This window comes from Wyeomyia smithii, chromosome 3 (genome assembly GCF_029784165.1).
Source record: "Wyeomyia smithii strain HCP4-BCI-WySm-NY-G18 chromosome 3, ASM2978416v1, whole genome shotgun sequence".
In the NCBI taxonomy this organism is placed as follows: domain Eukaryota; kingdom Metazoa; phylum Arthropoda; class Insecta; order Diptera; family Culicidae; genus Wyeomyia; species Wyeomyia smithii.
The window spans coordinates 36,557,211-36,629,299 of record NC_073696.1 but is presented as its reverse complement, the minus strand read 5'-3'; the positions used below and the strand labels follow the sequence as shown (position 1 = coordinate 36,629,299).

At 38.5% G+C, this 72,089-nt stretch overlaps 1 protein-coding gene across 1 annotated transcript; it reads left to right on the top strand.

Moving 5' to 3' along the window:
* Positions 1–38,717: 38,717 nt before the first annotated feature.
* LOC129726928 (protein Wnt-1) lies at positions 38,718–70,452 on the top strand. Its single transcript, XM_055684195.1, has 5 exons — positions 38,718–40,329; positions 45,324–45,586; positions 65,669–65,967; positions 67,395–67,699; positions 67,782–70,452. The coding sequence occupies exons 1-5, from the start codon at positions 40,226–40,228 to the stop codon at positions 68,086–68,088; spliced, it is 1,278 nt and encodes a 425-aa protein (XP_055540170.1). The 5' UTR covers positions 38,718–40,225; the 3' UTR covers positions 68,089–70,452.
* Positions 70,453–72,089: the final 1,637 nt, after the last annotated feature.

The following is a 72,089-nucleotide window of genomic DNA, read 5'->3' as shown; positions in this document are numbered from 1 at the left end:
GTACGAGCTAACACATTCAATCCAATGACCGAAGCATACAGCAACCGAGTGACGATGATCATTAGCACAGAGAGGAAATTATACAATAAAAATGTAAACAAATAAACAACCTCGAAAATTCAGCAGAATAATAAGCGTATTCACAAAGTGCGCACAATCGACCGGCAGCACCTAACGAAGCCGGTGATTAGTGCCATTTAAGGTGTGTGTGATAATAAATCATCAAAGTTCAATGTCAGTGGGTTCCAAGCAAGGTTGAGAAGATCAACAGCGCAACAGGACAATACCGGGCAAAATCGTTAGTTGCGTTTGTATTTAATTACCGACAGTTTTCTTCAATTGCGTCGTGATGTAAAACTATCCATTATTCTAGATGTGTGTAAACTTTTAACTTTCTCCTAAGTTTGAAACTACCAATCAAGTCAATCAATTTTCTGTCACGACGAAAGGTGCGATACTGGTTGCATGAAATGATTAATGAAACACAGGTGTTTATTACAGTTAAGCAAATTCAATTAAATCTCAATTTATTTTATTATTTATTGTACGTTCACCACAGCCGGCTTCAGGTTGACCAGCATGTTTCACCTTATTCAGTGCTATTAACTTCTACGCTGCAATTACTGGTGTGTATAGTGATTTGTGTTCAACCCCCTTTCGAGTACTTGAGCGCCTGGCTCTTTCTAGTTGTCTTCTGTAGGAAGGGGGTGAAACTCGACAGCGAAGGGTACGGAAGGTGTGAACAAATGGGAGCAAGGCGCACTACTGATGGGTGTAATTTAACGATGTTGCACAGAAAACAACCCGACGGAAGACGATAACGACAACGAGTGCTGAGCCGGTTCTGATCCCGGCTGACAAGTGGATGAGCTATTGACGATCGGACCTGACAACTCGAACACGACGTTGTGCTCCTCCGATGCAGCCGATGCACATTGCTGTGGGTAATTAGGTATTGTTTGCATGCACGAGTCGATTAAAAGACTGTGCAGATTTGAATGATTTAATCCGAGCTACCAGATGATTGGTATCGTGCTTCGCGAGGAGCTGTTAGACTTGATGGTGCCGCCGACGTTGTAGGAAAAGGACTGCTAAATACTGATTGCTTGATTGTGTATTCAGAGTAATCGTCGAAGGAACGGTTAACTTAATGGTGATGAAAATGTTAATACAATTGTTAAGTAAATGTTTGAGTTTGAGCATACAAATAAAGCAAAGCTCTATACTATACTATACTCAAAAATATTTCATTCTGAGATTTTTTTTAAAAAAACTTCTTACCAAACTCTCGAAACTAGGAAGTATTTTACCAACTCTATAGCCGAGTCTTAAAACGCTCAAAAGTTAACGGAACCCGGACACGGTAGCCCCATATTAGCAAAACTGAATGCGATCATGCTGTGTTTCTCTACAAGTTCGACGACTGTCCGGGAGGTTTGCTAACCTTTCTGTTGAACCCATCGGTAAGCGTTTGCCAACCAGCAGTGACAATATTTCTTCCTGCTATGGTGAAAACAACGAACCATGGGCGATGATAGATGTGTGAATAGGAAATGATCTGGGTAGAGGCCCACCCAGAAAGACCCCATGGGTAGTGTGAATTTGCTAATCAGTACTTTGGCAGCTCTGTTTGTGATTTTTGAAGAAAGCAAAAAATAACCAATCCGTAAGCGTGTGTCAAAAGTACGTAATATCCTGTCATATTAGGCATTAATTGGAAACATCCAGCAGCGTTAATCATAGAAAATCATGTCAGGTGCCAAGGATTAAAAGAAATTGAAAGATGGTAATAAACGACAGCAGAAGCAGATTCCATCCACAGAAATGTAGTTCAGAAGTTAAAAGCCCCTTTCTAGGTGGTCCAGCGGTCCGTTTTTCCATTCGCATCCTCCCTCGCACTATCGTAATGATGCACTCGATTCGAGCTTCACTTCAGGTCAGGTCGTTCTTTTGATCTTATGTTCCCTTTGTACCGTCTGATGTTTAATATCCTTGTACCGGTGTGGTATGCGGCACCTTTATGCTTTTTTATGTTTAAATTTAGTGCACACACAAGGATCCTCCGGCCCGGCCGCTATTGACGATATCTAGCAGGGAGTGAAGCCGTTCGTTTCCGATGATCGGTTTACTGTTTGATATTGCTGCTGCCCAACTCGTGTATCGTTTTAAACATTTCAACACCAGTGCAGCAGGAGTTCCCGGCACTAGTGATTTATGATTCGCACACGAAATATTGCCTTTTTGGAGTTCGATGGGAAAGTTGCATCTCAGTGCAGGGCGGCGAGATTTTACTCCTACAGGCCAGTGTTCGGACCACGCAGCAAAAGCGGTTATGAGGTCAAACTGTTGCTGCCGGTGTTAAGCATCTAAATTTACGACTTTTGAATTAGCTGCATGCCTTTTTTTGCTCGCTGACCAGCAGACCCATCGAGTTTTTATTGTTTTTCACGGGAAGCACAAACCGGGACCACCTCGGATGAAGGCATAGACAAATGGCGCTTTTTCGGTTAGCTGGGGTCTAATCGGGAGGAATTTGCATTGTTATCGTTTGAATTGGGATGAGTGCTTATACTTTTTTTTCTCCATCGGATTGTGGGCAGCCGGCTGCAACGAAGTTGAACGAATATTTGAAAAATGTTTTCATTCCCTGGATCGGCGATTCGTCGTAATAAATGTGTCTTTTTAACTAGTGGTTTTCAGCTTGGTCTTAGTTTGTGGTTTAATTTTGTGGTCGGTAGTTTCAAAGATAATATTCAAATTGAAATGTTCGCGATTATTGCTTAATTACAAATTGTGGATACTACCCTGGGAACTTTTACGGGTCATTCAGGACGTTTATCATTGATGATATCAAAGAGCTCAAGGTATGTGATGAGCATCTTTTCCTTCTACGCGTTTTAGCAATTATAGAAACATAGAAAGAATAAAGTCGCAATAATTGATCGATTCAAAAGAATTTTATTTGAACAGCTTAAGTGTAATACAGTTAATATGATTTTTTTTCTCATAATTTTAAATAAACATACATGAAAATATTATTTCAAATTTTCACGTTATTTTTGTAATAAAAGACTGCGCTGCCGAGAGCATTCAAAAGCAGGTTCAAAACAAACCATTTATTTCAGGGATAATTACATTTACTCAAACACATTCAGTTGCACGTTGATAAGAAACCTCATTTTTATGTATAAACTTCTACCTGACATGTTATGTATTATTACATATTGTTCATGAACAAACCACGAGGATGAGAATTCAAATAATATGCAGAATCCTAATACCATAAATCTATGAATGCGAGAAATTGAAATTTCAACAGTCCATGAATTCAAAGATGCGAGGACAAAAAATTTGGGAATTTGAGAATCCCGAATTCTATGAATCCATGAACCATGAATCAAAGAGTGCAAAAATTTAAGAGCCCAAGATTTTGTTTGGAACAATATAAATCCAACAATGAATGATAACAAATTTAAAATTTAAAATTTAAAAATCATAAACTCAAGAAGACGAAATTAAACAAAACAGTTTATCTAAAAAATTACAGCTTCAAAGAGTCCAAGATACTAAGAGTTGAAGAATCCACAAATCTCTAGTGGACCACTCACCAGATTAACCCAATTTGAGCGAAAAGTCGAGGGATTTTCAAAAAACTCCCATCGGAAAACATCTTATCCAGCCAATCTGCATCGCAAACATTAATAAATTCCAATTATTGTTAAAAAAATTGAGTTAATCTGATGGGTGGTTCACTCTAGGTTGATAAAGTAAAGGGGTCCACTATAGGTTAATTATCCTAAGAATTGAAAAATCCAATAGTCCCCGAGTTTGAGATGTCTACAATCCGAAAATTCGGAAATCAAGAAATCCAAAAATCTGAATTCAGGAATCGAAGAGTACAGGAAGCCAAAAGTGTAACGATCCAAAAATTCAAGAGTCAAGAATCCAAAAATCTCATATCGTAGAGTCAAAGAGTACAGAAACCTATGAATGAAAGAATAGAAGAACAGCCTAAAAAAATTAGAACACAATCTGTGTATCAAAGAATTTCATGATATAAAAATCTAAAAATTGAAGAGTTTCAAGAATATTGGAATCAATGATTCCAAGGATCATAGAAGCAAACCACAAGAATCAGGATGCAAACCACATGCATAATTTGTTACATGACAATAATTCTTGAACAAATGACGCAAAAATTATGAGGACACAGCAAATCAAAATTTGTTGGAATTCCATAAATACTAAGATGCAAGAAAAGAAAATTTCAAGAATCTTAAATCCAGGAACCCAATAATATAAGGTTCTAAGCATTTAAGAATTTAAAAATCCACTAAACAAGCATCTCAGAATTACTGAATTTCCAAGAATCTGTGAGTTACAAAATCCAAGAATGTTAGAAACGGAGAGTCCTAAGAATAAAACAATCCAAGAATTTACATTCAAGAATTAAAGACTTTAATACCCCAAGAATACAAAAACTTGAGATTTAAAAAAAAAAAAAAACAATCGAAAAATAAGGGATTCAAAAACTACAGAAATCCTAAAATGGAAAACCAGAAGAGCCAAAAAGATGAAAGGACATTAAAAATCAGGATTCAAAGTGTTTCTGAAACCGAAAAGTTTAAGAACGCAAGAATCTAAAACTCTAAGAATCCTGCAAACCAGAAATTGCAATAATACAGGACCAGAATCCGAGAATCAAAGCATTGAAGAATTTACACATATAAAAACAAAAAGGAATTCAAAGCTCGAAGAATTTAATTAGCAAAATTTAAAAGAATATTAGGATTAAGGAATACAAAAATTTAAAAATACAATTTTCTGTGAATTTGCGAGTCTTCTGATCCAAGAATTCATCCATGATCATAAGAATCAGAAAAGCTATTCAAAATTCTTCGAAAACGGGAATGCAAGTACCCAAACATTCAAGCAACCTTAAAATCTAAAAAGCTTTTTATTCAGGAGTCCCACAGTTTTAACACTCAAAATTTCGGAGTTAAAAAAAACCAAAAATTCATTGATAGAAAAATTCAAGAGTTCAAAAGCATTCCAACGTACGAATCAAGAGTCGGAGAATACCAGAGTAAATAATATAGAAATCCTATGCAGAGTCAAAAGTCCTAAAACGCTAAGATCCAAGCATCGGAAATTTCAAAAATCCAAACAGCCAGACATTGAAGAAGCCAATAGACTCAGAATTTCAAAATTTAAGAATACAAGAGTTCGAAAATCGAAGAATCCAAAAATAAATTCAGTAACCCAAGAATTCATTTAACATTACAAGGAACGACAAATAAAAGAGCTGTAAGATCCGGAAGCCATAATCTTACAATCCAAGAGTTCCAATAATACAGGACCAAAATCAAAGCATTGCACAGTGTTTTATTTTGCTGATTTCGTGCGAAAAATTAATAGCGTCTTCAAATTTGATTTTAGTGATATACTTTATTCGGAAAAGTTTTTATGTTTTTTATTGTGCTTCTTTTAAAATATACGATTTAGTGATTAATTCACCTAGAAGTGATATGGAAAATTTATTCTTTCAGGACAGTGAGATAGACAGCTAGTGTCTCCAGAAAAGTTGTGGCAAATGGTTTTACTAGCAACTTTGTCGAAGGTGTCAGATTTCTATCTCTTATGTTGAAAAAGATATAAAAAGTTTTATATGCAAAGTTCACCCAAATCATAATTTTAAATATAACTTTTTTCCTGGATTTTCTACATATTTTATACCTTCTGCAAAATTATTAACCAAACAGAAATACACCTTTTTGCTGAACATTTGATCTAGCTATGGTTTAAAATAACAAAGTTACTCAACCTTTAACGGTTTTTCAAGGGTTAGTTTAACTTCAAATTACTCAGCCGTACGCAAAAATACGCAGATAACTTTATGATTTTCTGAAAGCATGTCTATTCTACTTCCAAAAAAATATAAAATCATTTGTCTAATAGAGTCTTTTCGATTTTTTCGATAAAAAAAATCTTTTGCATGAAAATTCTGACTTTATCAAATAACTTTTTTATTTCTAAATAAAGCGTTTTGCAATATTCAGTAAAATTATAAATCCAATAAAATCGCGTAATTTTCTAGAAGGTCATAAAAATATGGAAAATCATGGGAAAGAGTTATAACAAAAAATATGAATTTTTGGTCAAAGTTCAACGCATGACATCATCTAAAGTGAATCAAAAATCGTATTTTTTTCAGTTTATTCTTCGTTTTCTTCTCTATTGTCTTGTTCGAATTGAACGAGAAGAGTTTTAGCATCTTCTGACAACTCTTTCGTATTAAGTTTTGGCCAACCTCGAGCTTCCGTCACCATTGGATCCGATGAAACCAGCAACCAATGCATGAGATCCTCATTCGCACTCTTTCTAGATATATTTCGGGTAAATCCAATAAAATTGCGTAATTTTCCAGAAAAAAATATTAACTTTGACCAAAAATATTTATTTTTTGTTATAACTCTTTCCCATGATTTTCTATATTTTTATGACCTTCTAGAAAATTACGCGATTTTATTGGATTTATATTTCTGCTGAATATTGCAAAACGCTTTATTTTGAAATAAAAAAGTTATTTGATAAAGTCAGAATTTTCATGCAAAAGATTTTTTTCATTGAAACTATCGAAAAGACTCTATTAGACAAATGATTTTATATTCTTTTGGAAGTAGAATAGACATGCTTTGAAAAAATCATAAAGTTATCTGCGTATTTTTGCGTACGGCTGAGTAATTTGAAGTTAAACTAACCCTTGAAAACCCGTTAAAGGTTGAATAACTTTTTTATTTTGAACCATAGCTAGATCAAATGTTCAGCAAAAAGGTGTATTTCTGTTTGGTTAATAATTTTACAGAAGGTATAAAATATGTAGAAAATCCAGGAAAAAAGTTATATTTAAAATTATGATTTGGGTGAACTTTGCATATGAAACTTTTTATATCTTTTTCAAAATAAGAGATAGAAATCTGACACCTTCGACAAAGTTGCTAGTAAAACCATTTGCCACAACTTTTCTGAAGACACTAGCTGTCTATCTCACTGTCCTGAAAAAATAAATTTTCCACATCACTTCTAGGTGAATTAATCACTAAATCGTATATTTCAAAAGAAGCACAATAAAAAACATAAAAACTTTTCCGAATAAAGTATATTACTAAAATCAAATTTGAAGACGCTATTAATTTTTCGCCGAAATCAGCAAAATAAAACACTGTGCATTGAAGAGTTTTGACATACAAAAATAAAAAAGGGAATTCAAAATTCGGAGAATTCAATTAGCAAAATGTGAAAATTCTGGAATTCAAGAATCTGAAAATTCAAAAATTCAAGATTCTATGAACCTATGAGTCTTCAAATCAAAGAATTCAAGATTCCAAGAATCTTAAAACCAAAACATCATAGAACGGAGAATTCTAAAATAATCCAAAAATTTCAAGCAACAGAGTTACCAAGAAAAAAAAACAATAGAATAAGAATGAAAAAATTAATTCCAAAATGCGGAATTTTGAGAATTCGAAAGGCTTCGAATACAGGAATGCAAGAGTCCAGAAATCCAGACATCTGAAAAATTCAAAAAGCTTCAAATTCAGGTATCCCACGTAACTTAAAATTCCGGAAATAAAGAAACTAAAAATCGATTAGTAGAAAAAAAACAAGAGTCAGAGAGCTTGAAAATTTTAAAATTCGTGAAATCGAAAATCAAACCAAATTAAGAGTCAGAGAATCCCAGAATAAATGACATAGAATGCAAAGACAATGCAAAGAATTCCACCACCCTTAGATTCCAGAATCGAAAAGTTTAAAAAAACAAACATTATGGAATTGAACAAACCACTTATCTCAGAATTTAAAAGTTCAAGAGTCCAAGAGTTCGAAAATCGACGATTCCAAAACAATCCTGGAATACCATAATGTGGGGATTCAACAATTCAAGAAACTAGGAATTCTTTAGAATTTAGAATCCACGATGAAAGAATAGAAGAATTCAACAATTTTTCTAAGAATGCGAAAGTCCATAACTTTCAAAACACAGCTATCGTACCATCTAAGAATCTGATAAATAATGACTTATAATTCCAAGAGTTCAAAAATAAAGGAATTGCTAATTAGGAAATGCTTTGAGTGGAGAATCAAACAGAAAGTTTTAAGAATTCAAGAAAATACGGATTAGAGAGTCCCAAAGCTCTATTATCTATTCTAGAATGTATTAATCCAAGAACCGTAGAAGCGAAGAATTTTATAATCTGATAATTCAAGAATCCGTGAACCCAAAAACTCTAAAAAAATACAGAAATCGGAGAAAACCGAAATCCAAGAGAGTAAAAGTTCAAGATACTATAACATAAAAAAACCGGAGAGTCTAAAAATTCAAGAGTAGCAAAATTCAAGATTAAAAGAATCAGAAAATTTAATATCCCAAGAATGCGAAGATTCGATCATTCAAAAATCTTTAAATGCTGGAATGTAAGAATGCAAGTAGCGGTATATACAAAGATCTAAACTTCTTGACATTCTTTTCATCCCAAAATCTAAAAATCACATAGTTTCAAAGCTCGAAGAACTTCGAAATCCGTAAAATTCAGTAATCAATAACATTCCAAAAAATCCAAGAATCTATGAATCAGATAGTTTAAAAACCCAGAAATTCAAAAAAAAAAATCAAGAATACAAAAAAATTTTTCCGCGAGTTTTGTACTGGAAATTTATTATTCCGAGAATAGAATAATCGAAACATTTTTTAATAAAAATGAAATTTCAATAATCACTGAATTCAAAGACTTAAAACATTGAGTGTAGGAGTGTAAGATTATAAAAAATACAGAAAGAAAACAAGAAGTAAAGTTCACAAATTTTAGAATATAAGAGAGCTTAGAGACTAAGAGTTCAACAAGCTTAGTGTGAAAATATTCAAGATTAAAGGAAAAAGAAAATCGAAAAACCCAAAAATTCGAGCAATCGAAAATTTTGAAATTGAAGCAAAATCGAAGCTTCAAAACAGTTTAATAAGCCCAAAATCCAAAAATCAGATAATCAAACAACCCAAGAATGCAAAAAAATCAAGAATACGAAATCTTCTAATGCAAGAATGCAAGAATTCCTAAATTTACCAGTCCTTGAGTCGAAAAACTCTCAAAATTCATTATCAGTCCATTCCAAAACTCAGAGTCCACAAGAATCCATGAGTCTAAAAGCGTCCGTGAATCCAAAAATTAAAACTTGAATTGTCGGAGAGTCCCAGAGTAAGAAATTCAGAAGTCCAAGAATTTCAAAAAATCCCTAAATCTTCAAATCCAAGAACCGGAAAACTTAAGAACTAAAAATTCATGAATTGAAGAATTCAATGGTCCCAGAATTCAAAAGTTAAAGAGCTCAAGAGCTCGGAAATCCAAAAAAAGAGAACTTAAGAATGTAGAATTAGAAGAGTTCAAGAAACCAAGAATGCAAGAGTTGAAGAATTCGAGAACCCAAGATTCCAAGTGTGAAAAAAACAGAAATTGAAGAACTCAAATAAAATGGAACACAAGAGCTTAAAAATATTTCTCCGTTGGTCTTGAGATACAATGCTGGCCCAACAAGCCAGTTGTCGCAAGTTCAAGTTTCGGCTCGGAGAAACTGTTAGTGTCAGTAGGATCGTAGTGTTAGCTCCGAAATTGACCTGTAAATTAAACAGTTGACTGCGAAGTCTGTGTATAAAAAAAGGAAGGTCAACTTACGAATCGGAATGTGGCACCAAGGCTGTAGGCTTCAGAACCTAAAAAAATCCAAGAATTAAAAAATTCAACGATTTAAGAACCCATCAATCTAAAAATTTGAGAATGAATTATAGGAATACATTAATCAGAATTGAAAAATCCAAGAGTTTGAAATTCAAGTATAGGTCGGACTCGATTATCCGGAGGCACAATCATCCTGGGGCTCGATTATCGATCATATCAATTTAAGAATCAGATAGTTCAAAAACTCATCACGGTGTTTCTGGTTGAAGAACTTATCCAAAAAAAAAAAAAAATAGTATCGCTCTAATACTCGTCATTCGAAAGCTTGAGTTGTCCTCTTTAATATCCTACCAAAATTGAAATGTTCTATCGGGGGGTCTCAAACAATTAGTTTTCGAACATATATTTGTAATTGAATAACTAGTGAAATGGAAATAAATAATATGTTTCAGAATTATAAAAAGTTATCAGGGTTCTCTGATCGTACTGAAATATTCAGGGTTGTTTTTATTTATATAACAAAACAAAGCTTTACATAATATCAGATTTTTTGCAAAGGGTTAAGTGGGGTAAAAAAGACCTTAGAAAATTTGGAGTCGAAAATCAGCTGAAAACAAATAAAATGTTCTGACTTTGATTACATTAATTTTGATTGATGATATTGGTTGATGATTGATTTGATTGATTTCTTCAAAAATTAAAAATCTTTTCAAAAATCGACATGGTAATTCTATCCTTAAGAGTTGTTAAGAGTTGCTGTCGTGGTTTTGTTATAGGATATTTGCATTCAAAAAATGGTGATTATTACAGCTCTTTTTTGCTTGTCAACAAAACTGGACCCTGTATCTAAGCTATACGTTTTATAGAACAACTCAAGAGCTTTCATTTGATATTATTAAAAAATGCGCCGTTTTAGTAACGACCGAGAAAATTTCATAATTCATACATGTGTTAAATCATTATTTAAACCCATTGTGTCAGGAGCGCAATTCCGTTTTGTATCGATGTCCCCCAATCGAGCTTAAATTTCCAGGGTTTGTTCATCCATGAAATAATTTGTACATACATTTGTACATATAAGTTTGTTGGGAAAGGAGTTAGTGTGGGTGTTGGGGCCCCGGGACAGAAATTTTCGTGGGGCTTCTTTTCTCAAAAAAATTAGTTGAAATGATTTAACGCTTCGCTGGAAGGTGACGAGCGAAACAAAAAAAAAAAAAAAAAGGTTTCCAACCTGTATTCACGTCTGGTCTAGGACCAGGGGGGCCCCTCGACTCTAATGTCAAGGTGCTGCTAAAATCATGATGTTACTGTAACTTAGAGTAGGATGCATCGATTTTTCTGCAGTTCGGTATGCTTATTGTACTATTAAGAATGTTTGAGTCGAGATGGTCGGGTTTGGATTTTTCCAAACCCGTACTCGAATTTTTTTTAGGTTGAAACCCGAGCCCGAAACTTTTTTTTCCGATCAAACCCGAGCCCGAAAATTTTATTTTTGGGAAACCCGAACCCGAAGCAGTGAATCCCGGCCCGACTCGAACCCGAGATTTTTTTGGAGGTCAATTTTTTAAACCAATTTGAGGCTGGAATGTTATAGAGCTATAGCCTGCTATAGCCAGTATTTTAAATGTAGGTACAAAATGGAGTTGCGCTATTTGTGTTACAGGTTCAAATGATGGCCTAAACCTTCTTATAAAAAAATAATTTTTTTTTAAACGGTGCACTTTTTGAATACGGCCAATAAAAGCTCTTGAGTTGATTTATAAAACGTATTGTTTAATTGTAGGACCTAGTATTGATGACAAAAAAAAATTCCAAAAATCACCATGTTTTTGAAGAAAAATGTAAATATCAAATTATGTAACCTCGATAGCAACTTTCAATAACCGACATTTTATATTGTTATAGAATAGAATTACCATATCAATTTTCAGAAAAATCGATTGAGCGTACAAAAAGTTATAGCTTTTTTGTTTTTTTAGCAGTTTCTGGATTCAAAATTTTCGAGTTTTTTTCACCCCACCTTACCCTTTTCAAAAAATCTAAGATTATGCCAAATATTGTTTCATTATATAAAAAACAAAACTTGAAGGTTTCAACACTATCTGGTCCGGCCCCCAGCACCTAAATCCCTTGATAAATATACATGGTTCCCATTCCACCAGTTTTTCAATTACAAAAAAATGTCTGAAAAAAACTTGTTCTGGACCCGCCGGTAGAACATATCAATTTTAGAAGCATAATAAAGGGGACACATTGAGCTTTCGAATGATGAGTATAAGAGCGATACTATTTATTTTCGGATAAGTTTCTTCTACCAGAGACACCGTGCTCATGAATGCAACAATTCAACAAAACGGAAGTCTTTGAATGCAAGGAACGAATACCAAAATCTTCAAATGCTATAAATTAAAAAGTTCATGTGTCGGCAAATTCCAAAATCCAAGAATCTTCGACCACAAGAATCCCTGAGTTTTAAAGCTCTAGTATTCAAGAATCTACAAATACATAAATCCAATAATTCAAGAATTCCAGAATTCAAAAGAAATTTAATAATTCAGTGTTAAAGTATATATAAATCTGAAATTCCAGGAATCCAAAAACTTCCTTAGTCAACCTACCAATTCTACAAATCCAAGAATGCTTAAATCCGAATGAAACTCAATCTATATCTCAAAGACTATATAAAAAGTAAAAATCAAACAACTTGAATACACTTTTTTCACAAGTCAAGGGAACCCATGTATCCTACATATTGAAAATGTGGAAATATAAGTTCAGTAATTTCAACAATCCGTGACAATTGTTTGAAAAATTCAAGGATTCATGAATATGGCTCTCACTGTTTTGAATCATCTTTAACGATCATTATTTACTGTTTTCCTGCACGAAATACGTTTCAGCCACTGTAGTTAAGCATTAACTAACCGAAGACATCCAACTCGCAACAAACATGTGTCAACTATGCTATTCTATTTTCTTCGCCTTTAACTGCAAGCAATGCTATGTTCCATCTTAATTGCGTTTCTCATCGTAATATAGTTGAATTACTGGAGCATTTCTATTGCCAGGAGGGACGGGTGGGTTTAGTTATTGTTCGTTATATGAGAAAGAGAAACGTTGGTAATCAATAAAAAACATAAGCCAAACATTCAAAATAAAACAACGCTCTGATTACAACAGAAAAAGTTAAATCAGTTAATGTTTGATTTGTATTGTTTTACATATACAGTATTGTATAGCATTTTTTTATACTATAATTGTAAAAAACAAAGAGAATTGTGTCTAACAGCCATAACGAAAACAATTTGTGTGACATTTTTCAGTATAGAAATGGCGAGTTGTACGGAAAATTGCTCGCTCCACTGTACGAAGAATTCAATGTTTTACGTTATGTACCGTTATCGCATAGCATTACAAACGTTTCCCGGAAATAAGCAGCAATTCTCCTTCGATGAAAGAATTCCAATAAATGGGCTATTTCACAACAGCCATTGAGCTGTATATTTAACAACTGTCGACGCAAAGTCCCGTAAAACTAGTTTCTAAGTTATGCGGAAGAACGTACGTTTGTTACATTGATAATGTGTCGCAATCTTTTGGATTAATTGGCATTGAAGTTCATACTAATTGGGGAGACATATCGAAGATGATTTAGAGTAGAAGTTATTCGAATGTCAAAGTGTCAGCAAAATGAGATTTATGTTATCTCAAAAAATTCCATAATGACTCGTCACACTAGCATCTCACGATGCAAAACAAATCTATACATCTAACTGACTCAAATCTGTTGCGATCGGTTATTCCACTTTATAAAAAAACCTTCGAGTGGCGGTCGGATGATAATCGATTAGACTCAACTGAATCAGTTCGGAGTCATCCCAAAGCCCGTTGAATGAATGGCCTTTCCTGTGCGGTAATACAAACCGAACGAAACGCTTAAAATCCTAATTATACTCTGATCATTTCCGAAGGGGCGTCAAAATTCCTTTCCAGAAATTATCAGAAAAAAAAAACTGAAGCGTCCCTGAGGCCAAGCCAAGGCAAAATGAATGCGGGTGCTAAAACCGAAACCGGGTGAGAATGGTGAAAACTAACACAACAAAGGAAGATTTTGGCTGGTCGGGAAACAAAAAAAGCTTTTAACCTGATGCCATGGAAGCACCGATTCCGCCGCTGCTGCTGGTTTGCTGGAGGGAAGATTCGGCTGTTTTCGCTCCACCGAGACCTAATTGCAAACAACGTCGTTATGTGTGGTAGACGGCCTCGTGACGGGTTGGCTTCAGAAGTTCCAGAACCAGCACAGACACCTCAGAGGTGCGATCAACTTACGCGAAGCATTAGACATTCGAGCGGGGCGTTTTAGTTTTTCCTCTTCACCCATCATGGACCACACACATGAAATAAGCCTATGGGTTAAGATCACGAAAAGCTAACATTCGGCATCCCAGACCCTTGGCGCGCTCGAACGGCCGTGCTCGACTGCTAATAACTTTATTAAGTAATTAATCTTATCCGGGATCTTTTGCGACCCTCTCTAGGGTTCTTTGCGGTTAGAGCGGGAACAGCGGGAAGCGGTTGTGAATGGGTGTGAATCGTAATTAGTAGGTGGTCTAATTTGCTTTTGAAGTTGATAAATTGCCATCACACCAAACAACACCAACAGTTGCTCTCGCCATCCAAATCATGTGTTGTTCGTTCGGACCCGGAAAGCAGGGTCCCCGTGAATCACATGTTCACACCCGTTTTGAGGGCAGTAATTACTGGTTGAATATTTCTCACCGTTGGACTTGTTGGGTGGCATCCGTCTCCTGCGTGAGCTGTGAGCCCAATTGTCTGAATCACCCTATGTTTATAATTTATTTGATCAAATTCTAAACTTCATCATGACTATCCGAAAGCGTTTTTATTTGCTTGAATGAATGAATCCTAATACTAGAGTATGAGCTAAAGTCATACACATTGAACCTGGCGTTCGATTCACCTAGCAGATGTGAAGCTTTTTCCCAAAACGATTGATGGCCAGTTGATAAATGAACGTTTTAAAATGTTCTCATAAATGCTTCTTTGGTAGCAAAAAAGTAACGACTCTGCGGTGTACAATTTTGTTAATGAACGATCAAAACTCAGTCGCAACTTAAGAAAAAACTCATCAGAAGACAGCAGAAGAACCAAAAAAAAAACAAGCTGCGAGAACGATTGCGGCCAGCGGCGGGTATTACGACAGTAAGTCATTAAATCGGACAGTTTTTTCTCTGTTCACCGTAGGTGCCCTGAAAACGAGACTCTACACGTCGGATTCCGTTCGGACAATGTTGGATCAAATAGCATCTCTATCAGAGGGAGAGAGAGAAATTTATTAATATCCAAGCATGGCTACAGAAGCATGACAAATTTGAATATATTTGAAAATGTTTATACTCGGCGGAGGTATTTCGAGTTAATAAGAGAATAAAAGCATTCATTTTACCACAAAACATGGAGTAGTCCTCAGCGCTAAAATTTTATACTTGCGACTTTCTTACTTGTAGATTGCTGGAATTAATAGAAATTAAATGTGAGCAATTTATCGCTTGAAATCATAAAAATATTACGTTCATCGAAATCTGTCTAGTTTACAGAAACGAAAATGTATCGGAATTTCGACGTGAATTTATTCAAATAGGTATATCGTTTCATCTGATCATAGAACTTGTATAGAAACAGGATGAATCATGATTGTAAAAAATAATGTATCTCACAATAGATCAACGATTCTGGTCGCAGTGAATAAGTCCACACAAGAAAAAAAATCATCCAAGAATTTCATTTTAGTTCCATTTGAGTTTAAGCTTTATTTGGGTAGACAATTGATTTGTCTTTAGTTATTCTTTACATTTCAAAATGGGAACTCTCGAGGAAAACAATTCTACCAAAACCTTTTCCCTGAATTGTAGCCACGTGAAATCCATCATTATATTAAGCAAAGGTAAAGTGAAACGGTGAAGTCTTGGAAGTAATATGTTCTGATAATGATACATAATAGGCTCTCACATTCAACTTATAATTCCCACATTAAAGCAAATAGTTCGCACAAGAAGTGTTACTGCATGAAATTTAGAGGTTATAGAATCATTTTACACTAAGGTCGTTTTTTACGCGGTTTTTTTACGCGGATTCCGGAATTAACGTGATACTTTTTTTGCGCGGATTTCAGTTTCTCTTCACTCGGATTACAAAATTTACGCGGTTTTTTACGCGGATTCCGGAATTTTCGCGGTTTTTTTTTATGTGGACTCTGGAATTTACGCGGTTTTTTTTTGTACGCGGATTCCGGAATTTACGCGGTTTGTTTACGTGTACTTGAGTGTACTTGAAAATATATTAGGGGTCTTCACATCGAGCTCGTATACGAATACCCAGCCGTAAACTGTGTATCTTCCATTACTCGTCAATGGAGGTGAGTATTTTTACGGCTGGGTATTTGTTTACGAGCTCGATGTGAAGACCCCTATTATATTTTTCGAATATTTGATTACATTATCGCTGCTTGAAAACAAGGCATGACGAAAATCGTGAGGGCGAGTAGTGTCCGAAAATTGATCATTTTTAAAGTTTTTTCATCAATAGCAATACTTAAAAAACTTGTATTCGTTGTATAGTAGAGCAATCTCGCACATGAAAAATTGTTCATGAAACTATACCCTTATTCAAAATTTCTAATGGTAATTAATAATGTTAGTTATGCCACGATCTTGAATCTCACCGCCATCTTGGATTCTATCAAAAAACATGGTTAGAATGGAATAGGGTCAGAAGTCGAAAATGCAATTTTTGAGTTTTTAGATATTTATTTATTTAGATATTAAGTACTATTTAGACAAGTTAAGTACTATGTGAACAGATCCAAAGGTAAAATTCCCACTTACTCATACAGCCAAGTGGCAACAATTATACAACTGAATAATATACACTACATACACAGACACACCACAGGCTAAGCGATGACAAAAAATGATCTGAGTGGCAAAGGGATGCTCAGCTCACCTAATTTTTATAAATGTTATTTGAAGCATTTTTGTCAAATTTTCAATGGTGGCATCAACTCTAAAATCGGTGGTTGCAAACTTGTTCGAAATATGTTTTTCTGATAAAATCCAAGATGGCGATCAAATGTTTTCTACTTAGAATGAAATCTCTATCATTCCTTTTTTAAACGACTTACTGTTTGTTGAGAGTTTAATGACAAATTCACGAGAAATAGATCAATAAAAAGAAAGAAAGTGCTCTAAAACAAACCTTCTTAAAACTGCTTTACCCCTTGGTGCCCGAGGGGCCTAACAAATTGAATTAACCAAAGTGGTTTTCTCATTTTTCCAACGACTTTCAATCATTTAGATACAAAAATATCCTTCGTGAAAGATCTTAGGTCACCCGTTTGACGGTTCCAGCAAGAATTGCTCTGTATAGAGTATGTACAGGGTGTCACCGTGAAAGTGATACACTCATTCAGTTTTTTTATGTCATTAAATCAAAGACGACAATCTTCTCTGGTTCTTTTTCATCATCATGGTAGAGTTGTAGAGTTACAGTTAAATCATGCAATGATTCAAATCATTTGCCTTTGGCTTTTAAAAATTATCGCAAGCCGCATACACGCCTTCGATCGGTATTTCACAATTTTCACCTAAAAAAATATGTTTGAGCAGCATGCGTCTTCAGCATCAATCGAGATGTGGCAACCTTGTTGGCAAAATTTCTGTTAAATAATCCATGAATCTTTTGTGCCTTGATAGCTCCGTTTCCAAGGTCATGTTTAATGACTTCATGCATAGTGTAATTACTCATGTTCATTTCACGTGCCATTTTTCTTGTTAACCGGACTGGATTTCACCGGATAACTTCTTTAACCGCTTTGATCTTCGCTGCAGTCCACACACTCCGTTTTTTCCTGGTTTATGGTTGGAGACAGCCGTGCCAGTTCCTTCGAATCAATTGATGGTCCTGTACACGTATAATCTGTTCAAATTCAAATGTGACAGGTGATCTGTATGTTGCTCATTCCAGCATCAATCACAGTTGATTAAGAGGGTAGGCCTCCCGATGCGAAAAGAGACACTCAAGTGTGTGTATCGTTTTCACGTTGATACCCTGTATATTATACAGGAATAAACAAAGTGTTATATTTATATAATTTTTTATGGTATTTTATTTTCAAAATATTTGAAACATTTTCAGTTTGTCTTGTGTCCTGGTGCATTCATGTAAGTTAGCACTTTTGAAGAAAAAAATGTCATAAAAGTGCCAGAAAAAATGTAAGCTGTTCACAGTGTAGCGCCCATGTTCACACGCATTGACAAAGCAACCCATGTAGCACCGATCATAGTAACTCATGAGTCAGCAGGAAAAAATTGACAGCTCTGACTCTAACCGTGATGGCGAAAACAATAAAGCTACTCCATTCAGAAGTAGCCGGAAACAACACTTTATGGACGCCGGATACGCCCGTTCCGGCATCTGCAACATCTTGGCACTATTGGAAAACAATCAGGGCATCGAAAAAAAGCTCGGTTCCGGACAGCCGACGGCTCCGAGCGACAAGAAACTTCAAAGGATGCTGAAGAGAAAGACCGGGAAAAACCTGCTACATCGCTGCGTGCGCTTGACCGGGAGGTCGGTGCAACCTGCCAAACAGTGAAAAAGTTCCTGGCGAACATGGACATACTTGTCAGGAAGCGGCCACTGGTCTTGAAGCTGCAGGCGATGACGCAGCGGCAACGACTGAATATGATGATCAAGTCAATTTTTCCGGTTTATCGCGACGTGGCGGTGGCGAAGGACGACGAGATTTATTTCACTCTGGATGGCAACGACTGGCAGGGCAATTCGTATTTTACCTTCCCAACGAAGGAAGTAAGCTATGAAGTAAAGTTCATTTCACACACCAAACTCCCCAAAAAGGTGCTGCTGTGGCTGACTATTAGGAGAATGGGATGTTAAAGTAGCTCTTCTTTCGTTCCGGACTGGCCGTGAACGGGAAAATTTATAGTACGAGGTGCCTGCGTTGTTCATCAAGAAATACCATAAGGGGGAAAATGCGATGTTCTGACCGGATCTGGCGTGTGCCCACTACTCGAAGCGATCGTTGGAGGAGATAGAGCGGCTGAATATTGTTGTGGTACCCAAGTCGGTGAACCCATCCAACGTCCCTCAGCTGCGTCCCATCGAGAATTTCTAGGCCAACCTGAAGAACTCAAAAACAAGCTAACATGCGTGTTTTTGGCCGCCATGATGTTTATTCCGGATAGCTGCCGGAAGGCCGCTCGCAGGGGCGTAGATTTTTTCAATTATCTTTCTTAGTTTTATTTTATCATGATCCGAAAAAAAGTCCATTCTTAATTACAAACGTTGAAGGGATTTCAGGAATGTAAGATTGACACTTACTGCTCATATAGACCGAAGAACCGTTTACATCATTCTCAAGTACAAAAAGGAAAGAGTGCGATGGTACGCGGTTTATACATAAAAATCCGCGCATGATACGAGTAATTTAACTTCTCTGAGCCTCCGACTACCGGAAGACAATAGATCTGAAAGCGTATCATAACCTATACTGTAGAGGTGGTATAGAAGAAAGTCGCGAAAGGTTATCAAACTCGAATAGTTTCCATAAAAACCATTTGACTGTACAGTTGAACCAATAAAAATAAAAACCATTTGACTGAACAGTTGAAGTGAACCATGAAATACACTGGAACATCTTATTCTAACATTCCGTTATTGAATGTTCAAGTTTGTGTGTTTGAATGACCATACCGGGCACAATGTTAACAGCGCGCCCAAAATCTCTGATAAATTAGCCACAATGAGAAACTAAACTTGAAATCGCACTTGCATCCGCTGACGTGTTGTTGATGAAAATCTTAAAAAACAGAATCAAAGAAATTCTAGAAAGTCTGTCATATGAAAATTATCATTCTGTAACCAATTTTGAAATATAGCTAACTTTGTAATATATTACAGTATTCTTCAAGATATCAGATTGAATATATCTTTCAAATTAGTTACGAACTAATGCATACGTTACAACTTTATGCTACATTCCTAGTTTATTCCTCCTGACATAATTTTTTTTTGCGTCAGTATCTCGATATCGATGATGTGTGCCAAGCAGACTCGCTGCCAACATTGACATAACAATGAGAAAAATATTTATACTTTCCTGTTCGCTGCTATGCGTAACGATATTCAATAGATGTAGCTTGTAATTACAAACTGACTGACCAGTGTTATTCACGGCATGGTCACACAACCCGTCCCGGCAATGCGATGCGTGGTTGCTCAAATAACTATTTAGTGCTAAATTGAGCATGTGAAGTGCATTTTTATTGTTTTATTTAATACAAAGCAGTGACCATTTTCCTAGTTTAAAACTGCTGCAAATATACGACGTCGATAGATTCGGTCCATAGCAGAGCCCCCTGCGGTCATAACTGTTATGTTTAATCGCCATCATTACACACGTCGCTCCGTTGTTGCCACTTCACTTCTTCACAGCTATCAAAGTCGGAAAAGCGGTGTTGGTAAAAAATCACGCTCCGTTGACCGTGGAGGTGATTATTCATTATTCCACCATTTACCCTCCCCCATCGGGGAGGGGGGTACCATCAATCCCCGAGTCTGAGTCTTTCTTCATTTTTCCGTACCATAAATTATAATCAAGCAATAAACACAAGCTGAAAACCACTTAACAATGAGTGAAACGAGTAAGAATTACATGTTTATTAAATAATGAAAGCTTGTCTGACCATTCCGCGGTTCTCGGTACCGCACATAGTGGAGAAACGAGTTGGTTACCTGCGGGCTCACCGATGGGAAAGGAAATAGTATCGAATGAAACGATTCCAGGCAAGCAAACTACTCTCGACAGAATAATAAGCCCCACTGCACGGTTTCGCCAATCGTACGAAAGCTTGCGAGCATTTTCTTGTGCAGCCCAGCATTCCGATGTTGGTAAAGGCGCAGATTTTCTCGTTTTCCCCGTCATCCTAAGCTCTCATGGTTGTTGCTTAATTGAATCTTCGTTGCGTACGTTGTTGTTGTTGTGAATGTGTTTCTTTTGCTTCGTTTCTTTCTGCTTCTTTCTCCCCGCTGAGCGACTTATGTGGGTAAACTGTGAGAAAGACGTGGAAAATACAATGCTCAATGGGGCTATTATATTTCTTCCAACCGACCAGAGCCATTTTGGGTCTGCAATTAAAGCGGAGAGAAAGATTCGAAAAATTATATGGTTGCCTGAAAATGCCCCGGCCATTGGCCATTAAACTTGTAACTTTTGATGCAATTGGCTGTGGTCGCAGCCCTGTTGTTGTTGTTGTTGTTGTTTCGAGAAAATCCATTTTGAGTGCCACAGAACGGCGTTTCAGCAAAAAAAAAAAATTTATTCGCAAATGGACTTTGATTGATTAATATCGTGCAATTTTCGTGCAGTTAATCAAGAACTTGGTTTTGAATGTATGATGTTTTAGGAAAGTATTATCTTCATTTCTAGTTATTCCCTTGGTTAATAACTTATTTTGACTGTCTCAAAAAGTCACTTGCAGCCAAGTCTTGAACATGACTATGACTGTCATGGTACTTTGAACCCACTGACAATAGATTTTGCTTGAAAAAATCAAGAATAGCTATTTAACTCCATTAGGGTCTTATAAAACAAATAGGAATTCATAATTAAAGAGTATGCGGTTTTTTACCGTTTTCAACAATATTTTTCAGAACATATCCAAACAATACCCTTGAAATACGGTCCGACTGACCTGGGAGGAAACGAAATTTTGTGAATTCGCACACACACAGATTGCATCTCCCAGGCCGAGCGTCCAGTTTGTCCAGTTCTCACGGTTTGCTCAAATTGTTTAAATTCTCCGGCAAAACATTTTAGCTCGGAAAAGATTACCCATTACTTTTTTGCTCGGAAGCGCTCTGCGCTATCAAAAGCGGGCAACCGTAATTGATTTCGCTTCTTGCTGATTCGTTCGTCGTTGTAGCAGAGCTCGGGGCTGCCCAAGGCAAAACGAAAGGGTTAATAAATCGAAAGCAGAAACGCAGTTTATTTGTTCAGGTTATAATTACCTAACGCTTTAACCTGAACTTGATTGAGTTTGGCTGATTGCCCGGTGGAATTCTGTAAGTCGTGGGAAAATGCTGCAACGTAATGTGTAACGAATAAGAGTGTTGGCATGTTACTTATATTAGAAATAAAAAATAAATGGTTTTTAGTATCCATCTCGCCTTTATGGGCTATTATGTTATAAAAAAATAAATGTGTTGTTTCTAGTAAACATGAATGATGAGTTTCTACAAGAACATGAATGAAAAAGTCGGCAATATGTATGATGTAATCTGCGAGCGTCTGGTTATAGACACTCATTTTCTCATCGGCGCTATTTTGAAGAGAAACCAGAATGAACACAGTTCATGAAACTCCTCTACAAAACCTTCGCTGCCAACGCGAAGTTACCCCTGCACGCACACTTGCGTCATGTCAACACAGGGTTCTCTTGTGAGCAACACACGAGAGAGACCCATCGATGGTTGGTCCGTTTTGACTCCACCCCCTTTGATTATTGCTAGCGGCATTTACCTCGCGCTGTTTGTATGAAATGAGTGAACTTGGTTCGTTTTCCCACTTTAATTAGGCTTCGCTCTCCGAGCAAGTGAACTCGCACTCGCACTGGTCACTCGCGGCTACATTGGGTTCGATTGTCAACGTTGGGTTACGAAACTGTCATTGAGAAAATGTTTTGCTGCTGGTACTCATGTATGCTTTTAACAGATAGCTTTTCGTCATACTTTAAATCACTGTATTAAGTGATGAACAAAAGACCACTACTGCTTACCTAAGCTAAGTTTGATTACTCTGGGTAGAAATAAATTCATATACGATGCAAGACATCGCAAATAATTTTGTATTCACACAATGGATTTCGTATTTCTGATTTCGAAGTTCATTGCAAACCAACAGCGAAAACAGATCGTATACTATGACTTTTTTTAATATATGCCACATCTTTTTTGAGCAAGACATTCGTTAGGATTGACTGAATATTCAGTTGCAACTTTACATATCCATATTAGTTGTTCCAATGAAATGTGTAACCTCAAGTAAGATTATTTGCGTTTCAATTTATTTCATCCTTGATATTTTTCTCTTATCGTAATGTTCTATGAAATTCATACTGAAAATGATTTCATACTTCTGCTTAGCAAGAATATTTCGATGTTGTTTCTTGATCTGTTTTTGCCTCGTATTTGTGAACCTCCGAGTTTTTTTATATGGCATTTTTTTATTTTGAAACAAATTATTTCATGAATAATGTGATTGTAATCAATTAAGCAACGCGTTTTAAGTGATTACTAATAGCAATTCTTCAAACTTTTCCACAAAACAGAACACGAAATAATATTAAATCCAAGTTCATTGAAGTAACTCATTATTTTAAATTGGTACTAAATTACATTCTATTATAACTAAAAATTTTCTGTGATTCCAATGATATTCAAATAAAAGCATTAGCAAAATTATAAATTGATCTTGAATCGGTATGCTGACAACAAATTAATAGGGTATCGAACGTTTCCGGCAAATCGAACGGAACATGGAAAATTCGCATGTAAAATATGGCCCTACCTCACGGACTATTCATTTGAGCATTTTTAAGTAAGTTTCAACAACATTAGCAGTAAGAGGCCGAGCGTTGTCATGCAGTAGAATCACTTTTTCGTGCTTCTGCTCGTTTTGTAGCCGTGTTTCGCGTAATGCTTAGCTTGATCGCATCAATTGAAGTCGATACCGTTCTCAAGTGATGGTTTGGTTTGGTTTTACAGCTCGTAATAAATAACACCGACCTGGTCTCATCAAATACACAGCAGAACTTTCGCAGCGTGTACATTCGGCCGAGATGACTACCTAGAAACATTATCGGTCAGTATCCATGGCTTTCTTTTTTTTTGGTTTTGGTGGTATAGTGAATCCGTATTAAATAATCCGTCACGATGCGATGGAGAAAACTCTCCCTTTTTTGACGCTGGAACAGTTGTTCATAGGTGAAAAAACGACAAACAACGTCCCTTGGATTCAAATCATAAAGATGGGGTGGCTAGTAACTTCTCAAGCTGTTCCTGCATTTCGCATGAATCTTTATCGAGCGATCCCTCCAATTCAGCGTCTTTAAAGGTTTTTAACCCCATAGTTCCCAAATTAACTTTCAGACGGACTTCGTAAAAATCACTTTGAAACTTTATAAACATTTTTAAAGTACTGATTGAAGCTTTTCAGCGGTTTAACTTAAGACCATCTAAAGGCGGCACTGGGCACTAGAGGGCTAAGTTTTCACGCGGACAAACGTTTACATTGAAATTACGATCTTAAAAACTACGGAACTCATCACAACCAGTGATGGACACAAGAAAAATATGACTCAATCGTCGCTTTATCTTCAGCTGCACAAATTATAATCGGTACATACTGCGACTAAACTTTGAATCCTCTCAATCCGTAATGGAATGCTTGTTTAGTGCATTGAAGAAAACAGATACACGCTTAGACTATATTAGTAAGCAAAGTCGAAGCAAGTCGCTTGTTGTTTCTTTCTTTGACAAAAAAATCACGATCCGAATACCAATAGATGAAAATTATTCGCTTGGTGCACATCGTACCAATAACTTCATGTAGCGAGATGTGCACATTGAGAACCACGTGTTGTGATAACAAGAAGTATATCGTAAGAAGGAAAACAAATAGAGTGCACCAACACCAATATGCCACATCTTTTGACTCACATACTGACAACGATGTCAACGCATCTTCGGCTTTGTTTCTAGAAGTGATTTTTTTCCATCGCTGATCACAACACGTTGTTTCACTTAGAGCAGAACTTTCGGTAACTTTTTTTTACTCTCGATGCGCTTCAGCCGCCGTTTTTGTTAAAATAAGAAAAGGAACACTTCTTGTAAATGCAATTATTCAGCTGTTTTCTCATAACTAATAGTATATGACGCCACAATAAAATCACTAACGTTTCAAAGCGGTTTGTTTACCGTATGTCTCACCTTGATTCATCACGTTTTAGATATGTTCAAATTGACAGATCTTACTGGCGGCATCTATTGATAAATAGCGGGGGCCTAGTATGGTTGGTAACGTCTCCGCCAACCACGCTCGACGCCTGGGTTCGAATCCCACCGCCGACATAGGTGTCGATGGTTGTGAGGTAGCGTGATCCACTCACAACCAACCCAACTGGTCTAGATTCAATCCTAGCCGACACCGGGAGATTTTCTGAGGCGAAAAATCTCTGGGATCACGCCTTCCATCGCATGAGGAAGTAAAGCCGTTGGCGCCGGTCCGTTAATAAACGGGTCGTGAGTTAGGGTCCTGGGTGTGGAGTCGCCTCCCTGGGCGTCGGTGATTGGCCACAACAGTGGCGGAACTAGACCGACGGAAAATAAGCGAGAATAAAAAAAAATCTATTGATAAACAGGTAGAATTTAGTTGCGCACCTAATATCAATCAATTCAGTCATCCTATCATTCAATCAATCATTCAATCGTGTGTGTTATTTTTGGATCTTTTTAAGATTAGTGTAATCATTAGAGATACTAATTTTATTTCAAATGAGAAGGTAAATTTTATGTCTGGATATATTATAGGTGCCTCTGATTACATGCATATTATCAATTGTATGATATCATGTTTTCTTGATTAAATTGAAGAATATGAAAATAAAATAAGAAAAGAAATAAATTAAACGTTTCCTGAAATTCAGTTACCGAAATAAAGTTTTTATCTATGAAAATGAAGGATGCCTTGATCTTTTATTCAAATTCGTTTATCCAAATATTTAGGCGTGCAAATTATATTTTTTCAGATGGCTACATCAATACTTAATTTTTCTTAGGAATTTCCTGTTTGGCCTTTTTTAAATTTTATCTAACTTTTCAGCAATGTTCTTAATTCAGTTCGGCAATTTAATCAGCTTAAGTTAATCGTCGGTAATTGCACTCTATACTATAGTTACAAAACTGGAGAAATCTTTTGCAGCAAAAAAAATTACCTGCGGCGTTCCTTAATATTGAAGGAGCATTTGATAACTCAGAAAAGAAAAACTAGCAGCAAACTTTGGAAGCTCTTATATGAGTTTAAAATCTATAAAAGGTTACCCGCAAGGAGGGAAAATGCAGTCCTGAGTACTTGATCGAGCTTATTTTTCAATTTTGGGTAACAAAAGGTGCTGCATGATAAGTTTTAGCTCAAGTGTAAATTTTAAAACATAGAAAAGATCATAGCAAGCGGCGAACGCGAGTTGATGTAAAAAAGATTTTGCTTGCGATTTTTTTGTGTATTTCTAGAAAATTCGCAAATATTTTCCGGTTTATCGTGCTGAAGTGCTTAAGAACATGGAGAGAATTTTAATCCTCATTTTCTTCGCTGTTGTGCCTGTATCTTTTACGTTGATCACTGTTCTTGGACCGCAAAGTTCCATCTGCGAAGAAAAACTGTGCTATTTAGTTATGAACATTGTTATGCCGTTCGAAACAAAAGCTGCAAACTGGTGCCAATTGAGAAAAGACGTGACCGGGAACTTGCAGTCATGAATGTGTGAAGATTAGTCAACGTTGTGCCAGATAATGATTCATTCGGGTGCGGAGCACCATTTCATCCGGTGACGGAGTGCTTTTCCTCCTATAAGATAAATGAATTGTGTTTATATTCACAAAAACGTTTATTTAAATTTTGCCAGTGGATAAATTCTTTTTCGGATCTTGAGTAGATTTTTTCTATCTTCCGTAAAATATTAAATATAAGCTAGTTTTCTAGAATCTTTTCTAATATTTTCAAGATTTTATTGCATGATTTTTCTAGCTTTTGAATAAATGTTGAGTTTTGAGTGACTATTTCGAAGTCTCATAAGTCGGGATGACATGAATCCACGACGCTATGCTAATAATGACAATTGTGGCATTTGAAAAATTTTCTCTTTTGTTTCATATGCATATTTGTATACTTTGGAACTTTGGGCTTTGAATGTATGGAACTTTGCCAACTCCTGGATTCAAAACGTGATTTAGATCATTTACACACTCCAACGGATTCGTTCAACGCGTTCAAATTTACCCTCGCTGTGGTCGGTTTATAACGGATTTCGCACGCGTTATTATAATATTACCCAGTATAATTATTTAAATACAACTGACTGAATGTAATATCTCGAAGGACTTACGATATATATGAGAAAAAATCGCGTATAACTTATCATTGTAACGTTCCGTGTGACTTCTTTTATTTGCGACTCAGACCCTCCAAAATCCTTCAAAAACCACTATCGTCCCTTTTAAACGTAGAAAAAAAAATGCTTAATGATATTAGGCTAAAAGGAGAGCTTTTGAAACTCTCAGATAACGTCAAATACCTCGCAGTTCTTGATAAAAAACTTAACTGAAGTACATATCTAGAGCAGGTAATAAACAAAACTACAAATACTCTATGAATATGTAATAAAACTTTTGTTAAACAGTCAAACCGAAATCGATCCATTGAATTTATTCGGCTACTGTGAGACCCAGAAGCATAGGTAATCTTCACTGGTCTGGTAAACAACAACAAGGGAGAAAAGTGTCTTGATCACGTTGAATCAAGTTGGAAATACTTCAACGGTTAGTCACGCTCTCAATAACGGGTGCAATGAGAAGCACACCTACCAAGGCGTTGGAAGTTTTATTTTTTATGCTTCCACTGCATCAATTCATACAATCTGAAGCCGAAAAGAGTGCTTTACGGATCAAAAGATCATTAAAACTCTTTGAGGGTGACTCAAAACTTTTCGTATCAATCCCTTAGTAATCAACAATATAGACTGGATGGAGAAAAGATACATTTAAAAAAAAAACTATTACGAATGTTTGAACCTGAGCGTGATACTTGGGAACGCGGTGGTCCTGATCTTCGTCCAGAATCAATCATTTTCTACACAGATGGTTCAAAAATGAACAATCGAGTGAGAGCAGGGGTAACTGGTCCAGGAAAAGACTAATCAATTCCAATGGACCAATGGCAACGCAGGAAATACAGAAACTCAAACACTTGCATTATGTCCGACAATCAAGCAGCTTTAAAGGCTTTAAAGTCTGCTACATGCACAGCGAAACTTGTTGGGAGTGTGTTCAATCTCTTCAAAATAATTTGGGAATGATGATTTTTTCTCTTTCTCAATTTGGAATGTCCTCTTAAGGAAAAAGAAAATAGAATAAAAATCAGAAACTAATATTTTGTTTATGGAATAGTTACAATCTTCTTATCATGCGGATGTTTAATAAACAAAAATTTAGTTCACAGGTTGGTACTAGTGAGTGCTGGGACTATCCGGATTAAAATATCCGGATATCCGATCTCGGATATCCGACAAATATCCAAAATCCGGATCAACTAGATATCCGGATATTATCCGACAGGATATCCGGATATTCGGATAGTCGGATATCCGGATATTGTATCCGAACATAGTTTAATGAGAATTATGTAAATAATTACTTACGAGGGGATGGGGGATTGTGGAAAAAGCCATTTTTCGCGTTACATTTCATTCGAACGGGCTTAAAAGACAGAAAAAAAAATCTGGATATTCGGATAGCATATCCGGATATCCGACTATTCGATTATCCGTATCCGGAAATCCGGACATCCGAATAGTATTCGTTTACACATCCGTGATCCGAGCTTCGGATAACCGAATCACGAATGTATTCGGGTAAAACTCCCAATTACTAATTAGAAGGACAGATATTAAATTTTAAAATAAAAACAAGTATGAAATAAAAAAAAAGAAAAACATGTGGGTAAACTTAGCATGTTTAGAAGCGGTTAAAAGAAGATTCATGCAACAAACGAAAGGTCCTTCTATAAAAAAATAATTTGTTTTCGCTTGAGGATCAAATAAATTCGATTCCGGTAGGTTGTTTTTAACTAGGATATTAATCCGAAATTTCCCTTGCATAATAAAGTGGAACGGATGACGTACGTACTTTCGTACTTTTTCAATCCATCTTTATTTCGTGTCAATTGCCTCGAATCAACCTAAAACTCATAACTCTGAACGAGCTTAAACAATCATAAAGCCTTCCCATCAGGTATTTCTGTAACACAACACAATAACTGCTGGTAGCCGATTAGTTATTGTTTGCTCCACTTTTCTAGCTTCATACACACGTACCTATACTTTGGCCCAGTAATAATGACAACAACCAAACGAATAGTTTTGATGGCTCAGCAAACACTAATTAGTGGTTACCACGAGGGAAGAACAACAAACGAGCGGATTGTTTCAGGCTAGCGTTCCAGTTTTGGGCCACTTGAAAGTCAATCGTGTAGATACACGATGCTGTTGGGTTTACTCTTTTCTCTCCTATGTTGCTGCTCTGGCTTCTTCACTAGTACGTTTTTTTCACCTTACTGTTATAATTATATCATATCTAATCAGATCATCTTCCAGTGCGAATGGTCGTAGGTACACTTTGAAGGTAGAAACAACAAACCACTCAGCAGTAAATCGTCTGTGACCGGACCAGCGCAGCGGAGAAGGGCCACGACGAATTGAAAGGTGATTACCGAAAAGTCAAAATTCGCACATCTTCCTAGTAATTATGACGAGGCAATAATTTGTTTTCTTTTGCTGGTTCTGACTTCTAGGCTTGGGCGTAGCTGATATTATTGTTCTCCTTCGCCAATCGGGGATGCAACTCTCGAAAGCCTTTTAATACATTCTGACGCCAGCTATGCTCTGACCGCACTGCTTCGCTTATCGGAGTGTAAAATCAGATGCTCTTTTTGGCACCCATTTCTAGGAAACCGTACCGTGGCTTGTTGCTTGGTTCGTTAGACGGTGGTGGGGTTGCGGAGTGGATAAATACTACAGCGCGCACTCAACCAATCATCGGTCGGATTTAATGATTCAACAATTATCGAAAGAAGGTATGCAGAGAGCCACAATAATGGGATACTGAATCGAAAGAAACGTAGAAGCAACAAGATATTGGCTCTTGACTGCCGCTCTTCGTTCACGCGAATGCTGTTTGATCTCCGCAACCGTGGAGTGTGGGTTTGTTTGGGCTGGCGCACGTTTTGAGATGTTTTCCGAAGCTGCTGTTCAACGGCGAATCGGTGGCCGCCAACTGCGTACTTGTGCTGCATAGTTGCTGATGTTCTGATGCTGTGGAAGACATATTAAAGTTCAAGTAGCAGAAGTCAAGAGATATAGAATACTGTGATGTCTGTAGAGTTAGCTTGACACACGGTACACACAGATCGACACACGCGTACACACCGGGGCACAGCAACGAATGGATAGGCATTTGAAAGGGGTTTCACACACACGCGCGTTAGTTTTTATCTCGCGTGGATAACTCTTCTCGTTTGTTTGTCTTTTACGCTGGGTTTTCGGCTGAGTGCAATCAGATGGATACGAGACTGTGAACCGATAGATCACAGTGAGTGGAAAGTGGGATTAATTGGACGCAATGTTTGGTACAGTGTTTCAATGGAAGGTTTTAGATACTATTTAGCAAAATGCTTTCGAATTATTGGGAATGTATTTTTACCTGAAGATACCTACCAAAAGAAAATTATTCATCGAAAATTCCACTATCATAGTATTTGTGATCCAGTGTAAATTTTGTAAAGCGTAAAATAGACGAATGGCTAGCTTATTGTAACATGTATAAAACATGTTTTTTGCCTTTCTCCTAAAAAGGTATAGCAATTACTGAAAAAACCAAAGGTATAAAAGTGCTCCAAAGGGTCGAATCTCGTATATCAATCGACTTAGTTTGACGAACTGAGCATTTTCTGTATGTGTGTGTGTGTGTGTGTGTGTGTGTGTGTGTGTGTGTGTGTGTGTGTGTGTGTGTGTGTGTGTGTGTGTGTGTATGTAACGGTCTCCCTATCTCACTCGATTTTCTCAGAGATGGCTGGACCGATTTTCATGAAACTAATTGCAAATGAAAGGTCTAGTTGCCCCATAAGACCCTATTGAATTTTATTGTTATTGGACCTTAACTTTGTCCGTTATAATAATGTGAAATCAGGCTATGACAAGAAACATGTTTCTAAGACTGTTTGAACTCACCCACTTTTCTTAAAGATGGATGGACCGATTTTCACAAAATAAGTTGAAATAGAAAGGTCTAGTTGCTGAATAAAGCCCTATTGAATTTTATTATAATCGGACTGTAACTATGTCTGTTATGTATCAAAATGTAAAAATCACGAAACATCAATATCTCAGAAACTACACAACCGATTTGAACAAAATAGGTATCAAATGAACGGGCTGTCTTTAAAACCCCTAAATAACGAATTTTATGATAATTGAACATTTAGTTTGAAGGTTATGAAAAGAAACGTGTTCAGAAAACTTTTAGGGATGGGAAATATCGACTAAAATGGCTATCGATAATTATCGATAAATTCCCTAGTACCATCGATAACTATCGATAATTATCGATAGTTCGACAACTAGAACTAGATGAAGAAAACAACAAAATGTAGCTCCCGTTGTGGACAGGAACAATATTTAAAAGTTTATTCGCACACATAATTCGCACTTAGGCGAAATCTTGTCGTTGTCCGTATAAGGTAGAGTGAGCGAAAATGAGTATCCCTCAATTTTCCAACAATTTTAAAGAGGATTTCATGTGAAAGCAAACAATCATCGAATTCTCTTTAAACAAAGTCTAGGCCAATATATTTTTCCAGTTCTGGCATCATTGTGGAGTATAAATGCCAATGCGAGGAAAATATCAATAACTATCGATAACGCGGAAAGCTTAACGATTCTATCGATAGCCAGCAACTATCGATACTATCGATAATTATCGATAGGTTTCCCATCCCTAAAAACTTTATCAAATTCACTCGTTTTGCCAAAGATTGAAGGTTTAGTTGCTTTATGACAAGTTGACAAAATCGAAAAAATGCTGCTCTAAAGCTCATAATAGTTGCCCTAGAATGTAAAAAATTCACAGGAAAAGCTATAACTTTTCATTTTTTCTCAGTTTGACCTACGGGGCAACATTTGTATTGACCAGTGTAATCGGACTTTTATTTTATCCGTTATGTGTTAAATTGTAAAAATATTGAAAACCCCTTCTCTCAAAGGTTACACGACTTGTTTGAAGCAAACTGGTGTCGCAAATTGGGATTTCAGCATCATCCCGGGTACTGGAAAACTCACATTGGGTAATGTTTGTCTCTTTTAGACTGGTAGAAACCGGAAGCTAATGTCTAGAGATTCAAAATGGCGTCTGAAGATGATTTCTGGCCTCAGGGTATCATACCGCTTCTTCAAATCGTATTGGATGATATTTGTCACTTTAGGCTGTTGATCGGAAACTGTCGCCATCTTCGCCATAGAAATACCCAGATTAGGCAGCTCGGCAATTTTATGATGGATTTTATGATTTTATGATTATCAGGCAACCAGAAGTGGTCATCTGGATTGAAAATTGGGTTTTAGGTCGGATTCTGGCCACTGGGTATTATCCAGGTTTCAAGAACCCATATTGATTGGTATTTGGCCATTCATTGGATGCCTCTCAGAAACGATCAGTAATATCAACTGCGTTAAAGAATTTCAATTTCACTGATAAGATCATTCAAATCACCGCCGACATAGGTGTCGATGGTTGTGAGGTGGCGTGATCCACTCACAACCAACCCAACTGGTCTAGATTCAATCCTAGCCGACACCGGGAGATTTTCTGAGGCGAAAAATCTCTGGGATCACGCCTTCCATCGCATGGGTCGTGAGTTAGGGACCTGGGTGTGGAGTCGCCTCCCTGGGCGTCGGTAATTGGCCACAACAGTGGCGGAAATAGACCGACGGAAAATAAGCGAGAATAAAAAAAATCATTCAAATCAATGTATAAGGAACAACATTTTATTATACATTATTTGAAATCTACTGACTAACGTTGACTTAAAGAATCTGAATATTTATAGGCAGTATATGAGTACAGATCGATTATACCACAATCAAAAACAAAATCGCATCATATAGTTGAAAGAATTTAATGTTATTTTCATGTATATGTGTTAATTTATATTCATATCGTCGGTTTCGTGCAACACTGGCATAAATCAAAAAACATAGTTTCGAGGAAAACGCGTTTGAAAATTTGCGTCAAAAATTTATTTTTCGATTTTCAAGAAAACTTTGAAGTTTAAGATCACCAATCCTTATTAAACACCTTTGGGTCTATTATGCACATATTACGTGCTCACGTTGTCCAAGTTAAAACCTTATTTTTACTAACTTTATGGAGAAATTTCGATTTGTGCAGCAAAGGCACTTCTACTCATAACTCTGGAATTATTGTGATTTTCAAAATGGGATTTCGTGTGAAGAAACTTAACAGTATTTGGCATCGTTTGCCATCAAAAACTCAAAAATGCAAAATTTTGAGTTGTGCCAGTGTTGCTCAAAGCCGATGATAGGGGAACTGCTCCATTATTCATCTCATTAAGCCGATATTCACGAAGAATGCACGGATTAAACAACAAATTTTAATGAAATCATTGAACAAATAAACAAAATACGCTTACGTGCTCTTATAGAATCGTTCGGTATTGTATAATTAGTAAACTTAGCTAGATTTATCCTGAATTTTGTGAAACAAACCATTTTGCACAACGCTTCCATATCCATCTCAAAACTTAAATCTCTGCTCAATTATTCATCTCACGACGCCCCCATATTCATCACACTGCAGTGCACTGTTAATCATGAATGAATCACATTATCATGAATGAACGTAGCCGCAGCCTGTCGTAGTAGGTTACCTAGATATCCGCTGTAGTTGTTTACGTGCAAATATGGTAACCTAGGTAACCACGGCAGTGCTGTCCATTTATGTCAATTATGTCGGAATAATTCAACATTTTCAGTATGATTTGTACGTATTAACAGTAACCGATTTGGCAACTTTTGATTTTCTTCAAGGCAGTGAAAACAGATGAAAATACAAACAGTTGAAATTTAGGAATTGTAGAAACTCATCTCATATATTTCTGCTAATTCGAGCTGTTTTTTGCAAATTTGAGGTGAACGTTTCAAAGATTAAAGTATTCTTAGTGTAGCGAGTGATTATGTTTAGTGATTAAAATAAAAAATGGTCCGCTAGTGATGAGAAAAACTTTGAACGAGTCCCGTTGTAGCCATACAGAACAATGCGCGGATTTTGTTTTCGAAGGTAGGTGATTGAATTTAATGAGTTTTCGAGTGCAGATGTCTGACTATTACATCAAATTTAGAGCTTTTATGTGAGTTTTTGAGATTTTTACTTTATGAGAAATCTAAAGTGAACTGAGAAAAATCCATTCCATGGATCAGCAGATCGATTTAGTTAGAAAATATGCGTTTTTTCTGTTTTCAATTGTGTTTTCATGTTGTATGAGATGAATATATGGGCTGAGATGAATAATGGAGCAGTTCCCCTATGTTAAATTTTAAATGTTCGGTATAGTTGTGCTGTTGGCTACCAAAAATTTGTTGTTTAGAATGAATAACAAATCCAGCAGAAAAAATCAAGGTGTATTTTTTAAGTGTTGGAGTAAATCTATTTTAACAATATATAAGTTTGAGAAGAAAGGCTGGGTGGATTAATTTAGGTTTTTGTTAGAAGGTGAGGGTAAACGTTTCATCAGGATCAACCTTGATAAGTCATGCGATTACATGAGCGATGAGGGTATATATCGCGATTCCATTCTATCGATTGCACATCGATCTGTACCCAACCCCAAAGGCGTACAAATGTTTATGGAAGTTATTTCATTACTAAAATCAAGCGACGGGGTATGTGTATCGCGGTTCTATCGATGTAAGAGCGCATTGTCCCAGAAGCATGTAAATCAGAATGGACGAAAACCCCTTTCCAAAGGCCAGAAAAAGGCCGAAATAGAAAAGAATCCCAAATTAAGCCCAGAATGGCTGAGAACCTCTTCTAAAGGCCGGAAAAGGCCAAAATAGAAAATGATACCAAAATAAGCCCAGAATAGTCGAAAACCCCTTCTGATCCCAAATTAAGCTTAGAATCGCCGAGAAACCCTTTTATAAGTCTGAAAAAGCCAAAACAGAAAATGATCCCAAAATAAGCTCAGAATGGCCTTAAAACTTTTCTAGAAGCTTTAAAAGGCCGAAATGGAAAATGATCCCAAATTAGGCTCAAAATCGCCAAAAATCTCTCCTAATGATCATAAAAAGCCAAAACACAAAATGATTCCTAACTGAGCTTTGAATGACCCACAAACACTTCTAAAGGCCAAAAAAGCCAAAATAGAAATTGGGCCTAGAATCACCGAAAAACAATTTTGAAGGCCAGAAAAGGCCAAAACAGAAAATGATCCCAAATTAAGCCCAGAATGATCGAAAAACTCTTCTAGAGGCTTTAAAAGACCGAAATAGAAAAGGAATTCAAATTAGGCTCCGAATGGCCGAAAACCCCTTCTAAAAGCCAGAAAAGGCCAAAACAGAAAATGATCCCAAATTAACCTCAAAATGGTCGAAAACCCCTTCTAAAGGCCAGAAAAGACCGAAATAGAAAATGATCCCAAAATAAGCTCAGAAGGGCCGAAAACCGAAAATAGAATTGATCTCTAATTAAGCTCAAAATTGCCCGAAAACCCTTCTGAAGGCCAAAAAATCCAAAATAGAAAATGATCCCTAATTAAGCTTAGAATTGTTGGGAAACCCTTCTGAAGGCCAGAAAAATCCATAAAAAATGACCTCAAAGTATGCTCAGAATGGCCGGAAACCGTTTAAAGGCTAGAAAAAGCTAAGATAGGAAATGATTCAAACAAGCACAGATAGGCCAAAAACCTTTCATAAGGCCAGAAAAGTTTAAAACCAAAAATGGCCCCAAATTACTTCAGAATAGCCGAAAACTCTTCTAAAGGCCAGGAAAGGCCGACCGGAAAACCGTTTGAAGGCTAGAAAAAGCCAAGATAGAAAATGATCCCAAATTAAGCCCAGAATGGCGAAAAAACCCTTCTCAAGATCAGAAAAGGCCGAAATAAGAAATGATCCCTTATTAGGCTCAGAATTGCCCGAAAACCCTTTCCTGGCCTTTAGGCTCAGAAGTGCCGGAAAACCCTTCTAAAGGCCGGAAAAGGTCGAATTAGGAAATAATTCCTATGTAAGCTTAGAATGGCCGAAAATTCCTTCTAAAAACCAGAGAAGGCAAAAATAGAAAATGATCCCTAAGAATGATGCAAACAATGACCAAAGAACCGTTCTGATCTCAAATTAAGCTCAGAATAGCCGAAAACCCGTTCCAAAAACCAGAAAAGGCCAGCACAGAAAATGATCTAAAATTGAGCTCAGAATGACGGAAAAACACTTCTTAAGGCGAGAGGAGACCGGAATAGAAAATGGTCTCAAATCAAGCTCAGACTGGCCGAAAAACCCTTCGTAAGGCCAGAAAAGGCCTAGATCGGTGTAATTTATTATAAGCTGTTGACCAGGAAAAAAACCCGAGGCCGATTAGGTCGAGTACTGCGTGAAAAACAGCCCCTACGAGCTAAGGCACAAAAAATGATTCTACTGCATGACAACGCTCGACCTCATTTTGTCAAAGTCGTTAAAATTAGTAATAGTAATACTCGAACAGAAAGCTGTACTGCACTCGCCAAACAGAATAGTACAAGTATGAAAAAAATACAAGCTTTTTAGTAGAACAACGAGATATTACAGTGAAAGACGAGATAATTAATTAAATAATAATCATTAAAAGAATTCACGAAAAACTTTGTTCTGATGGAAGCAGTAGTACATAAAATTTTTCATTTGTTTCAGTGATATTTTGCAATGTATTACTTTGGACTGATATGATGGGCGTTCCGAAAATTCTTTGGGCCTTTTTTAGTCGTTTATAGTTGAAAATCTCTTACTTTGTAGGAATTATTTTCTAATAGAAGCACAGAGGTTCAAATCGTTAGGAATGTGATCATCAGCCTTTTTGAGAGTAAGAATGTCATTTCAATGCTTAATGTGTATTTGAAATATTTTTCGGCCAAGTTTTTAAGACAATTTATTTTTGATTAATCTACTTACTACTAAAAGTGAGATGAATTTCTTTTTACTACTCATCTAATCAAAATGAAATTTTCGGCAAAGTTGTAGGTAACTTTATGTTAAAAAACTTTGCCAAAGACACTTTGGTGCTTTCTCTTGAAAAACCAACCACATATAGGTTGTTTTATACATAGACTTTCATAAAACATAATAATCAATCAATTATTAAAAAAATGCAAAATATTTTTTTCCGATGTAATTTAAGAAGCCTACTTTGTTCTAGTTATTGTTTTCATATTTAAGAAATACAGCATTCTACCGAACAAACTTCAAAAAATTTTCAACTTAAACCATATGTATGTTGTTTTCCATTAAAAATTGCACTTTTTCATACTAAAATACAACAGTCTACACTCGATGACTAGTTTCTTGCAGTCTTTTAGAGACTTGGCCGTTGCAACGCGTTGGTAGAATATTTGATTTATTTTATTTTATTTGATTGGCTTCAAAGGTTTCTACACAAATTGCTCACATTTTTGCGAAAGACGCCATAAATATTGTAACAAAACCGCAAAGTCGGTTTGGGGGACGATATTTGTTGGGCCCAGAAAACTAATAACAATAACAGACGGTGCGCCGGTTCAAACAAAGAAAACCGTTTGAAACCAACTTTCCGTCTGTCATCACCAAGGATGAGTGGCCACCAAACTTGCCAGATCTCAACGTGTTGGATTTGGAGGATGTTAGAAGCAAAGGCCTGCTGACAAAAACACACAAGTTTGGACGAGTTGAAAAAGTCTTTGCTCAATTCGCAGGAAGGAAATTCTTTAAAATGACATTCGGTCGGCCGTCGAGTCTTATCCTAAGCATCTCCGAGCTGTCATCAGAGCTAAAGAAGGACACATTGAAAGATTTGTTGTTTGTTTTTATTCAATTTTAATTTTAATTGTTTTTACTCAATACATTACTCAATACATTATTCTTGTTTCAAAAAGTTGCCAAAACATGGTTAACGGTCCTCTGCTTTTTGTTGCAATAACTATGGCGCACCCTGTATTTTGATTTGACAATTGATAAAAAAATAAATTTGGAATAATCAAAAATCTGTTTTAATCAAAAGTTATTCCTTGAGATATACAAGAACTTTGTTTAATTTTTTAGCATTTAAATGGCATTTTTACACTCAGAACGCTGACGATCACGTTTTTCATGAACCTCTGTGAGAGGGTGTGATATTTCAAACCGTTAGATATTTAATATAAGACGTCGAATACCTAAATCCCACTGGTAACTAGTAAACTGTGTTCATTTTGCTCTACCTTTTTCATGTTTATTAAATTCCTTTCATAGCAGCTGTTCTTGATTTTACTCTCCCTGATTCATTAATTTTATCAACTTTCCGAATACGTGTTAAATTTCAAGAAACTTCAAAGTAACAAAATATTTTCTTGTGCCACAAAAGAGGATTTATATCCCTTTGGGCAATTCTACGGATTCTATAATAGCTAATCATAACTTGGATGTTTCGATACCAGTGCAAGCACAAGATGGATATGTAAAAAATAAGTCCATTTCGAAGTATTTTGATCAAAAGCTGTACATCCCATCGCCGCAAATGTTTTTTTCTGGGATAATCATGGCCACCGCTCGATCACGACACTCCCGTTGTGCGTGTAACATTGTCGTGCGAGCCAACCCATCGTTCTTCGTTGGTCGGATGTGACTCGGAATGAGACACGCATTGCCAGCAACCAATACAGAGGAGCTTGCCTACAGCAACAGGGCCTCGCGTGGACAGAGCGCGGCTTGAAAGCGTAATCATAAACTGTGCTAAGGTGAAACAGTTTCAGTTTAACTTAAGCATTGGCGTGGGTAGCAATCAGATTACATTTCCTGGTGCGACATACGAAAGAAAAAAAACGTTCGTTTTTATAGTGAACGACTTTTGGTCGCTGTTGAATGTTGTAATGGTCAAATTCGAAGTTTTAGTTTTATAGTTCTAGAATGAGATTTTCGATTGCTTGATGATCGTTCGATCCTGACTGCGGACTGGTGTAAAAGAGGCACCAGTCGATCACCGCCTGCGACACTCAGTAAGAGAGAGAGAGAATGGAAAAGACTCTCCGGGAAGTGTTGAAATGTTGTGTTGTTTGTTTGTTTATATACGTATTTTTATTAATGAAGTGCTTGCTCTTCGACGTGATCGTTTGAGTTTTGCTTTTGCGAGTTCATCGGCGTGAGTGGTAGGTAAAGAACGAAAATAAGTCCGCTCGGTACGAGTGAGAGCGGCGTAAGACCGAGAGAGCCCGAAACCGATAAGCGTTAGGTGCAAGAAGAAAAGTGGAAAGCTTCTTTTCTTTTCACACCGGCCAATTTCATGTTTTATTGCTGGAAAATCCCATAGCAATTTCGTGAGAGAGAAGGCGATCGAGCGAAGAAAGGAAACAAAAAAAGGAGGTGGTGACGAGTCCGAAAAGTACACAGACATTTGATGAAGAGGTGAAAGAAGAGGGACAAAAACAAAAGGTGAAACGCAGGCAAAGCGAAAAAGCGTGCCGATCCGAGAGCGAGTGTGAACGATAGAAGGGGACGAATAGCGAAATAATACTAACCTCTCGGAGGCGCTAGAGGCGGCAGCGCGAGCGAGAACGAGAGCATGTGCAGCAGAGCGGAAAAGAGATCGACGGCGGCGTTCCGGGCAAGTGTGAGAATCCACTCAAGGGGCGAAGAGGTAGAGATTCGGCAGTAGCGGCAGAGCAGGCACGAGAAAGGTGCAGCCCGAAGGATATCGTCGGCCTAGTATCGCAGAGCGTCAGCATAACAGTTTTCGTGCGCGATCGTGATTGATGTTCGCATCGGCCCCCAAGAGCTGGGAAAAGCTAGAAAATCTAGGAGAGAATCGAGTGTGCATAGTGCTGTAAACCGTGCTCGGCGGTGCTCGGAAGGATTTGATTTTTATGATTCTGTTGCAATACTACACGCGCGACAGCTGGCAGCAATCGACGGTGGATTGGGCGATCTCGGCGTGCAGAACGATCCAAGCAAGATTCGAACCCAAGTGGTTACTGCTGTCTGTCTGCCGGGAGGAGGCTCGGACTTACGGGAGTTTTGCGGGTCCTTAAGAGCGGTCCTGCGGTTCTTGTACAGTGCCTACAGTGTTATCGAGTATAGTTTCCATCGAGGATAGACGTGTGTGAAGTCATGTTCGCGAAGTTTAGTGGTTGCGTTTGTCAGGTTATGAGTGTATGTAAAAAATAGGAAAAAGATCTCGATTCCGACTGATGGTGAAACAACTGAAGAAGTGCTAGTTTATGTTTTTTGCGTTGATTTCTAAATTTTGGTGAAACACACTTGTCAAGGCAAAATAAATTTTGGAAGCCAGAGTGTAGATTTGTGAGCATGGAACTGGTGACATTTGTTCTTGTTTGCCTGATGGCAGTCAGTGCGAACGGTGAGGTAGAAAGCAAAAGTAAACCCGGCCGGGGACGGGGCTCCATGTGGTGGTAAGTGCCGATTTTTGGGTAGTTTTAAATAGTTTGAAGTGACACTCACCAAAAACCATATTTCTCAAGATAGGCTTTTCAGTTTAGGATCGAGAACCATACTCCTTCTTCAACGAGTTTATTATTAATGCGATTCTCACCAAACATTCCACATGCATAATAATGCTGTATCAGAGTTCAAGTCGTTTTTAATAAAACACGTGTTGATTCCCCCTCATAATAATATCATATCATCCATTAGGAGTTATCTTTAATGGATTTTTATGGCTTAATCGTTTCTGTTTTTTTTAAACCTTGATTGAGAATAATTAATAGCATACGACTCTGAGATGCACGCTACAACTCATCAAAAACGTAACGATATGGTCGCGAACGGTTACTAGAACTCGCATAAACGCGGCCACGATTGGAAAATCAAGTTACTCACTTGCTTTACCCGCTTCACCGCAACCGGCTCTCCGTCGATAGGCTGCGCGCAGGAACTGGTGTAATCAATATTGTAATCATTATAGATGTAGATTATAATTATTTCAGTAATTAATTTTATTACGGACCGGACATTATACGAGACATAACATACTCGTTAACATTGCTTACAAGTTGCCTATGCCGTTAATCACATTCGCCCTTCGGAATGGTTGATTCGAATCGGAAGTGTCCGAATTCCCTGGTTTTTTTCTTCGCAATCAGCGAAAACATTCACTCTCCTGACAGGCTGCGCTGCTGTCAGGGTGCCATGTGCGGAAATACCTGCGCTGAGTTGCAAATTCGCATGCACAATCACTCCACGGCCCGGCGAGCTTTTCATCACTATGTGGCCAGCCGAAAGCGAAATTACGACACCACAAAATTGATTTGTATTCATTTGCCGTTCCCCGGCTTTGCGCGTTAATTAAATTAACCATTTTCCCTTCGCTTGTTTAATTAAGCTTCATTCGCACATTTCAATTGTGCATATGTACTGTGCGCATGAATGCCCAAGCTCCGGCTGTTGGAAGTGTCTTTTTGCGCGTGTAACCCAAATCGATCCTTATCTCCCGACGACGGCCAAACAGCAGTACGTATGACGATCACTACAATGTCATAAAGCGTGCGAATGTGCCTTTTCGTCTCGATGGTTCGCAGCACAGATGGAAGGTCTGACTTTTGATGGCTTTTTTATAGGACAGCCGAGTGAAGATAACTTCAGTCGTTATTTCGATTATTTCGAGTCGCTATAGAAAAATCAGGTCACCACGTCGTCGCAACGGCTACAGCGAACACACATAATCACCCGCTTGATTGGTGCCAGTTACTGGCTGCATCTATCAGGTGTGAAATGCAATTAATTTGCTTGTCAACTCGAAACATGAAAACTCGTGCTTGTTAACGTGCGCGCGAAACGGCAATTTATTGCGTCTGTTCTCCTCCGAATCGAGTCCGGCTGATGGTTGTTCGGGTTCCTCGCCGGGAAACATTAAGGTCTTCGCGAGCTTCTCATTGCTCCGCTAAATACTTTTATTTGTCGCATATTTGAGCGTTTTATTTTTCGTCTGGTGTGGCTAATTTGAATATATTGCAGGCGAAATCCTTTTGGGAACGGTTTGAGAAACAAAAGATTTCAACGCGTGCAAGCGAGGAACCCCTCTACCAAATTCATTAGTCGTTTCTGGGTTGTTAATCAAACTGCGAAGTGCATCCTGGGTTTGTCGTTTGGCTGTGCCAACCTGCAGGATCCCGTTCCTTCGCCATGCGATGAAACAGGCGTTTGTTAATAGCGTAATAAATGACAAATTAACACTGTAGTGTCATTTTTCATTCGACAGGCCGCATTTTCGTCGTCGTCGTTACCGTTCCTACACCGTCTCCTTAGTGCCTAGAGCGTCCGATCGGCAGCCCACAGTAGAAGCAATAATGATTACCAATTTGATTAATAGTAACAGACAGGCGCAGCGAAACGAGTTCGAGAACATTCAGACAGAGAACGATCGTTTGATAAATTAATTTTGTTATATTGCAAATCTGATACCTCACGTCAAACGGCAGGCCACCGGCTATTGGACTGAATATCATTATCGGTGCAGTTGATCGTGATTGCTGGTCCCCGCCCGTGGGGAAGTTAAGCGCCAGTAGAAGACCCAATTAGATGTGATATTTTACGATTTTTTTTTCTGCAATAGTTTGCTGTCCTTCCTCGCTGGGAAGTGATTTACGTTTGGTCGATTTTTTTGTGATTTTTCATGTAAAGCCAAAATCTCGCTAAACGTTCTTCGCTCCAGATGTTTCACATGTTCACTGCCCTCGAGTTTCATAGAGTGGAAAATGTGTAAATTCGGAATTGAGGAATTTTACAATTCCATTCTCGCAACCGATCGTGGTCCGCAAATTGATGACTTGTACCACACTGGCCGGCGTACGTGCGGACGTAGACACCACGACGGAACAGAATGTGACGAGTGGAATGGTGTAGTTTTTGCGCCGTTTTGGGATTGTCTCGATTTGTCGCGAAACGAGCCATCGGCCAGCGCATCGTTGAACCCCCGGTTCCGTACGGATCAAACAAAAAGACCACACTTACATAATAACTCTTGTTATGCCATATAAATTAGTTTGTCTTCCCTGCGAAGGTATTGTGCTTTGGCAGCAGCAGCAAATTGTCAACTCTCAACGAGACAGTACAGACAGGAGTACGGCATACAATAAATGCGTCTGTACTGTGCGGGTCCCAAACAAAACCATCCAACAAAAAGCGAAGGCAGTAATAATAATTATCATAAACAACATTGCTGTGCATTGTAAATCATCTTTTCTGCGCTCTTTGGCCGTCAGTTCTGGTTCTGTGTTGACAGTGTCATTCCGGGTCCACCAGGAAGACGCTTTAAAAAAGGGCATAAAACCGAAGAAGATCGTATACGATTGAAAATTACTAATAAGGTGGGATGTCCCGAATGTTGTAAGGTGTGCCCGACTGCTGCGCAGCTCTGTACGCAGCTCCAGCTGCCGACTGTGTGGCAATTGTGCTTCGTTCGGGTTGCGCCGTCCCCGCCAAGGTTCGTGTGAATCTTTCCGTTTCCGTCACCGAAGTGAGACACCGTCGTCGCGTAGCCGTCGGGCCAAGTGCCATAAATGAATGTTAAAAATTTTATCCCATCATCGTCAAACGGACTCATCATCGTCATCTGCCACGGGATGGCGAGCCGCTTCGCGTGGGGGAAGGTAATTTATGAGCCGTGCAGTACCGGTTGTCCGTCAGTCTGGCTGTCCGTACGGGGCACTACTTTTTTCCCTTCCATACGGGTGCATTAAATAGACTGTCAAATAAGGAATCCCTTATTTTGGGAGCTTTGTAATCGATGCGATAGCCGAACGTCCTTGCTTCTGTGGGTTCTTCACATTCCAACGTTCGATGGCATTGTACTTTCCCGTGTCTTTAAATGCATTTCCAATTTTTGGGCACCTGCTGCAGATAACTTACCTTCCGGAAGGTGCGCCTAGCGTTCATCTTTTTGTCACATTTACTACTCCACGGATTGATAGCGCAAGAACGCGATGGTTGCCCATTTCGGACCTTGGGTAAGCGCCGCGTCCCCGTTGCCGTTGTCAATCGAGTAAGTGTGCGTGCGACTTTCACAGCTATCAACGTGAGACTATCGCTTAACCGTCATCATATCACATCATCATTGTGGATAAGCATCAAGGTGCTGGGGTCTTTGACGTCAACTTTGCGCTAACTGACCGCGGACATGAGCGATCAAACATGACCATTATCAAGCGCGCGATCCGCTTACATATCGGTCTATTCTATTTTATGAACATTGATGGTTTTTTTATGGCAATACCACTCTGTCACACTCTTTTTGTTGATGGAGGCCGACGATGATACCCCGAGCAGTTTTGCTCCGTTTTTTATTTTCCAGCCAGACCATGTGTGTTTTGCAAAGTCATAAATACGAATTACTGTCACGGCAAGAACACAAGCAAATTTGATCTACATAGTACCAAAAAAAAAAAACAATAAAACTCAAAAAAGTGTAATGGTCCTGAAAAGAACCGTTTTTAAAATGCAACATCTTTTATATTTTTGGGATAAAAAGCTGATAAAAAAATACGAAAAGTTAGCAACTGCACTGTACTTCTGTGTTAGAAAGTTCCAACTGAGTGTGCAACACTCGAAACCTCTAACCAAAATAACACCATCAAATTTGCATTCCCGAAGCGCATTTAGCACTAGTCTAGGCACTAGGCTAACAGACAGATGATCACTTGCGGCACTTCAATATGTCAATCAATGTTTGTTTGGTCACCGAATTTGACATCGTTAAATCGGGCCTCCCACACCAAGGCACCAAAGCACTGCCGACGCTTTCAGTTGTCAAAAGCGCGAAAAGTAAACACCAATTTTGCATAAAATAGCACTGATATTATTCTGCAACCTCGATACGCGAAAAACCCAATCTAGAGCTCCCGGGTTTTTTTTTTTCATTCACTTAAGTTATTCACTTTCAAGCGCAGCAAATATTGATACAAACTATTCGAGTTTATTTTTGTGGTGCACCTCGGCGCACGGATTACGACATCTGTCGGAATTCGTTCGCGAAGCTCGCGAGTCTGTTGCACCACACACAAACGATTCCGGCCAACTTGTTACTTCCTTTCGATGGCCATCAACGGGATTGTGTGAAATTTGATGCCCGAAATGAGCAGGCATTCGAGCATCATCCGGAGGTCAATATTTGCCGAAGCTCGGCCTCTTCAGGGTCCCGCTTCTCGAAGAAGTGCATTAATCCATCTTCCTGGACCTGACGTTTGTTGACTTTTTCCCTTCCAGAGTGCCTGGTGTGTTGCTCACGCAGGTGACGCTCTGTTTGCCTAAGGAATTTAGTATGTTGTAGAAAACAACACATAAATGGTGTTCCGTTTTGGGAAGGTGCTTTGTTTTAACAGATGAGGCTGCGGGTAAAGATTTCCTTATTTTCCGTTCTCTCATTGTTTCCGTTCGCGTTTTTTTTTCACAGGGGCATCGCCAAAGCAGGGGAACCGAACAACATATCTCCGCTGGCCAACGGGATGATCTACATGGATCCGGCGATTCACGCTACGTTGCGAAGGAAACAGCGACGACTGGCCCGGGAGAATCCCGGGGTACTGGCCGCGATTGCTAAGGGAGCCAATATGGCGATCAACGAGTGCCAGCATCAGTTCCGCAACCGGAGGTGGAATTGTTCAACGAGAAACTTCCTGCGTGGCAAAAATTTGTTCGGCAAAATCGTGGAACGAGGTAAGCTTTGAGTCATCTTCCAAACGTGGTTATTACATTATAAATAAATAAGATAATTCTCCTATGCGAGCTCAGTACAAATATTCTCCATGCAGTCAATCATTCGAGCTCACAATTTTCATTCCATAATTGTCTTCATCACACACGCAGCTAGATCGCAATCGTTTTCCCCAGAGCTAGCTCCGTACACATTGACATTCAGAAGCTTGCCACGCCAGCGCATTTGCGTTTTTTACATAACGTGCTTCTCCCCGGGCGTAGTCGTGTTCCTTTGGCCGGCAACCGGAATGCTAAAAAACCTTGCCGTGTGGCGTAGGCTCCGTCATCGTTGTCAAACTGCTCAGCAGCTGTGCTGCGGCTACCCGCGTGTGGGCAGATTTTACGAACCGCAATGCGCAACCCGACGCCGCGGCTGGTTCATCCTGGGATTATTTCAATGTCACGCCGTCCGAAAAGGCACGTTGATCTCTGATAGTGACCCTTCACGTAGCCGCAGCCAGCGCACAGCGCTAGGAAACCCTCGCGAGACTGCCGCTAATTTTCACACTAGACACGATTATTGCGCTTCGTTGGACGTTGTTCCAACGCCAGATCTTTTGTGTAACTCGATCATATTTCGCATAGAGTTTACCGATCCCTTCCCCTTCCTTGTTCGCCGTCGTCTGCGTAGGTATTCCGAAGTAATCGGAGGCCTCATGTTGCAAAAACAAACTGTTACAGATTTTCAGTTTTTCGCTTTTACCCTCACCAAAGCATCAGATAAGCAAACACATCTGTCACTTCGGAAACGCAACAATTTTATTACTATTATTAGAGCCCTGCCCTGTGTTGTTCGAGATTGCGCACAGCTAAGAGGTCCCTAAATCAGAAAGTTTTAACGTCTTTTCAAGTGGTTCGATGACAGGGAGTAGAAAGAAAAAAGCTAAACGTCGTCAAATGGCTGCTTCCTCCTCCGGGCAATCGAGCCACTTACCGTTTTCGGAACGTTTGATTCCGAGGCAGTTCCGGGGCCAGCAGAAAGCAGGAAAAATCAACATCCAAGTGTGTACGACGTACACACATTGCCAATGGGGTATATAGCGTCAATAGAAATAACAAACAATTTGGTGTTTTTCCGTCTTGTTGCACCGAAGACCCTTGTGCCGGCTTTTAGGGATTTATTCCGATTGCTGCGCACATTGATGGTTGGAATTTGAGGTGGAGAGGAGCGCCGAGGGAAAAAGGGGACTTTCTAACAATTGAACTACAACAGGAGAATCTCTGGTGACATTTACAAGTTTTTCGGCTGGTTGTGCTGCACACGCACCCCTTGTTGCTCAGTGAATCGGAAAATAAATAGGAACGAAACCAAATTGGCTGGTTAATCTCTCTCAAATTACATGATACTGCCGGGAGGCGCACTCGATTGTTTTTTTTTCCCTCCATTTGATGGAATGATGCTATTCTATTTACTGTTCTCAGTGAATCGAAGCAGTGTTGGCAGATTAATGTTAAATTAATAATTTATTTTTGTATTTAATAATTTTCTTCGAAAGTGAGTGTTAGTTTGGTTTGCACCTTATTTCGGACAAATTTTTTCGATAATTCGTTTTAACCATACATCGTTTATTATCATAGATTTCTGAACAAACATTTAAAATCGGTTTTATTCTAAACATTTCTTTCTGTAAGCTTTCCCACTTGCTCTGACTTCTACAAATCGTTTCCGAGTTGAGATATAGAATCGTGGCTAACTTTGTATATAAGAAAAAAGAGACTCGCTAATCTTAGTTTTATTGAGTGTGAGGAAATATTTTTTTTATAACCTTCTGGCATTTTTTGTTGTAGAATTTGACTACTGCGTCCATTGATTACAATTTAGGCTATAACTTGATGCGTGTTATAGTTCTCCGAGATTTGGGTTTTATCGACCTAGCAACTTCTCTAGCAACTTATAACGTGGTTTGGGTGGATGAAGTTACATACCTCTGAACGGCTTTCTCAGATATGAGTCAAAGTTTGGGGAAATAGTGTTGATTGTACCATTCCACAGTACTACGAGAGCTCAAAACCGTGCACTTTTTTCATTTACTCTTCAAATACTCGATATTGCTCGATGCGAGTTCGATAATGTTTAGGATATACACGGTAATTGGTTCCTTGTTGAGAGTATTTCAGGAGCTGATAGAGGGCCACATTTGATGATAAAAACTCTTCTATACATATGTTTTAACATTAATCTACTCAGAGTTATTCCAAATAAAAAAACCTTTCATATTACTCTTCCTTAAAGTGGCTTTAATTTGAAATGTTTTGCAATTTTATTGGTTTCATTTGAAAGATGAGAAAATTTCTCAGTAATTACCTACAGTCTAAATAAATGTGAAAAAATAACATTTTACGAATAATTTGATGTTTTCTCACTAAAACCGTGGTTAACATTATTGTTTTTCTAGCTCAAATTGAACGTTCGAAACCGCTTCATTCTTTGACATCAATAATCTATCTGCCTTAGTTTTCTAGAAATTACAAATTAAATGATACATGTGATTTGATTGCCAGTTTTATATTAATGCAGGTTCTCCACCAAACCTGCTGCATTAAAATTGTACTTTCTCAAAAATTAAAGCAGATAGAGATTTGATGTCCAAGAACGAAGTGTAGAGCAGCTTAAAGCGTTCAATTTGAGCTAAAAACAATAACGCTAACCACGTATGAGAAAACACCACAGTTCATTCAAAACTGTGTCATTTTTTAACGTTATTGCTTCCAAGATCTGATTTTTTACATTTATTAGACATTTTATGGCTGTATCTATTGAGAAATTTTCTTTCTTTTCAAATGAAATTGTTAGAATTGCTCTAAGTGGTATACATTTATACTTAGAGCTACTTTTGAGAAAAGTATTCAAGAAACTTAAAAGTTGAATAACTCTGAGAACACTTAACGTTAGGACACATGCGTAGAAGAGTTTTCTTTATCAAATGTGACTCTCTATTAGCTCTTGGAATACTCCCAACAAAAAACCAATCACCCTGTATTTGTATATCATTGAAAAACACAACTTTGTAAAAGGCACACAAGAGATAGCTTCTACATAGACCGAGTTATTGCCAGAATATGAGCTCAAAATCGTGAACGTTTTACTACTCTCCAAATACTGTTTTTATTGATAAACTATCTTAAGACGAAATTTTGTACATGAAAATGAGTTTGTAGTTTGGAACTCCGCCGCGCGCTGCCTAAGTATTCAGTCTTACACTTTAGAGAAATAGTTTGTTCAGTGAAGTCGTAGATAATGTTGTCTCAAAAAATTTTGCCGAAGACATTTTTCTTCTAACTTCTTCTGGATATACCAATTCTAAATGGACTTGTCCTTGAAATTAAGTTTTGGTAAATATCTAAAGCATAGAAGGCAACAATATTCAGCATAAATTTATATATCATTGAAAAAAAAACAACTTTGCGGAACACACAAAAAAGAAAGCTTCTACACAGACCGAGTCATTGGCAAAACATTAGCTAAAATCGTGAACTTTTTTCATTTACTCTCCAAATACTGGTTTTATTGACTTGACTATCTTCAGCAGAAATTTAATACATAAACAGGTTAGAAGATTGATTACAACTTTTAGTTGGGAACTTTACCGCTAGTGGCGCTGCAAAATCTCACTTTCCAGTATTTTAATGTAGAGACACAGTGTCTTCAGTAAAGTTGTAAATGATATTGTCTCTTTGCCAAAGACCATTTTATTCTAACTCTTTTCAATGTTTTTATCAGACTAGTGCATGAAACTCGATTTTTTTAATATCTATATAACTGTAGCATTTGGAAGACAATAATGTCAAGCATTTGTATATCATCAAAACACACAACTTTGTAGAAGATACAAAACAGGTAGCTTTTACACAGATCGAGTTATCGCCAAAAAAATTAAATATATGTCTTTTTTTTTGTTTGCGTATCAGGTAATGGAGATACTGGAAGGGTCAAACGTTTCAATCAATTCCTTAGAAAGATTATGATAATAATTCATCTTATGCAGGTTTTGTCTACTAGGTTTTGCCTGACTGTGATTTGGGAGTATACAAAAATGGCAATAACTCGGTCCTTGTAGAAGATATCTGTTTTGTGTCTTCTACAGAGTTGTGTATTTGGATGATTTGCAAATATATGATGAACATTGTTGTATTCTTAAGGCTACAGGTTTTAAGATATTCGAACAGGTTTTAACATAAATCGGTATAACTCTAAAATAAGAGGAGATAGAAATAAAATGTCTTCGACAAATTTTCTTGAAACAGCAATTTCTACAACTTTGCTGAAGATACTGTTACTCCAAAGTGCAATACAGTCAGGTTTCTTTTACGCCGGGGATACATTCCAATTTTGCATGGAACCACATAAAAAGTCTAAATTGAGTTGAAAAATATAACGTAGAAAACCACCGTTCCAAAGCGTTTAAACTTTGACTGGGTATGATAGTGGTCAGAATGCAATATGAAAATTTTATTTAGTGTTGACACCAAAAATTATGCATTTCGTTTAAGTTTTCAAATATATGATTACTTTTGTCCTAAAACGGAAAACGTGATTGGAATGAGGTTGATATCATGTACCGTTTTTGAGTTATTAAAGAATGCAACCCGAATAAAAACGCCTGACTATACTGAAAAAAAAAAAAGATTTTTCTGCGTCACTAGCGGCGGATTTCCGAAGTAAAACTTTTTGTAATTCTTTTCGCTTTTTTATACGTACTAAGTTTATTCTGAGAATAGTATTTCAATAAAACTAGCATTTAGAGAGAAATTAACAGTTCATGATTTTGAACTCATTTTTTTGAAATGCAGTCTTCTTTACATGGTAAAAAAGGTTGACACTCGAACTTTGCTGAACACCTCAAAGTGATGAGTGTTTTTCATGTAAAATTTTCTCAGAAATACGATGGAATTTTCGAATTTAAAATCAGAATACACTCGAAAGCAATTTTATTTTTCAAATGCTAAAAGAACATATCTGACAACACTGCCGTTCAAAGCTGACTTCTCCTTGACTGATTTCATTTGAAATGCATTGAAGAGATGTCTACTGATATAACCTATCCGGAAAAATTTATATCAATTTTAATAGGAATGAGCATTGCTAAAACCCAGAGCAAACTTGACTTTATTAAATCGAACTTTGTTCATAATATTTTGGAATGTCAACTGTTATTCATGTAAAAATTTTTCTCAAAGTTACGATGAAATAATCCAATTTAAAATCAAAATATACTCATTTGCAAAAAAAATGCAATTTAATTTTCAAATACAAAAAGTATATATCTCATAACACTGCCATTTACAATTTCGCCATTTACATTTTCCTTGACTAATTCTCAACCAAATCATTATATCAGTTTCTGCCTAGACGCAGGCTTGTGATTCTCCTCAATACATGGAAAGAGCGGAGGTCAAATGCACTGCGCACTTCTTCTACAGCATGAGCGCTCTGGTAACAATTTTTTTTTGCATCACACTTCTTTCCTCTGCTCTGTGTTGTGCTTTTACCGCTCGCTGAAAAAAGTAACACACTAGCACAGAATGCACAGAAGAACACCCCGCACTGCGCACTGCTAAGATAATACAAAAAAAAGCTCTTAGAAGAATATGATGCAGAATGTGTGAGTGATGCTTTTTTGAATTCTAACTTCAACTTCCCTACCTAAATGCTCCCCTCATTTGATATATGCTCAACAGACAGCCTGTGAATGCACTGCAGTGAGCTCTGTGGTGTAGTTCACACCAGTTCATTATCTATCTGGAGAGAAACTTCAGATTCCGCCACGTTGTTTTTCTGCAAACTCCTCAGATGCAAACGATTCACTGCAAGTGTGTCGATTTGCTCACCAGTGTGAGAGCAGTTGTTCTCGCAGTGAAAGGTATTCCTTTACCCGCTAGTGATTCTCTAAGAAGAAACGACAAGCCTGCCTAGACGTTATGTATTCGTGGTCATAATTAGAATAAAATATTTTTTTCTATATTTTAGGCTCTTCAATCAATAATTTCACCAAATGTACAGAATCAGGAAATTTTATGAAAAACTATTGTTACTTATGCTTGCTGTACTCTAATATGGGTGGATTGAGGGTTTCTAATGGACCCTGTAAAAGTTTGTAGTTCTTGAGCTAAGCTACGATATGAAGTATTGCCATCAGAACCTGAAAAAGTCATTTTCAATTGACAATTATGAGATTAAAACGACGCTGTGATCCATAGCTTTCAATTGAAGAACATTTGTTTAATTTTCAAGCACTTTATGAATCAAATTTTTGTGGTTGTTGAAGAATTATTCGACTGTCAAAAGCTGCAAGAATTGTTTTAATATTGTTGAGGGTTAATATCAAAAATCTAATGATGATCAGCTTCAATAAATGTGCCGTTATTTCGTTTCATCTTGGTACCAATCCTATGAAGGCTACCTTGGATGTATACCTCTAGCTCGTGCTAACGAACTTAATAACCTTGTTGTACTACTTGACAAAAAATTGACGTTCGGGTCACATCGATTCAATATTATTGTTCGTGCAGGTCGTCAACTGGGGTTTCTGACGAAAGTTTCAAAGGATTTCACAGATGTGCATTGTTGAAAATCATTGGAATTTGCATTGGCAAGACTAATGAAGTCTTTATGCCACCGTTTCATCATTCTGAGCTAGGGTATTTTGAACCAGGCACTAGAATCATTCGCACCTCCTACAAAACTGGTCAATTATTCGATTTTGGGAGTACATCTATATTTTACCAGCGGTAAAAGTAGGTTAGGAAAGTTTTGAATTTCCTCTATTAAAACGGTAATTGTCGGATGAATTACCAATAAATAACCATTTTTGACGGGTTTTGTAAAACAGTTTTTTTTTTACAAAACCCGTTTCAGTTTTCTACAGTGTGTTCTTATTCAGTTTTAATACATTCAAAAGTTTCTGAACTCAAAAGCCCTAAATGTTAAAATGTTTGCTATGAAGTTATTCTTGAGCTTAAGAAATTATTCCATCCGCGGGATGAACGCTATTGATGCTTCAATGTACTAGCTGGCTCCAAATCATTACACTTAAGAAACCTCAACTGGTGTTGGTATCATCGTAATGATATGCATTAGTACTAGTAACATTTTTCGGTTGCAGACCGTGTTATTAGGGACGGGCGAATGGCGCATTAGCACCGGCACACGAAAACGATATTTTTGTACACTAAAGTTCTTTCTGCGCAGATTGCGGAACAGCGGTAATTTTTGACGCGGATTTTAGAATTCACGCGGTACTTTTATACGGATTTCCCAGAAAAATATTTTCTACGCGGTATGTTTTCAATAGTTTTTCATTTTCATCGTTCATCAAAAGTGCCCTATTTACTTAATCCAATTACTGAATATTCGCTGATTTTGCCTAACCTTGTCATAAACTTTCGTGATTTTCAGATCGATTCGCAGGTAGAAATAACATTGCTATTGATTCTTTTTGGAAAGTATTTTGCAGAAACGATTTAAAACCTTTAACAAATGAAGTTTTTTACGTGGATTTCAAAATAACCCACTGCGTATCCCCCATGTTAAAAAGGCTTTCGCATGTAAAAGATGGTGAAATAAGTAAAATAACGAGTCAAAGTTAGTCTAACACCCAAGTTTGGTGTTGATATATTGGAATAGAAGGCTTCATTGCAGTGGAATTCATTTCAAATCAGTAAAATATCATTATCACCACAAAATATGAAACTTTTGAAGGCATGGAGCTTCATAAAGAACAATAAATATTTTCGCAAAGAAAAACAATCCAATACTGAAAACACAAGTGGGGCTCACTCCAGCCGCCACCACCAAGAAGAAAGAGTGTGAAATTTTATAATCCGATCGAACAAACCTCCCGCAAGGAAGAAGAGCTCTAATTATATTGATGGGTGTCGCTTTCAATCATCGTCGTTCGTCCGCGGCGACTGGTCTCCCGGGGTCGGTTCGGAGAAAGTCTCGTGCGAGCCGCGTGAAAGAAATCAAGTCATTATTCATCGCAACTTCGGACCGCCGCCGTAGGCCATCCGGGGCCGGGTCCGAGAGAGGGCGAAGCAGTATGCGTGGTGCGGTGGTCCGAGGCGATCCATTAGAGACGGTTGCTGCAATCTTGGCAGTGCGCCCGCTATATCATTAATTAATGCGAACTCTCGCGGCGACCAATACGCGTACCAGAGCGTGCAGTGTAGGGGCTTAGGCTATTGCACACATCTGGAGCTGTGGACGCTCTGGCCGCCATCGAGAGCTCTGTGGGTTAGTGGTGGCGATAAATTATAATAATTGTCGGAAAATTAATGGCAATTTACCAAACAGTTATAGCGAATTTATACTGATTGATTAAGTAAACATGCAAAATTAATTGCCTACTGCATGAGTGGTCCCGGATGGTGGGGGCGGCGGCGGTCGGAGGAAGAACGATTTGATCTGGCTTGTGGTCTGGTCGCAAAAAAGGTAGATAAGTAATAATAAATTGCACCGCGCTGATGTACGGGGGTTTACTGCAGTTATTGGAAACAGTGTTACACTTTAAGTAGCTCTTAGCTTCAATTCAAAATTATCACTCTAGTGAATTTCTATGATTTCATTCGGTAGTATAATACCCTTCCTGGTATTGGAACGAATAAATTACATAGAAAATTAGGTTTCAAGGATCGTTTCTACAAAGTTGGAACAGCAGAACAGTTCGAGAAAAAAAAAACGAATGTTTTCCTATCCAATTAACACCAATCAGCTTGATTTAAATTCAACACACACGCTTCAGCCAGTCGACTCTCTGTGGGAGGGGGGAAAATGTATCTTTCCCACAGTAATCGGCAAACCGCCCCGTTACGCTTCGACCCCTTCTCTGTTTGAACAGCTACCGTTTGCTAGCCGCTGCTGCTGGAGGATACCAAACACCCACCACCCACTGGAATAGCCCACCTACGAACCATTCATCAGCGCGTTATGTTTGCTTATTTTTTTTTTCAAAAGCCATTTATAAATCCCTATTGTGAGCCAACAGTTTGCAACTGAAGTGATCATCGTGTGTCGTAGGCTGGTAGCACAATCCATCGGCGCTGTTGTTGTTGTTGATGTGGTAGCAGCAACCGACAGCGGCCTGAAACAGTCGCTTAAATTGTATTTACTCATAGATCCGCGCAAGTAGCGAGGTAGAAGGCGTCAGTATTCCCCCACCCCGCCCTTGGGTATATGAGACCATAAGACAATGAACGCCTTTCATGCACCCGCCAAGCGACGACTCTGTCGTAATTATGTTTAAACTGTTTGAAATAAGCATCTCGTAGCTGGCCGCCTTCCACCGAATGCTATCTTCACTCTAATGGGAAAGAAACGTGATGTCATTCGATTTTTCGAACCAAAACGAGCTACGTTACCTTCGGTGGATTACGTACGCTGGCCGGGCTGATGATGGACCCATCTTCAACTCCGACGGTGGTAGTCCTCCGGAGGAGATTAAACGACGATAAAATGGAAAAAAGAGTGGCCGGTACTCCCTTCCGATATCTGTGTCTGGTTTTAGCGGCTTATCTTTTCTTTAATTTCATCATTTTATAGTCGAAAATCGAGCGAGAGTAATCTCATCGAGCGCGGTGTGGTCGGTGATTTGCGACCGAACTCCGGGACAAGTGGTGGCACTTGTTACTGTTGCGCTACTGCGTCTTCTATGTTTATGGGGCTCTGTTCCACGCGGCGACTGGCGTTGGGAGGAACAAAGATTGATCAGCTCGCGATACGGTACCGTGTGACGACCGGTTGAACCGGCTACGGACGGACAGACGTGGTAAGGATGGACAGATCTGTGACAAAAAGCAAATCGAAGCAGAAAAAATCCGACCGTGAGAACATTTTTATCGCCATTTTATCTCTTCACTTCGATTTGTTTATCGCACATGCCTCGGACAGACTTGCGCCACACAGCAGCTGCAACAGGAACGGAGTCCTAATTGACCAGCAAATTAAGGCTACCTCAAGTTATTTTCTCCAAGCGGTCGCGCTGCGGTTGACCACAGGAGAAGCTGGAGCGCCTCCTGTGCTACAACTTTATTACCGGGAGGCAATTAAAAGCTATAAATCTTGTCACACGGTCGCTTCGGTTATCTTGCCATGCCGCCGTCCGAGTGGGTTGTGCAACCACACAATATTGAATCGAATATCTTTTGAGTGCGCGCCTTCCATTCTCTCCTAGATCACTTCGGTCCCATTCACAGCCAGCCAGCCAGCCCGAGTCCAAAGGCTCCGACTTTTATGACCACCCAATCGCTGCCGATGTCGCCTCGCTTCGGGTCCCTACAAGCAAAGGCTGATGGTGATGATGACAGTTTTATTTTTATAATACAGCAATAAAAATTTCTCATATTGATGCCTCCTTTTTTCGGGATCCGTGCGTTTCTTCAGTGTCGTGTTGATTGCTTTTTTGCACCCTAGTCCGCAGCAGGGCAACAGCCTAGAGGGAGAGAGATCGCATCGGTCTGAGCGATAGTGGAGAAGCAGAAGCAACAATAGACTGGAAGTTGTGTCTCATGCTGGAACAGAGCAGATGAAAGCTGGAACATCTATTAAAGCGTATCGATACATATTTATAAACGATTTTATATGGATCATAAATCAGGAGATCTAGGTTCTACTATTTGAATTGGGTTTTTGGAACCTAATTTCGATTTCGGTAGACTGCTGTAGTAATGAACAGAGTTTATCGCAATCAGACGATGTGGCATTGTCGTGAGTCACGGCACGACTCTCGTTGTTGCTGGAATCGCGCAGAAGAAGCGCCATTTTTGGTTCAGAAAGTTAGGTCAGTTCCTTCTCTGAAAAAAATCGTACCTAAGCAGTTCTAATTAGCATTCATGTTACCTCCGATTTCACACCTATCACAACGGGCTTCACTCGCATATTAGCTAGGAGATGATCTTCAATTATAAATTCCCTTAACACCAATCAATCATCATAAACCCACATGGGAGCCCTTCGAAGGATAAGCTGCGCCAGTGCTGCAGTGGTGTCCTGTGGGGTTAGGTTTTGCCTTCTACTTTAGTCCTTAGTCAAGTGCGTTGACCAGCACGCCGAGAGCTAGGCAACGGCACTGGCGAGCGAAAGGAGAAAACAGAGACAAAAACATCTGGTTGCCTTCAAGGAAGTTGCAGTGCAACCGCTTGGTAGCACTACTGACACTCGCTGGCACAATTGAATTGTCAAATTTTACGCTCAATATATCAATCACGAGTTTTTTTTTCTCGAACGGATCTCTGGTTACCGCTCCTGGGAGGATCTCCTGGAAGGTTCGAAGGTCGGTCCGGATTTGGGTGGGCCCTCCTGTGGGACTATGGGCTGAGAGGCAATAAAGTTATTTTTCCTGCCAAATTAAGACGTCTGTTTGGCAGGTTGATCTGTCAATACCAGATAATCACTTTTGAAGGTCGTTGTGTGTTTTGCCAGATATGAATGATTACTGATTTTGGAATAAATGGAACCACGCAAACAACCATCACCATTTCTTTTCGAAGCTGAAATCAAACCTATTTCAAAGAATATGCGAGGAATGTGGGCTGGCGCGCGGTCGAACAAGTTTGAGCATTCATTTGTCTAGCTGTCGCTGTAGGATTCGGTCTGTAAACGCGTGAATCATTGTGCGCCATTAATCTCTGACTGTTATCGTGCAAGAAACTGACAGCACTGGAGCTATATGTTCATCGCGAACGGGCCGAGTAGCCAGGCGGATTAATTTTTATTGATGTCATTTGTCAGTGCAGTGATCTATCCAGCGAAGATCTCCTTCCGCGGGACCCCGAGAAAGCGATACAGCTTTTGATTGATCTCTTATTAATTGATTTATTGGGATGTGTCATTCAAGTCAATCTCTGAAATAGAGTCATGTATTTATTTATTTTAGGCATCAGCTAAATGATCGTGCTCGGTTATACCATCCATCTGTCTGTCTATCTTTCGTTCTCCCTCACTCTCTCCTTCAGTACCGGGATGGAGCAATCAGTCGCGATCATACTCGATGATGATGAATATATTATTGGATTAAATCTTTCCTTCCTCGTTCTTCGTCGAGCTTCAATCCCTAGATTTCAACAGTGAGTTTCAACCGGATTCCCTCCGATCCGTTTATTTCGGTGAGGGAAACAGACAACAGTTGGTAATTGATACCCTTCTGAGGAACCACCCGCTGCCGGTGCCCTTTGCCCACACTCGAATTTCGGGAGGGAGTGTGTCGGGAAAAAATGTTAATCTGCTCGCAACTCGTTGATGAATACATTAGCTGTCGGTTGTCGAGCTGGCGAGACGACCGATGGTTGGAGGGGCGCGCGGTCATCATTTTGCGAGTTCACACGCCATCAGATTGGTGTAGCTGTCATCCAGCTTGACGCTTCGTCCTACTTCGATAGTGATCTCCACCATCCGAACGCAAACGCGCGCGTACGCCACGTGAGAAATGAATGAACACGACTGTAGAAACTACGGACCCTTTTGTTGTCGTCATCGTCGCTGTGAGTGAGTGAGATCTGTGATTTTGTGTGTGACTACGACTGGTGTAAGCTTTTGCAAACAGAATTTGAATTGAAAAAAAAATCCTTTCAAAACGCCAAAATATTTGTTGATCTTGATGATTGCGTTCCATTCAGCCTAGCGCGCTTTGCTCGCTAACAATAGAAATTGGAGGAGCAACCGAAAAGCGGGCACCTTTCGGGTTGTGTTTTTCGCTAGCCCGGATAATTACCGGTTTTCACGAGCGTCCATCAGGGTGCACAAAAGCACCCAGCTTGGTGATGATTCGTATTTTGGGTTTCGATAGGAAATCCGGTCGGTTTCCCCTTTTTTTCTGCGCTTCTTAATCTTTTGTCTGAACCAGGATCGATTTCGCTTATTTTCTTTGAATCACAATTAGTTTAATGGGGTAAACTGAGCAATGGGCGTTACGATTCGTTTTGTTTGGCTCTGTTTTTTTTCGACGGGAACTCGTCCGGATTTGAAAACTTTGGCTGAGCAGTAAGATCCTTTGATGTCTGCTGTTGTTGATTCTTCTTTTTTTTTTGCTGCTGCTGCTAATGCTGATGCTGGTGTTATCATATAAGAACACTATGATCACGTTAGAGGGTAGGAACAAATACAGACCAAGAGCGTAAAATGCATTCATTTGCATTTGGGCGTTACATATTGCAATATCGGACAATGTGCCTTAGTCGAAATTGTTCGGCTTTTTGCTGCTTCGGACTTCGGACCGATTTTGGGATGATTGACAAATCCATTGGGATGATTGCGTATCGGACAGCCGAGCCGGGACGAGGAGGATTCGAAAGAAAGTTTGTGCGTGTGCAATTGTTTCTCGAGCAACTTGGGTGGGATTTTAGAGAGCTCATTTGGAAAATTGAATTGAACGGATTAGAGCGAGTAATGCGTGACAGAAAAAAAGTTGCTTGGTTAGGAGTGTTATTTGTTTGCCTCAGAAGTCAAATCTCTCACTCTTTCTTATGTTCGAATTTTTAAGGCAATCCGATTTTGTTTGTTTTTTAGCAAAATTGCAAGAATTTTGTTATAGAATGTCGTAAAGAAATTCCTAGCTATGCTACTTTTCGACAATATTCTCGAAATTATAAAAAATCACAATGTTTTTTGGTCTACAGATTTCGTTGGAGGGCTAAGTCATTAAACTTCATTCAAGATTTAATCGTCTTGGTAAAGATGGTTAATTAAACTGTTGACTTCATAACAGCATCATTTTGATTTTCATGTCTGCCAACACGAAATGAATTTGGATTTCCTCCAAGCAGCAGCCACAAATTGCATCACTACTATGTTACGCTCCAGAAGAATGTTACATTCCAACAAATCTGCTCCTCTTGTTTGCCAACAAGAAATGAGATATTGATATTTGAACATCTTAACAAAACCAATTAATTACACTGGTTGATAATATTATTATTGATAAAAAAGTAGGAGGGTGGTATTCAAGACACGACCGCATGACGTTGGACTACGGTATTCTTATATTCCATTAAAACAAATAATAGAGAGAATTGCAACTCTAGTATTTGCTGCAATTTTATCTAACAGTGCATTTCTGGATGCTGAGACGTTAAAACGTTATAAATAATAATATATACTAAAAGAATGGATATCTTTTATTTAATCGCTACCATTTCATACATATTCGAATCAACCCTTTGTTTGCTGCACTACCAAGACAATCATTTAATTGAGCGAATTGGTAAAATTTTCCTATCTAGGCAAAAAGCAAACTTTACGAAACTATCTGAAATTGGAGCCCAGAACGATTCAACCGAAAATTTTAAATTTGAAAATTGTTTGACATTTAATCGATAAAACTCATGCTAGGTTAGTTCCAGCCCAGCATATAACTTCATGTATTTGAAAAAAAAAAAACGTTTGGTTCAATAACTCAATATAGCAAGAGCTAAATCACACGTTTTTCGGTAGTTGTTATCAAGGTTTGGGCGAGTGACAGGAAAATATCTTAACTTCTTCAGTTGTGATTTAGAGCATTTCTAATTGTTTTGTTATTTTTCACGATAGCGACAAGTTTGTTTCTTTCTCTGTGTGCGAGAAACAAAATCAAAACCGCGCACCGAGAAACAAAAACGAAAATTTAATGAATGCTCATTGAGAAAACTTGCAACTCTTTTTACCAATAACTTATGATACTCAAAAGAACCCGTTTTGATCTAAATCAAATTTCTGGTAAATAAGTGTTGATCATTCATAGGTAGTAATTTTTCCTCGATGAATAAAGACTGGCTGAAGAAGTTAGAATCGCTGCTGTAAAATCAAATTCACAATGGTGTTCGTTAAGACGTTTTAATATTTTCAATGACAATAATAATCTTCGATAAACACCCGCTATAGTTATTCACACACATGCTATAACTATCTAAACACGCGTTAAAACTATTCATACACACGCTGTAGCTATAGCTATCCATACACACGCTATTCCTTTCCATACATCCGATACAACTATCTAAACACACGCATAAGCTATCCAACCATGTGCTATTACTATCCATACATACGCTATAACTAATCATTACACACGCAGCAGCTATCCACACACAAGCTATAACTATCCGTACACACGCTGAAGATATACACGCAATAGCCATAATATGCTACACATGCAAGTGTCTTACACACGCTATAGCTAGCCATACACACGCAACAGCGCCATCCCTATCATCGCAAATGTCATAGCAATACAGATGCACATACGTTATATGTGCACACTGCACACACACCCAACGTTTTCACCCAACGATATCTGAATTGGATTACCGCTGGTGGGGTCCAACTCAGATCGAAGGAGCACCGAACTGAATGAAGAAATGCAGCTTCCCACTACCTCCGCCGCTGCTGCCTGATACCACCGCTCTGGTTATGCTGCAGCTCAGTTTGGCCGCTGGAATCAGCCACCGCTGCTGATTATACAAGACCGGCCTGGTGGCCTTTCACTTGTTAACTGATGAATGCTATGAGACGACACAGGCTATTATATAGCCCAAAGCAAAAATCCATCCGCGAGCAAACAAGAAGCGAGCTTGTGATTGGTTGAATGTGCACGACTTTTAACACAACTTTTAACTAGTTTAGTATCGAAAACATATTTAAATTATTATATGACAATCTTGCGCAATATTTCCCCTATCAATCAAGCCATTGGTGTTTAGAATCTGTTCAGTGGTAATGATAAAAGAAGCATTTTAAAACGGTGTTGAAACACCTGTTGCAGCTACCGAAAGCGAGCTCGTTATTGGTTGAAAGCTGTGAGATTGTTTACAAAGTCAGATCGGTTGTATCCGTTAGTGTCGACTGTGCTTGTGAAGAGAGGTGGTGATTGGTTGCTCGGTATGATTTAGACAATCGATGTGATTTACCAATTTTTCAATAGTGTATCTCGAACAATAGGTTTTTTTTGTTACATGAATTCAACCGTAAAAGAATTTCTGATCGGTTGATGCCAAAACCTCGAAATTCTGAAAAGAAATGACTGATATATAAGCGCTCAAAACCTGACCACTTTTCCCTGGTTTTCCCCGGTTGAATTACTAGATTTTCAAATTCAGGTGCCTAACTTCGATATAGACGTTAGTCCAACGTCAAAATATTTTTAGCGTCTAACCGGTTTGTTTGATCGGTATAGTGTATTTAGCAAAGTTGTAGATAATAGTTTTATCCTTCCAAAAAAATACACATTGTGAAAAAAATTTATTCAAGATATCATAACTTAATTAGTTTTTATTCTACTATATTCCAAAAGGGATCAATGATTATCAAAAAATACAAGATATACAGCCCTAGAACAGTCATAAGGGCTCCTCTTGCTATCGTGTTAAGAACAAGAATTAAGTTCAATTTTCTACACGCAGTCTTTTGTATCGAGTTGAGCGTAGGATTTTGCAATGTAGGCGGGGCAACGCAGACTCGAGAATGAGAAACGAAACAAAACACCTTCGATACTACTGAGTGATTGTCATGAGCACCAGAAGAAAATTTGTGCTTTCCTGAAGCGAAAATAACCCTGGTTCTAGATTAACTAATTTGTGTTATCGATATTGGACCAATAACGTTTTCCGACTAGGCAGGAAAGGAACAATTTAACCGAAAAAGCACCTAATTTCGCAGTGAAAATTCTTTAAATGAGGGTAATATCTTGCTGCGACCAACTGTTCATAGGCAACACTGCCGTTTCCCTTTGGTGCCCCGGTCGTAGTTCTGGGAAGAACCGATTCCATAATTTTCAATTGGAAATGCGTGCTGCAGAACGCTGTTGATCGCACCACCACCGGTAGTATTGAATATGTTCCTTGGCTGCACATAATAAATTTGCACTCCGCTATGCCTTCCGGTAGCATACGATGATACCTATTCAGTTTCAGTTTTTTCAACGTAGGCGGGGCAACCCAGACTCGAGAATGAGGAACGAAGAAAAAAACACTTTGTTGGGTCAAAATATGAAGGCAATGGAATTTATTCCGTCCATGTTATTGTTATCCGTGCTCGGGAAGCAAGGTAAGGCAAGGCAAAGCTCGACATTGGAAATTTTCATTTTTTTCACCATTAAGCAGTAAAGCATCAATGTTAAACATACCCATATCAAACAATTGTCACACATTCTTTATCTGTCTACCGACATATAGATGACTAAGATTCATTAAGTCGTTCGCTTGCTATAATCGTTTGAAATTAGACGCAACGTTTGCCAGTTTCATTTTCAATTTTACAAAAAGTATAGACTCTCCCAGATGATCTCGAGGTACGATGCTGGGCTAACAAGAAAGGCGTCGTAGGTTCGAGTCTCGCACCAAGGCTTTTGTAGATATTCAATTTGTAATGGTTTTTTTAGCTTCTTTTCAAGAAGAAATATTTTTTCCTTAAGTTATATATTCAAATTTAAAAACGACTGTAACATGAAATTTCAAGGGAAATACGGCTTTTTCAGTCTTAAGTTCAGTATAAAGTTGTACCGTTTTTCGTTCAGCGTACAAAGCTTTACGATAGGTTGTCATAGCTATCTATAGGTTCTCTTTCAAAGTACCACATCCCAAAGCACGATGCGTTGGTGGATTTAATTTGTTTTTTCGGGCTTTTTATCGCACCTCTGGTAACACCAAGATCGACTCTTAACGCTGAACGAAAAACGGTACAATTTTATATGATGAGGCCGAAACGTCGGACTTAAAACCTAGTAGCGTTTTTAAGTTATATATTTTTTTCTGGAACAACAAAAATGTTATCTATAACTTTGTTGAATCATGAATCACTGCAGAACTGGAACTTGTCACGCAAAGTGCTTCAATTGTGCTCAAAATCCCAGGGATGGATCGTCATAGAAAATAATCAAACCCGTATTTTTTCGTTCGGTCGTTAGGGCGACCAGTTCTGAAATAGGGTGACCATGAAAACGGTTTTGTTCGATGTAGTTTATTTTGAGAAATTCATAACTTTTATATCAGTTAATCGATTTTTGATTCCTTGGGATTAAATTAAAGGTTATTATATGTATGAGAATTATGAGAAAAAATAACAATAAAATAAATCTGTGTGCTTTTATATGCAAAATATATAAAATTATTATATTTTTTGTTATGTTTTCAAATCAAAATTACTCAATTATAAAAAAGAAAATATTTTTGAAAAAAAATTCTTATATATAAAGTCAATTGTGCACTTCAAATTGAGACCACAAGATATTTTTTATGTCCACCCCAAAAATAACGGTAAACAAATGATAAAAAATATTATAATTTTTGAAGAAAATAAAGGAGTCCAGCAAAAACAATATTTTTGACCGAAAGTGTTGCCAGGAAGATTTTTATTGTATTTGAAAATTAAATTTGTATTTTTCGGCAAATGCAGCAAATTTTATTTTAAATTTGATAATTTCATCGTATTTCTCTAAAAGAAATACGTATCACCCCGAAGTAATATGAGCCAATTTCGAGAGATAACATTTTTTCGAGAATATTGGTAAACTTCGTAATAAATTTTCTTACAATTTACGTAAACGTGTTACGGTCGAAAAATACAGATAAAGCGTAGCGAAAAAGTTTTCAAAATCAAATATCGTGGTTTTCCCTGATATTCCCTGAAATATTTTCCCTGAAATTTTCAGCGTTCAGCACAAAAAAGTGCAACGTACATGAACGCAACTCTGAAATCCCAGCGAAAAATATATTCAATTGGACATGAAACCGATCCATAGAGGTCCCGAATCAGCCTTTTATGAATCAGTTTTTGCGTTACGGAGTCGTTCAAAAAAGAACCACATCTCGGTTGAAATTTTTTTCCCTGAATTTTTTTCCGGTTTCCCTGATATTCCCTGATTGCCCTGAAGGTTACCCTGACATTCCCAGTTTTTCCAGATTTTTCCAGGTTTTCGTGATAGGTGATTTTTGAAATATAAAAAAACAAACTCATCTCATTTGAAATATAAAAAAACAAACTCATCTCATCTTAAAAAATAACCCATCAGTATTTTCCGGGTATCTTACGTGATAAATTGTAGGAAATAGAAAAAAGTGGTTTCGACAAAAAATGCGTTATTTTGCTACAAAGAGGGGAACCCTACAGAGCAGGGGTATTCCAATCGACACCAAGATTGGGATTTTTCCGAAGTGACACTTGTGCTTACTCGTACACAACTTGTGCGTACACAACTTTGTAGAAAAAAGTTTTACAATAAAATATTGCTGCCGAGATCTAAACCCAAATTTCCTCTTAAATTCGGTTTCTGGACTATTGTGCAGTGTTATTAGTGAATCGTTTACTTGGCATGTTTTATAAAACTAATCTCAATTTTTTTCGGCAAATTTGTGGTCATCAGACAGTCTCAAAACAAGAAATCTTGTTACAGACAAATTTGTAATGAGATCCTAAAGGTTATATGTCAAACTGTTATGTGAAGAATTTATCATGAACGGTATTACGACTCACTTCGTCTTTGTGGAGTTTTGAATTGATGAATCGTCTTTTAACATGGCGACCGTTACGCACCTTGGCTTACGAGTGAAGAGCATTTTGATCCAAATCAATTCGCTCTTCGAGTTGTTTACTCCAGAAGCATCCCTCGTGGCCCCCGATACGGAAGCAGTAAACAGCCTTGATTAGAGCATCTCTCTTGCCCCGTGTTGTTCAACCTTCACCAATATGTTTGTACACTACAATTCAACAACAACAACAACAAAAACAACATAATAGAGCAAACCCATCCGAAGGCTTAAGGGGGTTTTCTTTTCCCATTCGCCCGCTAGGAGTGCAGGTCAGCAAAGATCCGAGCAGGGCAGAGCAGAAGTACGTCTTAAGTTTTGATCTTTCAAGAGCCTCTTCTAGGATGATGGAGATGGAGATTTCGAATCCCAAAAATGAAAAAAAAAAAAAACGTTCTTGTTAGCCCCGGTTGAACGACTTAGGCATGATTAGACTGACCATAAGTAGGATTACAAAACGATTTAATTTATTTTAATCGGGTTCCACTGTATGTGTGTGAGCCGCTTTTCTCTATGATACTGATAAATGTCGTTGTTTTTTTTTCCTTGTTCTTTCAGGATGTCGAGAAACGGCCTTCATCTACGCGATCACCAGTGCAGCGGTGACGCACAGCATCGCCAGAGCTTGCAGTGAGGGTTCGATCGAGTCATGCACTTGTGACTATTCACACCAGAGCAGGGCTCCGCAGGCTAACAGTATGGGAGCGGTGGCCGGCGTACGGGACTGGGAGTGGGGTGGCTGCAGTGACAACATTGGATTCGGGTTCAAATTCTCGCGGGAATTCGTGGACACTGGCGAGCGAGGTCGAACGCTCCGTGAGAAGATGAACCTTCACAACAACGAAGCTGGGCGAGCGGTGAGTGTAGATAATTTTCTTTTTAATCTTCCAACGTTGACGAGCGAACCGTTTACACGGGAGGTTGATGGGTTTAATTCGAGTGGCACTCAACGGACAATCATAATAAAGTCGGGAGTTTATCTGCGGGAAAACTAGCTTCGCGGGAAGCAGGGAGAGGGGGGGGATACCAAGGAGCGCGCTCAGGTGAGATTAACGCAAGCTTGTGCCACACAAGTTGCGCCAGTTGGCAGGGGATAAGCGAAAGCCCATTTGGGGTACCAAAGGCGATGGGGAGAAATCGTGGCAACCATCTGAGCTGCTGTTACCGCCGATAACGGGAGCTTTGATTTCGCAAGCCCATTTTGCCATACTTTTTTTCTTCTTTATATTTCATTAATAAATGTTTTAATCCTCTTCGCTGCGGGCTCGCGTGAGCCACAAAAGTACGCCTGCTGACTTCATTGGTGGCGACGCGCTAGGGTGGCTCACGGAGTTTCGATTCTAAAATAAACGAACAACGTTAAGTCTCCTGGTAGTTTTCTTATGGACCCACTCTGCGGCTGCCGTCACCGAAAAAGAGACAATATCTGCAACAGCGCATATTTTATATTCGCTGACAGCAGATAAAAGGCCTAATGAAATCATTTATGAATTTTATTAATTTGTGGTGATTGTAATTAAGTGACATATTAGTCCTGCCGCGGTCAGCAGGACAGCCAACGGTGGTTATGCATCCGACCGCCGCCGTCCAAAGGATTAGTGTGAAGTAGCTTCGATTTCTGCTCTCTTCGTTCGCCTAATGGCTTCTCGGCGGTGGTGTATTTCTTGGATCTCTCGAACTTTTTTTTTTTTGGGTGGAAGCAATTAAAGTGTGGGATACCTGTGGGAAAACGAACCGCGATGGAGATTATACACAAAGAGTTGAACGGGAAGAATGCAAAATTTTTCCAATGATGGTATTTAATTGATTTTTATAGGATTTTATGTGAATTCAAGACGAAATTAATGGCGGTTTAATGTTGCCATAAATCTGGGATTTGCTGTGATGTTTGATTGCAAGGGCGACGTTCATCCGTGGTATCCCTCCGCAGAGGAAATGAACTTGTAAACTGCATTCCGGAGGTAGTAAATAACCGAAGAAGAGACCATCGGATCGGTTGTACCCCGTGCTGATTCGATGATCTGCTTTAGCCACGGTTCAGAGTTAAAAACCGTCGTAAATAAAGTTTATTGAAAATGTTTAAAAACATATTATTATTGAAATCCCTTGAAATGGACAACAATTTTCTTTCAATCAGCTCAAGTGTAATGCCATTCGCACTATTGACATTACCCGGCAACGCCGGTTCATCTCCCTGCTCAACAACACGATAAAGATCACCGCAATCGTAAATTATCTTCCGACGATTTATGATATCATTTGTTTCTGCTTTCCTCCTTTTCAGCACGTTCAATCGGAGATGCGGCAGGAATGCAAGTGCCATGGGATGTCCGGCTCGTGCACCGTCAAAACTTGCTGGATGCGGCTGCCGAGCTTCCGAGTCGTGGGCGATCTGCTGAAGGATCGATTCGATGGCGCCTCGCGAGTTATGGTTTCCAACAGCCTACGATCGACGGTTAACGAGGCTACCATCTCGAACCGAGCGAACCCGAACGGGCTGAAGAGTCCCAACCAGGTCGGTTCCAGCCCGAACAGTGTTTCGAGTAATTCGATCCACGCGAGAAGTCATCAGCAGAAGAAAATCAATCGGTGAGTTTGCTAGCTTTAAAATTCCGATAAAGTTCATATAGCTAAAACTTTCTTCTCCCCTCTCCAACCTTGTCACCCACAGATATAACTTCCAGCTGAAACCGCACAATCCAGATCACAAACCGCCCGGTTCAAAGGACCTGGTGTACCTTGAACCGTCGCCTGGATTCTGCGAACGAAATCCGCGTCTAGGCATTCAGGGAACGCACGGTCGTCAGTGCAACGATACGTCGATAGGCGTTGACGGATGTGATCTGATGTGCTGCGGCCGGGGCTACCGAACCCAGGAGGTCATCGTGGTGGAACGGTGCGCCTGCACCTTCCACTGGTGCTGCGAGGTAAAGTGTAAGCTTTGTCGGACCAAGAAGATTATTCACACATGTCTGTGAAGGCGATAGCAAGGATAGCAGCCAGCAGCCAGTCGAGTCATGAAGAAACGTTCGCTTATGCTTTTTCCATGCGTATACGCCGTCGTCGTCGTCGTCGTCGTCGTTGGGTCCGTGTGTTTGCTTTTTTGCGTTGATCTCTGAATCATAATCCTGCTGTGGAGCTTGAGCTAAAGCAGAATGGAACAAAAACGATGGACAGAAAAAAAAAACTTATGCGACAGTCTGACTGTCCACTCTGCTAGTTCCAGAGTGGTCGTCGTCGTCCGTTATGTGGGAACCAAAGTCAGCTCTACCGTAAAAAGAGAAAGAGAGTGGGAGATGGAGTAAAACGTGAACATCTCCTTATCTTAAATATTCGACTTTTGTTTTAAATTATAATGGATGACATTTGGTGATTCTACGAGCGAGAACGTTTTTTTAATCTGCTGGAATTTCAACTCCTCCGGGAGTAGCTGGAAAAGTTTAAGATAAAAACCGTGGCAAGATTGTGATCCCGAAGATCATTCACGGCCGGGTCGTGGGTAGACGGATCAAAAAATTGTAAATACTTCTGCTCTTTTTTTATAAATATTATTTAATTAACTGAATTGACGACCAAAAAATATTATATATTTTTGCTTGGAAGCTTTTTCTTTAGTTGTTTTTTGAATCCGAGAGGGAAAAATAATGTTTAAGAAGAAGATCCTTACCTTGCTTGCTTGCTTACTCCTTTGCGCAACCGTTCCTTTCGCTAGGAACCGTATGTGTAGCTTTGTGTGTGTACCATATATAAGTATTTATTCGTTCGTCCGGAATATAACTAATGCAAATAATTGTTTCAGTATTAAATGTTCCATTTAAAATCTGGTAAACTATAGTATTGTGTAACCTAGACAAACCTGAACAGTGAAACCTAGCTCTGTAAGTGAAAACGAGATCCCAGTTATTTAATGTTGGCATAATGTAAAATTGTTTTATCTAGATAAGATGTACAGAGAACAACACAAATTTTAGTTAGTTGTACGTACCTTATTGCGTAATTGTAACAGCCTTAGTTTATAGACAAGCAACAATTTAGAACTGACTAACAATCAAACAAAAGACTGATAGAATTTAAATAATTTTGCCTCAAAACAAAGAAAGTGTTAGCTTTGTTTTCAAAATTTACAGCTGTTTTTTATTGTGAAAATTACAGTTTAGACACGGGAAAACGCATCTTGCAACAGAAGGACGATTCGTTTGAAATGCACTCCTGTAGGTTCACACCGACTAGTGTGTTCCGAGTCCAACAATATTTACAATCATTCAGAAAATCCTTTTGGCTTCGTGGTGGATAACTTTGACAATTACTTTTGAATGGAGTTAAATTCTATCTCATTCGCACTGAATAAAAGCAAACATATCGCGGTCCCTACCAATCAACATCTTTGGTAGCATGGTTTGTCCCTTGAACCAACTAACATCTACGGATCGAAAGGACGACTACCGGCGGCATGTTTGACCGACTCTATTCTCAAGAAACCTTGAACTTTTCCATCACGATTCCCAACTGACGACCAGTACGAATATTGCGAAAGCATTTTAGGATAAAGTCGCACAAACTCGGTTTGCGACCAACGTGAGAGTAGCATTCTCCGATCCCATTCTTCTGTGCACGTTGCGTTCGATGAAAAAGTGTCTATGTTGGAATCAATCAAAATCATTGCTGAGTTACTAATCCTCTTCAAGTTTTAGCTTTTCTTCGACGTCACTAGAAAAGCAACCACAATCGTGTTTATATGATAGTGATCACTAGTAGCAGTTTAGGAAATACCGCAGCCGCAAACTTAATAGGAGCAAACCCATGCCGTGTATGAAAATCTGTTTATTTAATAATATTCTATTAACTTATTAACAAAAAAACCCCTGCGTCCCTGTGTACCTATCCGAGAACTACTTTCTAGTTAAGATGTGAACAGTGCCCATAGCTATGTAAGATAGTTAGTGTAGCTTAGCGCGTAGCATTTCTTCTTTTTGTAAATAACAGCAGAACCGCTCTTGTAGTAGGACAGGTGATAATTGTTTTTAACGAAATAGTTCCAAACAATGAACAAACAGCAGCTTTCTATCTGTGTTTGGCTATATTAATAATTGCCTATCGCTCGTTTTTTGCTCGCTTTAGAGTAAAATGAGTGTTAGGACATCTTTTTTTTTGCTCTGTAAGAATAATAGGTTCCCCCGCGTAGATATTTAAATCGGATGTTTTTCTCTTGTCATACCAGCCTTTTGTTTGTGTAACTCTGTGAGAAGCGCAGCAGCGTGTGAATGTAAAATAGAAAACGCAAAATGCAACGAATCATTTATTGAATGTTGATGTGAAATCGGTGAAAATTCGAAAATAAAAACAAATGTTCATGACAATCAGAAAGGCAATGTTTTATTGTGGTTTTCAAATCCGAAAAATTCACCCTCTCAATGCCTGTCTAATTGAAAAAAAAACGTACTTATTAGCGTTCTCTTATCTTCGTGACTAGCGATTACAAACCACTCATAATCCTCTTGGGATTTTTGCTGAAGAGCTTTCAAGCAGTTTTACATGTTTTTTCTTTCGATCCATACGTTCCAACCCCTAAGGCGTCAGTGTGTCCAAATCGAGAAACGGACGGCAAAACTATTTTTTCAAGTCCTATCTTATCCATATATTCTAGAAAGTTGCTTCGTTTACTGCTGTCCTTCATATGCTTCAATGGAATCAGTTACAAATTTCGCCGTTTAGAGGGCGTCATACCTAACTTTTAAACGTGACTCGCTAGACGAATAGTTTCTTCTGCAAAGTTGTGTAGAATTTTATTAAAAAACCGTTTGCTGAATATCTCGAACCTCTAGAAATTGAGATTTCAGAGCTACAAGACGTTTTCTAAAAAGGCTTTTTAAAAGCAGTTTTTCATCCATATGCTCAACTCTATGGCCTAAAACATGACTGTATAAAATTGAGAGTGACGTGGTCACCATATAGAGGGCGCCACACCTAACTTTTGAACGTGACTTGCTTACTGGGTTACTTCCAATTGACCTTTTCGAAAAATACAAAAAATTGGAAATAACAGAACCTAAAAACTCTTGTATTGGGATAATAACGAATTAACGTGCAGTTTGCGCTATGTGTTTGCAGCCAAAAAAGAATGTGCATTTGACTTAAATTTACGATCTTTCCGTACAAAAATTGCTCAAAAAAGTGCCCTGTGTGCAATTTCGGTTCATTTGGACGTGGTTTAGGAGTGCTTCGAAGCGCTCAATGCTGTGTGATGGATCACGAGGAATGTATTTCGAATTTTGCCGCATAGGCGTCAGCGGGTGTAGTTGCTCAACTACCAGTTGGACATTGTAGCACAGTTGCCATACAAGCGGATATCGATCCACCATACTCAGTTTTGGAACGGTAGTAATAAATTAGCCTTCAAAGAAGTGACAGCCTTTTCTTAATTAATCTCGGATTTCGGTAAAGCTGCGGTCACAACCATCGGTCACAACCAGCGATGGAAAAAAATCACCTCTAGCGATTTTGAATACGTATAAAGGAAGCCTAAGATGCGTTGACATCGTCGTCAGTATGCGAATAACAAAGTATCGGTGTTGGTTCACTCTCTTTGCTTTCCTTTTTACGATATATTGCTTGTCGTTAGCGTACACCACAACATATGGTTCTCAATGTGCACAACTCGGTATATGAAGTTATTCGTCTCTGTTACACAGAGCGATCAGATATTGTTATGTTATTACCCATGAATAAGATTTTTTGTCAGAAAAAAGAAAGAAAATGACAATGTATGCTCTCCTACTCTCGCTCAAGTCAACCGCTGCCGAAGTAGTCCCTTCCCCCACACTTTCCTTCTCACCGCACCACACCTCTGCTGCTGCTCAGGCGACATAATATTCTTTTGCTGCTATTCTTTGTTCCCCCAACGACCGGCATATGGAGAGACAAACGCAACGAGCGAATCGCTTCTCAGAGTAGATGTAGTCTAGTCATGTGTTTATTTTCT

What these genes read in the sequence shown, in the direction of transcription:
- LOC129726928 (XM_055684195.1), top strand. Translation starts at nt 40,226, where the DNA reads ATGGAACTGGTGACATTTGTTCTTGTTTGCCTGATGGCAGTCAGTGCG. An exon ending in CGGCAAAATCGTGGAACGAG is followed by an intron (nt 45,587 to 65,668) that starts GTAAGCTTTGAG and finishes TTGTTCTTTCAG; the next exon opens with GATGTCGAGAAACGGCCTTC. An exon ending in ACAACGAAGCTGGGCGAGCG is followed by an intron (nt 65,968 to 67,394) that starts GTGAGTGTAGAT and finishes CCTCCTTTTCAG; the next exon opens with CACGTTCAATCGGAGATGCG.